General features: G+C 35.7%; 2 protein-coding genes and 1 long non-coding RNA gene across 9 annotated transcripts; all 3 read right to left on the bottom strand.

Annotated features, from left to right (window-relative positions):
* Nucleotides 1-21,682: 21,682 nt before the first annotated feature.
* On the bottom strand, nt 21,683-31,614 carry LOC139849859 (uncharacterized). The gene is made up of 4 exons (XM_071839478.1): nt 31,461-31,614; nt 31,297-31,397; nt 30,692-31,251; nt 21,683-22,421 (listed from the first exon to the last, which is right to left on the bottom strand). The coding sequence occupies exons 1-4, from the start codon at nt 31,612-31,614 to the stop codon at nt 21,683-21,685; spliced, it is 1,554 nt and encodes a 517-aa protein (XP_071695579.1).
* Nucleotides 31,615-42,543: 10,929 nt separating this feature from the next.
* LOC139847082 (uncharacterized) lies at nt 42,544-44,541 on the bottom strand. 7 transcript variants are annotated; one of them, XR_011759291.1, is made up of 8 exons: nt 44,417-44,541; nt 44,283-44,332; nt 44,182-44,204; nt 44,007-44,056; nt 43,339-43,412; nt 43,218-43,260; nt 42,910-42,986; nt 42,544-42,814 (listed from the first exon to the last, which is right to left on the bottom strand). It is a non-coding gene; the product is annotated as an uncharacterized lncRNA (long non-coding RNA). The 7 variants fall into 7 exon arrangements; XR_011759289.1 differs by having other exon boundaries at nt 44,283-44,518; XR_011759293.1 differs by having other exon boundaries at nt 43,218-43,429; nt 44,283-44,525.
* A 1,399-nt stretch (nt 44,542-45,940) lies between these two features.
* LOC139850657 (uncharacterized) lies at nt 45,941-46,910 on the bottom strand. The gene has a single exon (XM_071840208.1). The coding sequence runs from the start codon at nt 46,849-46,851 to the stop codon at nt 46,012-46,014; it is 840 nt and encodes a 279-aa protein (XP_071696309.1). The 5' UTR covers nt 46,852-46,910; the 3' UTR covers nt 45,941-46,011.
* Nucleotides 46,911-72,089: the final 25,179 nt, after the last annotated feature.

The following is a 72,089-nucleotide window of genomic DNA, read 5'->3' as shown; positions in this document are numbered from 1 at the left end:
ATATTATATTATTCGAGTTATATTTATATGCGGTTGTTATGCTAGCTTGGGGGTATTGGTGAATTATAGCTTGTTATTGCAACGATAAGCTAATGTTGTTTGCTAGCATGATTGCGGTTGTGTAAGTGTATGCAAGTAGGTATAATTATATATGTATTCGTATAATTATTGCATTCACTAAGCTTTGCTTACCCTCTCGTTGTTTATTTTTTTATAGGCTCGGGCATTGACAAGGGTAAGAGTGTTCAATTGGATTAGTGATCTCCCGCTTGTTTTGTTAGGGGATGCTTTTGGGTGTTAGCTTTTGGAGTTCGACCGAGATTGGGTAGTTTAACCCCAAACACCATGCTCTAGTGTCATTTGGAACTTAAACTTATATTTGGTCGAAACTTGTATTTTTGAACGAAACTCGTAAAATGGGCGATGTGGGCCCGTTGATGTAAAACTTGATTTGATGATGAAAATCTCTTAGTTTCACTTATATTGACTTGTGGTAAAAAGGTTTTCGTTTGAAAGTGTCGGGAAGCGGGTTTTCCGCTCGTGTGAGTTGGACCCGTGATCAGTGGCTGGAAGACCATTGGGACGCCGTCCCAATTGCTTGGACGCCGTCCCAGTTGTTTTGAGCTGGACGCCGTCCCATACTTTGGATGCCGTCCCACCTTTCTGAGCTGGACGCCGTCCAGGATTCTGGACGCCGTCCAGATGCACTGACATAGAATTTTTTTTTTTGGTACGCGTCTAAGGGATTTAAGATGTCGGGTTGTTACAAGTAGTATCAGAGCATGGTCTAAGGGATTTAGGTGACTTGAGATAGGCGCCTAGACTTAGACTTTTGTGTGCGCGTTATGCGGAACTTGTAGGACTTTGGGTCGGATCGGGTTTTGGTTAGTGCATAGGTTTATGTGAACTAATCATGCGCTATTGTTTTGTGTGGTATTTAAAATCGTCAAGCGAGATAGACGTGGTACTAGTGAGTTAATGCGATGTGCTCGCGTAACAATGATTAGCTACCATTGTTACGGGTTCAAATCGTGTCAAACAAGCGATGTACGACGATTGTTGAGCAAGACGGGGTAGTGTGGTGTATATGTATATACATATGGGTTAAGTCCTTTCGTTTTGTTGCTTAATTTATTTCGTTTTATAGAATGAAGATGAGAATTGGAAACAACACCAATGACGGAGGTACGAGTGAGGACGTTGAACTCACGGTCAAGGTTGAGGCCATCTTTAAAAGGCTAAAGAGGGATTTCCTTGACGACGTTCGAAAGGTCTTCCAAGAGTCGGTCGATGGACAAGTGACTGATGTGTGAAATCGCGTCTATTATTTAATATGGGAAAAACCGGTTTAAAGATTTGCTACACACTAACGGGTAGTGTACCCGATCGTGCAATAGTATAAAGTTGGTAAATCCAAGATCGTTCCAAGGACAGTTTAGACGTGAAAATTAAGATTTGTAACTAATGAATTAAACTAAGTTAAATCTAGAAAATTGAATTACGAGATAATTTGTTTGGTTGGCTATTTAACGATTAGCCAAAATCAAAGATAGCGTTAATTAATAACAAGATTGAATAATATTTTTGGTGTTTTCAGTTTTAAGCTTTAAAGCAAACAAACGAGTAAAATAAGATAGTTGTAAACAATTAAAAAAAATGAATGCTTGTCTAGACCTTTTTCACCTAGTATTGGATGCATTTAGATTAAGCCCCAGTTATTATCTAACTTATGTGAATTATCTAGTCGGTTCACCTGGAATTCCCCAGCGCAAACACTTCAATTAAGATTACACGACACAGAATTCCCCGTAGCCTAAGACCTCCTAATTGTGACTAAACAGTTCAACTGAGATGAAGACTCAAATCACAATCACACCAACTCTCGTTGCGCATAATTCACCCCTATTTCGTCTAGCCTTTTGAATTCAATTTACTCTCGTCTCCGAGTAAGCAAACAATCAATTAAGACAAACCAATTGTAAATTAATGCACTAAATTAATGAACTCTCGTCCTATCAAATAAGTACACAACCAATTAAATCGAAGAGTCTAGCTTCAATAAGAATGGTTCTTTAATTCAAACATCAAATCATCATAAATTAATCAAACAACTGATAAGTAGCATCCAATACATAGGTTATTAAATCTAGACAAACATTAAAGAACTTAGCCAATAATCATGGCAACAATAAAAATCACAAATAAAGTAATAGAGAAATTCATTGTTTATGACAAGGGATAAACCTAATCAATGATTGAATCCTGAAAGATAAACGAATCGAGACTTGTTTCCGGAATGATTGATACCTTAGAATGACCTTGAAAATCCCCAAAAATCACCTAAGTTCGTCAAAAAGCTGCTGGAATTCGTCTGGATACGATAATGATAAATTAGGGTAATTTTCGGGCTTTAAATAGGTGCAATTCTGAACCCGGTTAAGACCCTGCGCGGCGCGCCCTTACTCGCGCGGCGCGCCATTTCCTCGCGCGGCGCGCCATTTTACTGGTGAGCTGAAATCTGCCTTTTAAAAACGCTCGAACTGTATTTTATGTGGAATGGCGCGGCGCGCCACGTTTTGGAGCGGCGCGCCACGTTTTGGAGCGGCGCTCCATGTCATTTTTGCTGAAATGAGCTGAAAAACTTAATACAAACACCAAAACTCGAATCGGACCAAACCCTTTCACTCGTTTACATCGAAAATCACCCAAAACCATCAAATAACTTCAAAATTAACCTCCTTGGTCTTGGAACTCAAACTTTTCACAACTTTTACCGAAATAATTCCAAATCGTATCCAAAAGGACCAAAATGTACCCAATATCGCTAAGGAAAATGCGTATAAAATATGCGATATCAAACAACCTCACACTAGAGTTTTGCTTGTCCTCAAGCAAATAAACTCGATAATAATCTTCTACCATATAATAATGTCTTCAAACATGTATGTAGAACCAAACGAACAAGAAACCAAACAAGCAACTAGCGTGGGCACGATTTGGAATAAATAACAACCATAGTTCCCACTTGCATTCCCCCGATGTAACTTCCCAACCGCAAACAATATGAATGAATATAGTAACCAAAATAATCTCGATAACGTACCGTAATGATGAAATAGAGAATCTCGAATCATAACATAAGTCTTCAATGGAACCGGGAATCAAGTGGGAACCGAGCACCAGAGATATAACAATCGAACATGTGTGCCAAGAGAACGCACGGGCTACCCCGCAATTGGTCAAGCCAAGCCTCCCACAGTACCTAACATCGCGAGATGTCAGTAGAAATAATGTGCTTAGGAGGATACACATTACGTCCGAATATCATTGACAATTATGAGGTAATCATCTAATCCGTTAAGTCAATCATAAAGATTGAAGTTCATCAGGCTTAAAAGCTGATATCTTACCTTTCCGGAGGTTATCCACTGAGAATCTGATCAATCACTGACATTTTGTGTATCATGGTGCGCTTCCCATTTGGCTAGAAAATATCCCTCATTGAGATAAGCTTCGACTACCAGTTCCCTGTTTGACGTTGAGGCCTGGTAGATTTCCAGTCGATTTTAGCAATGACTTTTCAAGACTTTTCGTCACCCTACAACTGGTCTGGACTACAAATTCTGAAATGAATCAGCAAGCGTGTCGTTCGGGAGACTTGACTCCCTTAAGGATGGAATGGATACATCCTATGTGGTTATGTTAGGTGGTCGGGCGCATCATTGTCCTTGTTAGGAGAAACAATGAAGACCGTCCTGTTTAAGTTTTTGATCTAGCGCATGGCCCGGTTTTGACCACATGATCCAATCACCGTTCATACGGTTGACACCCGTTTTTGTACAAGTGACCTACTTATGAACTGTTATGTTCATGTAGGATTTCACATTCAAAATAATGAACATGTTTTGAAAGTTCAAGACTTTCTCCTCTAACAGTACCTCATCGTGAAATGATGGGTAATGAAATGGCATGCTTAAGAGGTATACGTACCAAGTAGAACGGTCGAAAGACTTTACTTCCTTAATGAGTGGATTTGAGTCACTCGGAAGTGCCAATCTGTTTCAATTGACACTGGTTTTGAAACAACTTTCGGAAGACTTTACTCCCGATAAATCCCGAAAACCTTCGGGTTCCATAGCTTTTGGCTATGGGTTGTGTTGTCTAAGCAAACACAAACACGTAGCTATTGCTCCTAAAAAGGACAGCACTGGTGAAGCTCAAGGCTCCTCTTCCCACAGTATCACATCATTAAATGATGCAATAATAAAATGATATAGTTTCGGAAGTCTGCTATACCAAGTAACCAAAAGTTTTTGATCTGGCACGTGATTCGGTCACAATCACGCTATGCAATCACCGCTCTCTCACGGTTTATACCCGTTTTGGTACAGGTGACCTACTAGTGAGTTCTTTGAACTAGTAGGATTTCATGTTCAATGGAAATGAACATGTGGAACACTTTCGGCTTCTCCAAATTCACAAAATAAAAATACCAAGCCAAATCTTAAACAAGGGTTTTGGTCGAATTTTTAACTATTTTTCTATTTTTTTTTTCTTTTTCGCTAACTAATTTTTCATTTTTTTTTTTGTCCCCTAAATTTTTCAAATTTTTTTTTTTACGACCAAAACGCCGTGAAACGTCAAGTCTTTTAGATATCAAAACCAAAATAATGATGATTCTATTAACAACCAACCCGAGAGATTTTACATCCCCCACCCCACACTTGAGATCAAGTAATGTCCCCATTACTTGAGATCAAAAATGGATTAAAATCGAAAGGGTAAGAAAAATAAAAACTTATCGAGCTTAACCACTAATCGTGGAATGACAGTGACAGATGGCGCTGAACTGACTGCCAGCATAAGAACATCGTCCATTCCCGATCCTCACACCAATATCATCACTCAAGTAGTTTTGCTGAACTTAATGCCAGACTTGAAAAAAAATTGTTTCACCAACATACCTAAGAAAAGAAAAACACACGAACTACATAAATGGGACAAGGTGGTACCACCCGGTACCGAAACGCCTTGTCCCTAAATAAATCCACAGTACACAAGCAAAATATAAAATTATCCAAGTACAAACCAACGAAACGGAAATAGTTTAAAACAAATTACAACATAATCACGCGCAACAATCAATCACTTCCCGGCCAAAAATCTCTGGTAGGGACCCAGTTCACACCATACGTATCCTGACAAGCTTGGTACGGGTCATATGAAGGATCCGGTCTCGGAGGAGTAACAGACGTATAATCGGGAATGGTAGTTCGCGTCGGAATATACGCCTCCGGGTTATGACGCATCTGACGCTGAATTTGTCACTGATGGATCTCCCACTGATTGTGGGCCCTAATTCCCCTAACATCGTACTCAACCCTGTCAACACGCTCTCCCAAATGACCCAACTCTGTTCCAAACTGTCCTAATGTTGTGTTAATCGACCCATAATTTTGTTGGTGCCAAGTCATTAAATCCTCATTATGCCTACGCTGCTCTGCCAACATCCGCTGATTATGCTCCACCTGAGCATCATATGCTGACCTGCTGTCCCTGTACTCTAAATGAAGACCGTCCACACTGTTCACCAAAGAATTCCAACTCTCTTCACCCATTGACCACGTACCCTGTACGTTCGCACCACTCGAGCTCCCAGCCTCATACGTGGATCGACTAGCTCCACGTCCACATCCTCGACCTGCACCGTCACCTGGCTGTTGCTGTTGCTGTTGCTCTTCATCAGACCACAAAACCCATCCTGCTGGACCACGACGGATAAACTCAGCCTTAGAGAAAAACAGAATATTGGTGGGCATCGCCTCAACTCCAACCACATCACATCGACTCGTCGGGACCGAAAACGCTCGAGCTAACCTAGTAACAAAATGCCCACCTAACAATGGGCGTTCCGTGTGGTTGTCCATTCCAATTTCCTGCAACCATACCCCTAACATACATGGGACATCGATCGGCTCCCTCAGTTTAATTTGTTGTAGGATCCAAAGATCCCTTCGCTGAATTTTGTTTGCGTTTCTCCTTGCCATAAACATAGTAGCTATCATCTTAAAAATTATTCGATCCTCAGGAAGTCTAAGCATCGACTGAACACTTCGACTCGAACTAAACGGACCAGCACTAGCAGTTGCCACAGTCGGCCAATAATCACTTTCACTGAAAACTTGCTCCCCAAACACTCTGCAATTCATCAAATGCCACTTCAAATCATTATCAGTCAACTCAGGATATAGATCTAATGCCCGAGCCAGCTCAATCTTAGACATATGACGCTCTAACCCGCCAAGCCTAAATGATAAGAAATCTGCCTCGGTCGGAGAGACTCGAGGTTGACAACTAACAGTTGAGAAAAACTCTATAGTTATCTCCTCATAAATATCCTCATTAATCTCAAATAACCTTTCATAAGGTCTCAACTCATTGCCCGCATAGACTACCCACAAGTAACGACGCAACTCCCGAACAATATTAGGACCCGCTGATGAAAGATGCGTCCAATCTAAATAATAAGTTCGCTCAATCGGACGAGCGCTATTTGTGGTGAACCTTTCCTCCAAATCCTCATTATTCGAGATATGAGATAACCATAATTCAGGATTATTCAGTGGTTGCCTTGGTTGTTCCTGGGATCCTCTTGATCTCTACATTCATGAAACAAGTAAAGAAAACAAAACAACAAACTCAAAAGTTAATGTTAGTCATAATAATAGACACCAAGTACCATTCGCAACCAAATCATGTTTCATGCCAATCCACTTTTGAAAACAATCTCCAAGTTAACAAATAATACTTGAAAAAAAAAACATGTCAAAAACTACACTCTCAACCAAACCACATTATCCCTTAAAACAAAACAACTCATGAACCATAATCATAAATCAACATAACCCAAAACATGACAAACATGATTACTTATCACTCATTTAGATTCCAACAATCCAATAAACTTCATCATGTTTGCAACTTTTACCAATTCCAACAACCATTAACAAAATCTTCATCACAATTCAAAATCATATGTTTAATCCTTACTAGCATGGCATTACACATAATTAGAACAATATAGCTCAAGTCATTCAAAACAATTTGACCCGCCCATATGGACACAACCCCACACTAGCTCAAAAACACATGAACAATTCAAGAACTACCACACCTTCAAGCAAATATCCCCTTTCTCACTTACAAAATTCGGATTTTTAAACCTACAAACCCTAGGTTCATGTTAAACTTTCAAACACAAAATTACTCATGAAATCAAAGCATACAATGATAATCTAACAAAACCCATGACTAATTGAATCACATAACCCAAATTAAAGCAACCCCACACTAATTCATCCTGATACTCAAAAATTAAACAAACAATTACACATAATAAGATGAAATTAGTTAGAAAGAAACAAATTCGGACCTTGGTGGGAGCCATTCTTGAAAGATTGAAGTTAATTGAAACAAGAAATCAAAGTTTTGAGATTTAGGGTTTTGAAAATCAAAGTGTTTGTAAGTGTTAAAGAGATGTTATGAATGAAAAGAATAAAAGGAATTGGGGTAAATACAGCTACCAACCCGTTTCTAATTGTGTGGATGTAAAAATTCGAGTTTGATTTTAATTACAAAAGAAAACAGCTGGCCGACAGGAATTAGCGCGGCGCGCAAGGTATCCGCGCGGCGCTCCGAAATGTCGCGCGGCGCTCCGATTAACTGAAAAATCATGTCGAGCCTTTTTCAATATCTGGTACATCAGGTGTCTCAAAGTGGCGCGGCGCGCCATGATCTGGAGCGGCGCTTCATGTGCTGGTACACCAGAATTTCGTATTTTTAAACCTTTAAATCCCATTTTCTCAACCTAAAACCACCAAACTAACCCCAACAAAAATCCAAGCATGATTATATTGCACATATTGTCAAACAAGCACAAAAATATACAAACTCTACAACAATGGTTTTAACCATGATTATTACGCGTCGTTAGAGGTAAAGATGAGTTTAATCTCATCGTCCACCTCTTGCGGTCCATCGACATAGTGTTTTAACCGATGACCGTTAACCTTGAACTCTTCCCCTTTCAAATTTATCAAATCAACCGCCCCATGAGAATAAACCTTTTGAACAACAAAAGGTCCCGACCATTTAGATTTTAACTTCCCGGGAAACAAACGAAACCTCGAATTGAAAAGAAGCACACGATCCCCTTCCTTAAATTCTTTAGGATCCTTCAAGCGACTATCATGCCACTTCTTTGTTCTTTCCTTACTAATCAATGAGTTCTCATACGCATCGAGCCTTAGCTCTTCTAACTCATTCAATTGACTCAACCGAAGGTGACCCGCCTCCTTAAGATTAAGATTGCTCATTTTTAGAGCCCAATAAGCTTTGTGTTCAATCTCCACCGGGAGATGACACGCTTTGCCATAAAGTAACCGAAAAGGAGTGGTTCCGGTTGGCGTTTTGTACGCCGTTCTAAATGCCCATAAGGCATCATCGAGCTTAAACGACCACTCCTTAGGATTAGAACCAATAGTTTTCTCAAGAATCCTCTTTAAAGCTCGGTTGGTGTTTTCGACTTGCCCATTCGTTTGAGGATGGTAGGATGTCGAAACTTTATGGGTTACCTCATACCGTTTCAACACCTTTTCGAGTTGGGCATTACAAAAGTGAGTTCCCCGACCACTAATTAAAGCTTTCGGGGAACCAAACCGAGAAAAGAGTTGCTTTAGGAACGAAACTACGACCCGTGCATCATTAGTGGGCAAAGCTTGTGCTTCAACCCATTTTGAAACATAATCGATAGCAACAAGAACGTAGAGCTTATTATTCGACTTCGGGAACGGGCCCATGAAATCAATTCCCCAAATATCAAAAACCTCACAAACTTGAATGACATTTTGAGGCATCTCGTCTCGTTGGGTGATTTGGCCCACCCGTTGACAAGCATCGCACGATTGACAAATCCGGTGGGCATCCTTGAAGATAGTAGGCCAATAAAACCCGGCCTCAAAGACTTTTCGCCCCGTAACTTGGGGACCATAATGCCCACCTGTCGGACCATGATGACATTGGACAAGAATGCGTTCGCATTCTTCTCCGGAAACACATCGGCGGATCATTCCATCAGAACACCGCCTAAAGAGATAAGGGTCCTCCCAAAAATAATACTTAAGGTCACTAAAGAACTTCTTACGTTTATGATGTGACCAACCCTTCTCTAAGAATCCACCAACTAGATAATTCGCAAAATCAACGAACCAAGGGTCTTCACACTCCTCCACCTTCATGAGATATTCATCGAGAAAATCATCATGAATAGAAGTCTCATCGAGAACCTCACGGGAGGGGTTCTCAAGACGTGAAAGGTGATCGGTCGCTAGATTCTCGGCACCCTTTTTATTCTGGATTTCTACATCGAATTCTTGCAAAAGCAATACCCAACGTATCAATCTCGGTTTAGCATCGGGTTTAGAGAGCAAATGCTTAAGGGCCGAGTGGTCCGTATACACAACCGTCTTTGCTAGTATGAGATACGCACGAAATTTGTCAAAAGAGAAAACAATTGCTAGGAGTTCCTTTTCGGTGGTGGTATAATTTAGTTGCGCTCCTTGCAATGTCTTACTAGCATAGTAAATGGGCTGAAAATGTTTACCAACACGTTGCCCCAAGACGGATCCGATTGCAAAGTCACTAGCATCACACATAAGTTCGAATGGCATAGACCAATCCGGACTAATAAGGATAGGTGAATTAGTGAGCTTTGCTTTAAGAAGATTGAAAGCTTTGTGACACTCCTCCGAGAAAACAAACGGAGCGTCCTTTTCAAGAAGTTTATTTAAGGGCGTGGCAATTTTGGAAAAATCCTTGATAAACGGCCGGTAAAACCCGGCGTGCCCAAGAAAACTTCGAACACCTTTAACATCGGTAGGGGCTTTAAGCCTGGCGATAACATTGATTTTTGCCTTATCTACCTCAATTCCAACTTTAGAAATCTTGTGCCCGAGAACGATGCCCTCACGAACCATAAAGTGGCATTTCTCCCAGTTGAGCACAAGACTGGCTTTTTCGCACCGAATCAACATACGCTCAAGATTAAGAAGACATGACTCGAAGGTGTCTCCGTAGACTGAAAATTCGTCCATAAGCACCTCCATGCAGTCTTCGATCATATCATGGAAAATCGCCACCATACACCTTTGAAAGGTAGCAGGGGCGTTACATAAACCGAACGGCATACGCTAATAAGAGAATGTGTCATACGGGCATGTGAACGTGGTTTTCTCTTGGTCTTCGGGTGCAATAGGGATTTGGAAATATCCCAAAAAACCATCAAGAAAACAATAGAAACTTTTTCCTGCCAACCTCTCCAACATTTGATCGATGAAGGGTAGGGGAAAATGGTCCTTTCGGGTAGCATCATTTAATTTTCGACAGTCAATGCACACCCGCCATCCCGTGACAGTCCTGGTAGAAATTAATTCATTCTTTTCGTTTGTGATCACGGTCAAGCCACCCTTTTTGGGCACACATTGAACTGGATTCACCCAAGGACTGTCAGAGATAGGATAAATAAGACATGCATCAAGGAGTTTAACAATCTCCTTTTTAACCACTTCCTGCATATGTGGGTTTAGTCGCCTTTGTCGTTGCACACACGGTTTGAAGTTATCTTCCATTAGGATTTTGTGTGTACAATAAGAGGGACTAATACCCTTAATATCCTGAATTTTCCATGCAATAGCCGGTTTGTGGGCTTTTAACATGGAGACAAGTTTAGACTTTTGACTTACAGAAAGATCGGAAGCAATAATCACCGGGATTTTAGACTCCTCCCCAAGAAAAGCATACTCCAAATTATCCGGGAGTGGTTTCAACTCTAATTCAGGAGCCTCTTCAATTGAAGTTTTGCTCCTGTATGCATTTGCTTTCTCCAACTTCTCATGCTCTTCTTCGATTGGCTCATAACCTTCAGCCATTAGGGTGGTCATCAAATCCACCTCATCTAACACATCCCCTTCATCGGTTTGTTGTGGTGGTTTGTTTTGAAAATTCGGTCTTTGCTGGTTGTAAGTATTATTGGATACTTGTTGATTGCTAGGACCTTGTTGGTTGTTGTATGGAATATTTCGGTTATAATTCTGGTTTTGATTGTAAATCGGTCTTGGCGGTTGATAATTATTCTGATAATTATTTCCAGGCCTTTGGTTTATGTATGAAATATTCTCTCTTTGTTCCATTGTTAATTCAATACTGAGACAATCTTTTGTCAAATGTGGTCCTCCACACTGCTCACAACTAATTCGTATTGAGTGAATATCCTTAGTCATCTTTTCCATTCGTCTCTCTACAGCATCTATCTTTGCGGAAATGGAATCTAAGTCATGGCTAGAATCGGCTCTAGCTGCTTTAGATGATCTAATGATGTCTTTTTCTTGGTGCCACTCATGTGAGTGGGAAGCAGTGTTATCAATAATTTTGTTAGCATCAGTTTCGGTTTTCTTCATAATAGAACCACCAGCTGCTATATCTATGTCTTTTCTTGTAGTGATGTCGCATCCTTGGTAGAATATTTGTACTATTTGACAGGTGTCTAAACCATGTTGCGGACATCCTCTTAATAACTTTCCATATCTTGTCCACGCCTCATATAGAGTTTCATTTGGTTTCTGTGTAAACGTAACAATTTCTGCTTGAAGTCTTACGGCTTTAGATGCAGGAAAGAATTGTTTAAGAAATTTGTCAACTAAAACGTCCCATGTATCGATCGCCCCTTCAGGTAACGATTCCAACCAATCTTTGGCTTCTCCCTTTAAAGTCCAGGGAAATAACATGAGATATATCTGTTCATCCTCCACTTCTCGGATTTTAAATAGTGTGCAGATCCTATTAAAGGTACGTAGATGTTCATTTGGATCTTCCTTCGGTGCACCACTAAATTGGCATTGATTAGTCACCATGTGTAGAATTTGTCCTTTGATTTCATAATCTGGCGCATTAATGTCTGGATGAGTAATTGCGTGACCTTGGCCAGTGCGTTTAGCTCTCATTCGGTCTTCCATACTTAGAGGTTCTAGATTCTCCATAATCGAATTTGTTGAATCGGAATCATTAGAGGATTCAGATTTAATGGTTCGTTCCTCAACAATCTCTGTTTGAATGATTGGTGGCTCCGGAGGAAAGTTTAGTGGTTCAGGATCTATGAACCGTTCCTGAATATTTTCCGGATTCTCAATTGTGATGTTGGGTTCAAAAAATGGATTATCGGAAATTTGAACTGAAGTACTTGGTCGACTGGATGACGATTCTAAAGAAAAATCAACGGCGGTTATATTTGTTAAACGATGTCTTGATCGAGTTACAGGTGGTGAACGTACAAAAGGTGATGAACGTCTTGCTCGGTGCATTCACTGAATATCCTATTAGTTTTAAAAAGGAAAGAAAAATTATAATAAGTTATCCAATTAATAGACTTTTCTGATTTTGCCCACGTTTCGAATAGCCAAAAGATGCAGCAGAGGGGCAGGATTCGTTTGGTCTCAATATAATTGAGGACTGTTTGGCTCCAATAACCCGGTCCACGTACAAATCCAACTATTACTACGAACCAGAAAATTTTGATGTCTATTAATTTAACCACTTAAAATAAATTTTCGTAATTTTAAGAAATTTAGATAAGAAGTAGAAAAAATTCTAAGTCCTAAAAACTAGAATGGCGAGAAATAAGAGAGAAAAAGAGTTCGTCGCAAAAGGTCGAAAAAGAAAAAATGGTTGAAAAATAAAAGGTGACGGAAAAATAAAAGAAACTTATAAAAACTTAAAAATACTTGACTAACCTAACCTTATTACTACAACTAACTTAAAATTATAATCGCAAATTGAAATTACTAATTGGAATGATAATTGGTACATAGTAAAAAGTCTAAAAATATTAAAGCTTACAGGAAAAACTAAATCCCAAATGGAAATAACTTAAAAAGAAACTAAAACTTAAAAAGGCGTCGCAAAATTCTAAAGTACCTAAATCTTAGTCTAAAGAAAAAGCACTTAAGGAATTCTACGGCAAAGCCTAAAAATCTAGGAGTAAAAATAACTATAGCAAAGACTAAGTTTAAAATTAAATATGAGCTTAAAAATACAAAAGTTATGCAACAACGATTAAAAAGGGACAAAATATAAAAATATACAAAAAGTTGTAAAAAGTACAATTTTTATAAAAATATTATTTTTATATTATTTATTTAATTAAACTACTAATTTTACAATTTAATTAAAACTAATTAATACTAAATACATAAATTAAATAAAAAGTAAATCTTAAAATAAAACTAATAATAATAATAATAATAATTAGGGTTAAATAATAATAATAATTAATTAAAACCCGTAATTAATGCTGGATTAGGGTTTTTTTCGCCTGTCAGAAAGGCTCCGCGACTTGCGGTATTCAAGGCTTCAAACCCCGCGACTCGCGGGGTTCAGAAATTCAGTTGACAGATTTAAATTCGACGCGTTTTTTTTTTTTTTATTTTTTTTTTATTTTCTGTTTTCTATTTTTATATAAATAAAAGATATTAAAATAAAACTTATATTTTTATAAACTAAACTAAAAATAAAGAAACTTATAAAACTTAAATATTTAACAAAATCTTAAAAATACTTATATTTTTGTTTTTCTTTTTATATTTTTGAATAATTAAAACGTATTTTTACAAAAGCGCCTTTTAATAAAAGTAAGCTAAAAATCTTTTTTTTTTTATATTAGCGTTGCGCTTCCGGCGTTTAAGAGTGTCCCCGGCAGCGGCGCCAAAAATACTTGATGTTATGCGAGGTGTATATAAAATAGTTTATATTTTACTAGGAAAAACTATTAAATACGATACAATTTTACACAAGATATTTATTTATTTATAGAATGGATATACTTAAACCTTGCTACAACACTTATAGGCAGTGTACCTAATCGTACAGTAGTGTAGTTTTTAGTAAGTCCGGTTCGTTCCACAGGGAAATCTTTAAACAAAGCTCAACGCTATATTAGTTTACTTTTATAAAAATACAAATATATATATAAGTAATATTATTATTATAAAGGGGGTTTTTACCGTTTAATGACCGGTTTGTCGATTTTAAGACTTTAGTCGCAGTTAAAACCTAATGTAAAATATAAAATAAATACAAGACTTAAATTAAAGCGTAAAGTAAATAACGATAATGAAATTGCGAATAATAAAAGTGCGATAAAATAAAATTGCGATAATTAAAAAGTACGATAATTAAAAGTGCGATTAAATAACAATAAATAAAAGTGCGATAATTAGAAGTGCAATTAAATATAAAGTAAAGGAAATTAAATATGAAATAGAAGAATTATGCTTATTTAAACTTCCGTAATCATGATGTTTGACGTGTTGATTTTAGTTTTATGCCCATGGGTTAATTGTCCTTTGTCCTGGATTATTTAATATGTCCGTCTGGTTTTTGTCCATAACAGTCCATCAGTCATAAATATAAAGTGCGAGTGACCTCATCAAATTATTCTTATACCCGAAGTTAAATATTCCAACTAATTGGGGATTCGAATTGTAACAAGGTTTTAATACTTTGTTTAATGAATACACCAGGTTATCGACTGCGTGTAAACCAAGGTTTTACTACTTTGTTAACAATTACACCAATTACCCTTGAATGTAATTTCACCCCTGTTTTAATTATTCTAGTGGCTATTAATCCATTCCCGTGTCCGGTTAAATGAACGATTATTCGTACATATAAATACCCCGCCCATCGTGTCCGATTGAGTGTATATGGTAATTTATAGGGACGCCCAATTGTAAATCTTTATATTAACATTAACAAACTTTCATTTAGTTAAACAAATATAAAGCCCATTAATAGCCCATAGTCTAATTTCCACAAGTGTCGTTCTTTTGTCCAAACCCCAATTATGGTACAAAGCCCAATTACCCAATTTTAGTAATTAGCCCAACATCATGATTACTTCGTTTTAAATAAGCATAATAATAACTTAGCTACGAGACATTAATGTAAAAAGGTTGAACATAACTTACAATGATTAAAAATAGCGTAGCGTTACACGGACAGAATTTCGACTTATACCCTTACAACATTCGCTAACATACCCTTATTATTAGAATTAAAATTAAAATTAAAATATAAATTATATATATATATATAAATTTTACGTATGAATGAGGAAGAAAAAGATATGAATTGTGATCAGAATTCGGTTGGCTTTATAGGGAATTTCGATTTTTGGGGCTCCGCGACTCGCGGTGAATTTTGCCTTCAAACTCCGCGAGTCGCGGAGTTTGAAATTCCAGCTCACATCTTGGAGTCTTTCTCTGCCGACGGTTTTTATTATATATATAATATATATATAATTAATATAATTAATTATATATTATATTATATTTATATACATAGTTAACTTGTAATTTTTAGTCCGTTGCGTCGAGCGTTGAGAGTTGACTCTGGTCCCGGTTCCGGATTTTCGAACGTCCTTGCGTACAATTTTATATTTTGTATTTTGCGTTTTGAATCTTGTACTCTTGTAATTTCGAGACGTTTCTTATCAATAATTGGAACCTCTTTGATTGTCTTTTGTACTTTTGAGCTTTTTGGTCGTTTGCGTCTTCAATTCGTCGAATCTGTCTTTTGTCTTCACCTTTTATTATTTAAACGAATATCACTTGTAAATAGAACAATTGCAACTAAAAGCTTGTCTTTCTTGAGGAATAATGCTATGAAATATATGTTCGTTTTTAGTATTATCAAATATTCCCACACTTGAGCGTTGCTTGTCCTCAAGCAATATCGTCTTGAAATACTAGAATCACTTCTTTATTCTTCACACTTTGTACATCAGTGATTTCTATACGGCGGTATAAACAATGGTAGTAACGATATGGTTTACAGTCCCACATGACTATAAAAATTTCGATCCATTAAGGAAATTGGATCTTTATGAAAACATTTGATCTTTTGAAATCTAGTTTTTACCCTAGATAAGTTTTCCGGAATAACCCTTTACCGGTGTTTGCAAAATATTTTTGTGGGTTTGGTGGGTTTCAGATTTGAAAATTTTAGCTCAAAACTTGCGGTTTTGTGTCACCCACTTGCTAACCTTGTATTTGGAAAGCAACACGTCCAGTTTACTTGTCCCGTATATTACCTTTCGGCAAACTACCGTCCGGTTGTAAAGGAAAGCGTTGAACAAGCAACTGTTAAGGCAATGTCCCGTGACATGCTTTTGATTATGGTCTATAACGTGTCGGACGCAATTACTATCCTTGGTAGGAGCAATAGTAAAGCTCACCCTTATAATTTTTCGGTATGGCACAAGGTCCTGTCTTTGACCACTATGCAACCACCGTTCTTACGGTTGACACCCGATTTAGTTCAGGTGACCTAATGAATTCCAGGTGAATTCCTAGGATTTTACGTTCAATGGTAATGAACGCATTGAAAATAGGGTTTTCAGAAAACAAATCGGTTTGTAATTTTGATCAAAATATTTTCTCGTTTAAGCTCGAGTTTAGATATCATCGAATTCCATGAGTTTGTAATTCTCAATCTTTAAGGTCAATCTCTAGGATTGAGTAATATCAGTCTTAAAAGCTGATTTTTAATCTTTAAGGAGATTATCCTTTCTGGGGATCTGATTCATTAGTCTTATCCAGCTAATTTGCATGGTGCCCCCCCCATTGTACGAGATAAATCCTTCTCATGGTTAGGATAAATCTGACCACTTGGCGACCCTGTTTAATGCTGAGGTCCGTGGATTTCCTGCTGATTTTAGTGACGACTTTTCTAGATTTTTCGTCAACCTACAGCTGGTCTGGACGACAACTTCATGACCTAAATCAAGAAGCGCGTTTCTTTTTCGGAAGACTTTACTTCCTTTTAATGATGGAATTGATTCATCGTGTAGATCCATCTCTTCTTTTCTTTCATTGGGTAAAACAGTTTAGTTTAGTCCAAAGCAAAAGTATTTTCAGTTATTTGTTACAGATATATGTGACATATGTTTAAGATAATTTGGTAAATTTTCCCACACTTGGCTTTTATTTTCCTTTTTATCGTCCTCTATTCCATTTTAAATGAATTTTAACATTTTGGTTTGTTTCTCAATTTATGTCCTTTCCGAGGTAACAATAATTTCGGTGTTAAAACCTAGTTTTATCGTTCATAAATATGTATAAACATGATTTTGAATTCATTTAATTGAAAATTTTGAAAAATTTTACTAGAATTGGGTAGTCAGTATATAAGACTAGGGCTGTTCTTTTTTATCAGAGAGCACTAGATTCTAATACAACTACTGCTTTACTAGTATTTTTAATGGTAACCAAGTGTTTAAGATAAAAATTTTAAAATCCGAAAGAATTTAACCCCTTCCCACACTTAAGATCTTGCAATGTCCTCATTTGCAAGAAATCAGTAACAATTTAAATTATTGAGGGTGATTTGTGTGAAAATGATTAGATTTTTACCAAAGTTTCCAAATATATTGGCGTTTGTTTGCTGAATGATAAATGGTGCACATCATTTGTTCATTCCATCTTGTTGTTATTTCACATATATTTTGCATCTTGTCGTCAAAATTAGTTGCTTTTGCTGAACTTAATGCAAGTCTTTAAAAATGCGTTGTTTTACCCTGTTGTGTACATAAGATAAACTGCAAACATATATACATATTTTTGAAGTTTGGTATATTACCCCACATTCAAAAATTATTAAAATCTAAGAATAAAAGTTAGATAATTAAAATGATTACAATATTAACAAAAGTATTAAACGTATCAATAATTACAAATTACAAAATAAATAAAAAATAAGTAAACTAAGGATGATATTGGTACCAATAGGGGTTCCAGGCATAACCATAAGTGCTATAGAATGCTTCGGCAGGGTCATACGTAGGATATGGTGGCTGCATCTCTATCGACCAAGGAGGGAAGATGGGTTTCGGTGTAGGAATATAGTTTCTACCTATATGTTGGCAATGAGCTATGATCTGGTTCTGATGAACTTGCCAATCTTTAAATGCTCTCTGTCTAGCATTTTCGTATTCCTGAGAAGCTATAAACCTATGCATTTCTTGCATCTCATTCCCCCCTCCTACATTACCTTGCTGCTGGTTTCTCTCCACCTGTGGATGTCTACCATGGTATCGTACTGCGGCGTTATTTCACCTCTTCAAAACTTTCGCACCATGGTATACATTTAAACCTATAGTATCGCGGGGTTCTGGTTCTTCTACTAATAATCCCCCCCGACTTATATCCACACCGAGATATTCACCAATCAAAGTAATAAAAATTCCACCTCTTATTATGCTATGTGGTCGCATCCCCCGAACCATAGCTGATAAATAATAACCCACACAATATGGTATACTTACAGCGCTTTGTGGGTCTCGAATACACATATGGTAAAACAAATCCTGTTCATTTACTTTTTCCTTGTTTTTACCCCTTTGTGTAATCGAATTAGCTAAAAACCTATGTATCACTCTTAATTCGGCTCTATCTATATCCAAATAAGAGTAATTTCCCCCTTTCAAACGGTGATGGCTTGTCATTTGACTCCACACACCGTGTGTATCAAAATTTTCATCTATCTTTCTACCGTTTAGTATCAATCCTCTACAATCGGCAGACGCTAACTCCTCAGGCGTATATATACGTAAAGCCTGAGCCATGTCCAGTAAAGACATGTGGCGCATCGAACCGCCTAACAAAAATCTAATAAAAGAACGATCGGTTAAACTAGCTACCCGATCATTCAACTCTATACTACATAACAATTCTTCACACCATACTTTATATACAGGTCTACGTATGGTGAATAAACATACCCAGTCATTAAAAGAAGAATTACCATACCTCTGTACAAGTAATTCCCTAATTGGCCCGGCCAATTCTACAGCTTCTAAGGGTCCCCATTCTATGACCCTCGGTACCTCAACAACCTTAGAATGAAGAGTATGCAAACCCCGTTGATATTTTGGATAATCTATCCAAAGTCTGTCAAATCTCAGGTTCGGGTGCAACTCTTCCAAGTGCATATCGGAAAAGGTCATGACTGGATGAGGTATATCCTGCTTGTAGTAGTTATCCACCTCCTGTTGTTCCAAATTCTCAGCAGGAACATTGCGGGCTTGGGATGAAGATTCACCCCTTTCATTCTGCAAAACACATCAAACACAATTTTTGTGCATCCAAATATGTATTAGTGTCAGCAAAATCATCAATCAAAATAATTACAATGACATTATTAATTTATATCAAACTTAAGCTCATTTTCACATTTTTATCAAATCTACACTTTTTTTTTCAAATAAGCATATACGAAAATGTTTACCAAGTTCATAAACATTCAACTCAAATAACATGTCAAAATAATCATTACTAGCAATTAAACAAGTCTCAAATGGCATTATCTTTCAAAAATCAAGTTCATGAATTTTAGACTTGAAAAAGTCCACTTTAATTCTCAAAATCATGTTTAGGCTCAAAGTTTGGATCATTTAACTACCTAGACATGTTACACTACTCAATTTAGCAACAATTCATGACAAAAATCGGCCATAACCTGTTTATATCAAAAAGCCCCAAATTTGCTCAAGAACACAAACCCTAGATTATTCAAAATTTGAAGTATAAGGCTTCTAATCATGTTAAACAGCATCAATCTAGGTTATACAAGCATAATACATAAACAATTTAAGTCTAATTACACTAAAAAGCATCAAAATCAAATTGGGGAAAAAATAGCTCAAGAACATCAAATTTTGAATTAAATGGTGTTTAGGTGTAGAAATTTACCGTTTTTCTTGAGTAATTCTTAGATAGCATCCTTCTCAACATGATTTTAGCAAAAGATTTGGTGATTAACGGTTAAAAATTGTGATTTTTGGGGTTTTTTCTCGGGTTTTTCCGGTGCAGTTTTTCGAGCTGTATTTTTGGGTTGAGGAGTATGAAACTGATCAGTTTGCAGCTCTTATTTTTTTTCTGTAATCCGGCTCCTCCGCGAGTCGCAGGGATTAACCCTCCAAACTCCGCGAGTCGCGGAGTTTGGTATATATATATATATATATATATTTTTTTTTTATAATCATTAACTTATTAAAACAATTAAGTAATTAATTTTAAAATTTTGTTTCCCTTGTTATTTAGAACGAGGTCGTTTCGGATCGATGTCCTAGTCCGTCCTTCGACAAAATTTTAAAATTTGTCTTTTTGTAGCGATTGTTTTAAAAGCTAAGATTTTTGGGTTTTTTCAATGTTTTTGGCATACTTTAATTCAATAAGATTAAAAATAATGATAATAAAAGTTCTCGTCCCTCCCTCGGGTAAAGCAATTTCGGTTCAAAGACCTAGTCTTCAACTTACGACGAATTTTAAAAATCATATTCTTAACTTAATGAGATAAAGTAAATTTTTGTTTTTTAAATTCACACAACTTAAATATAAAATTCAAAATTAATATTAAAAATTCACACCAAACTTAAAATTTGAAATGCATAAAATTAAAAATTTATATTTTAAAAATTAAAAATTCACACCAACTTTAATTTAAAAATTTATAAATTTATATCAAACTTATATTAATTTTTTCAAATATTTACAATTTTAAATATATTGTTTTTACAAAGTTTACAATATTAATTTAAGATTTAAATATTAATTTTAAAAACATGGTAAAAATAAATTTAAAAATCTTTTTGTCTTTTTATCCCACTTTAATCAATCAAATATTATCAAAAATATGCGCCCCTCTTTTCGGTAAAGTAATTTCGGTTCCAAGACCTAATTTAACTCATGACGAATTTTTGAAATATTATGGGTTGATTGTTTAAAGATATTTATACCTTATAATAAACGTTAAATTTCGCAGTGATGTAATAAATTTTTGAATGATATCAATAATTTCGGTCGCCAAACCTAATTTTATTTAAAACCAATTTAATACTTTTTAGCGAACAAATTAGCGTTTATTATCAAAAGGTTAAAAATAAAAAAATAAAAACTGTACAGACATACCTGTGAAATAGATTTCTTAGTTATATGATCTATCCCATTCATAAGATAGTCGGTTTAATTGGTTTTCCATGGCTACATAGGCGTAACCTCGAGCATTCAGTGTCTTTTCTTCTAAACATATGAACGGTCCATCTCTGCATAAAGTAACAAATTCGGTATTTGAATAGGTTTGATTATTTGAACATTTACCTCCATGTGACCATTTTCCGCATTTGTGACATCTTTCTAGGTGTCGTGCTCTTCTTTTCGCTGCGGATTTTGATTTTCCTTTACCAAATTGTAACTTATTATCTTCGCATCTGGATTCTTTTCTAACTCCGTCCATTCTTTCTCTGATTACTGATACTATTTCACTCGAGAGTATATCATTATTTCTTTTAGTGATCAAAGCGTGTAGCATTAGACCATGGTTTAGTTCACAGGCAGTCTTCATTTTGTAAAAACCTAAAAAAAATAAAAATTCAGAATGGGGGGAGAAGACTAGTTCTTTAGGGTCTGCTAGGGAAAGACCATTCGGGTTCCATTTTCGAGAACTACACGAAAACAGACAATCTAACTCTAACAAAAATACATATTATCCTTTAAAGACTTGATTCTCCCCACACTTAGTTAGCTGTGGTGTCGAAATTGTGATTAACTTCGTTGTCGACTTCCATCGGACCATGTATGTAATGTTTAACTCTGTGACCATTAACTTTAAATTCTATCCCATTTGAATTTATCAATTCTATCGTTCCGTATGGGAAAACTCTTTTGACTATGAATGGTCCAGACCATCTTGATTTCAATTTTCCAGGAAATAGCTTGAATCGTGAATTGAAAAGAAGAACTCTGTCTCCTTCTTTAAATTCTTTTGAACTTCTGATTCTTTTATCATGCCATTTCTTCGTTCTTTCTTTATAGATTAACGAATTTTCGTATGCTTCATGCCTTAATTCTTCTAATTCGTTTAGTTGACTTAATCGTAGACGTCCAGCTTCATGTAAATCAAGATTACATGTTTTCAAAGCCCAAAATGCTTTGTGTTCAATTTCTACTGGAAGATGACAAGCTTTTCCATAAACAAGTCTAAAAGGTGTGGTTCCAATTGGAGTTTTGTAGGCTGTTCTAAAAGCCCAGAGTGCATCCTCCAATTTAATGGACCATTCCTTCGGATTTGATCCTACGGTTTTCTCTAGAATACGTTTTAAAGCTCGGTTCGTATTTTCAACTTGTCCACTTGTTTGTGGATGATATGCGGTGGAGATTTTATGAGTTACTCCATATCTTTTAAGAACTTTCTCAAGTTGATTATTACAGAAATGAGAACCCCGATCACTTATTAAAGCTTTCGGTGTTCCAAACCTTGCAAAAAGACATTTTAAAAAGTTGACTACAACTCGTGCATCGTTAGTTGGGAGAGCTTGTGCTTCCGCCCATTTAGATACATAATCAATGGCTACGAGTATATATAGATTATTATTAGATTTTGGAAATGGACCCATAAAGTCAATACCCCAAATGTCAAATACTTCACATACTTGGATGACATTTTGTGGCATTTCATCACGTTGACTTATTTTTCCGGCCCTTTGACATGCATCACAGGATTTGCAAAGAAGGTGTGCGTCTTTGTAAATTGTAGGCCAATAGAATCCAGCTTCATAAACTTTTCTTGCTGTTAGTTGAGGCCCATAATGCCCTCCTGTTGGTCCTGTGTGACAATGGTTTAATATTTTACTAGCTTCATCTCCAAATACACATCGGCGTATTATTCCATCGGGACAACTTTTAAACAGATGTGGATCTTCCCAGAAATAGTGTTTTATATCACTGAAGAATTTCTTTCGTCTTTGGTACGATAATCCTTTTTCAAGGAATCCACAAACTAAGTAGTTTGCATAGTCTGCAAACCATGGGATTTCTTTATAATCTATCTTCAATAGATATTCATCAGGAAAGTTGTCTTGTATGGCCGATTCATTCAGAACTTCTAATTCGGGATTTTCAAGACGAGAAAGATGATCAGCGGCGAGATTTTCTGCTCCTCTTTTATCTCGGATTTCAATATCAAACTCTTGTAAGAGTAAGATCCAACGGATTAATCTTGGTTTAGCATCTTGTTTTGAAAATAGGTATCTAAGAGCAGAATGGTCGGTATAGACCACCGTTTTTGCTAGAACGAGATATGATCGAAATTTGTCAAAAGCAAAGACAATAGCAAGGAGTTCTTTTTCAGTAGTTGTATAGTTCGTTTGTGTTCCTTGTAATGTCTTACTAGCATAATATATAGGTTGAAATCGTTTTTCAATCCTTTGTCCTAAAACGGCTCCCATTGCAAAATCACTTGCATCGCACATTAGTTCAAATGGTAGATTCCAATTTGGTGTTATCATGATCGGTGCATTAGTGAGTTTTTCTTTAAGAATATTAAAAGATTTGATACATTCATCTGAAAAGATGAATGGCGCATCCTTTTCTAGGAGTTTATTCATAGGAGTGGCAATTTTAGAAAAATCTTTTATGAAACGTCGGTAAAAACCGGCATGCCCTAGAAAACTCCTAACTCCTCTAACATTGGTGGGATGTGGAAGTTTAGCAATTACATCTACTTTAGCTCTATCCACTTCAATTCCTTCTTTTGAAATTTTATGTCCAAGAACGATGCCTTCTTTAACCATGAAATGGCATTTCTCCCAATTAAGTACTAGATTTGATTTTTCGCATCTAATTAGCATTCGTTCCAGATTAACTAGACATGATTTAAATGTATCACCGAAGACTGAAAAGTCATCCATGAAAACTTCCATGCATTCTTCTATCATGTCATGAAAAATGGCCATCATACACCTTTGAAAGGTTGCAGGGGCGTTACAAAGTCCAAATGGCATGCGTTTGTAAGCAAAAGTACCATAAGGGCACGTGAATGTGGTTTTCTCTTGATCTTCGGGTGCTATTGGAATTTGAAAATATCCGGAAAATCCATCTAGAAAACAATAGTAACTATTTCCGGCTAATCTTTCCAACATTTGATCTATGAAAGGTAAGGGAAAGTGATCTTTTCTGGTGGCGTCATTTAATTTTCTATAATCAATACATACACGCCATCCTGTTACAGTCCTAGTAGGAATAAGCTCATTTTTCTCATTTGTAATGACAGTCATGCCACCCTTCTTAGGTACGCATTGAACTGGGCTTACCCATGGACTATCAGAAATTGGATATATCAAACCTGCATCTAGCAGTTTAATAATCTCTTTCTTAACTACATCTTGCATATTAGGATTTAGTCTTCGTTGGCGTTGCACATACGTTTTATGACCTTCTTCCATAAGGATTTTATGTGTGCAATACGAAGGACTTATTCCTTTAATATCATGAATCTTCCATGCAATGGCTGGTTTATGAGCTTTCAACACAGAAATGAGTTGTGATTTCTCATTTTCAGTAAGAGAAGACGATATTATTACAGGTAATTCAGATTCACCCTGTAAATAAGCATATTCCAAATGGTTTGGAAGTGGCTTTAACTCTAATTTTGGAGGTTCTTCTATCGATGATTTATATCGATATCTGTCTTCTTCTTTTAGCATTTGAATTTCTTCTGTTGTTGGTTCATATCCATTAGCTATAAGTGTAGCTAACATTTCAGCTTCATCAATTGGTTCATTACCTTCTCCTAAAGAACATTCTCCTGTTCCTTGTAATTCTGGAAATTCTTCTAATAATTCTGCATGTGCATCTATAGTTTGAATATAATAACATGTATCATCTGCAGATTGTGGTTGTTGCATTGCTCTATCAACTGAAAAGGTAACACTCTCATCCTCTATACTTAGGGTCAGTTTCTTACCGAACACGTCTATCATTGCTTTAGCCGTGTTTAAGAATGGTCTTCCTAATATGAGAGGAACTTGAGAATCTTCTTCCATGTCCAGAACAACAAAATCTACTGGAAATACTAAAGTACCAACTTTAACTAGCATGTTCTCCATTATTCCTCTAGGATATTTTATTAATCTATCGGCTAGTTGTATGCTTATTCTGGTTGGTTTCAATTCTCCAAGGTCTAGTTTAGCGTATAGTGAATACGGCATTAAATTTATACTAGCACCTAAGTCTGCCAATGCTTCTATTGAACTAAGACTACCCAGAAAACATGGAATTGTGAAACTTCCTGGATCAGATAGTTTTTCTGGTATCTTATTCAACAGCACTGCTGAACAATTAGCATTCATAGTAACAGCCGAGAGTTCTTCCATTTTCTTTCTATTTGAGATTAGATATTTCAAGAATTTAGCATATCTAGGCATTCCTGAAATCACATCAATGAAAGGAAGATTTACATTTATCTGTTTAAACATATCCAAGAATTTGGATTGCTCGGCTTCAAGTTTTTCTTTCTTCATTTTACTCGGGTAAGGAAGTGGTGGTTGGTATGGTTTAACATAAGGTTTATCCTTAACTGTGTTATCTTCATTAACCTTTTCAACTACCGGTTCTTTTTCCTTATCTTGATCAGGTTGTGGTTCTTGTGGAGTAGGAATAGTTTCATCAGAAGTTACAGGTATTTCAGGTGGTTTAAGTGTTGTACCACTTCTTGTGGTAATAGCTTTAGCTGTTTCATTCCGGGGGTTAGCGTTTGTATCACTAGGTAGACTTCCCGGTTTTCTTTCACCTATTAACCTTGCTAGGTTACTTACTTCTTGTTCCAGATTTTGAATAGAAGCTTGTTGATTTCTAAATGCTTGAGCATTTTGTTCATTTGTTTGTTTCTGAGATGTGAAAAACTGTGTTTGAGTTTCAACTAGCTTCGTCATCATATCTTCTAAATTCGGATTTTTATCATCGGTTTGTTGTGGTGGTTTGTTTTGAAAATTCGGTCTTTGCTGGTTGTAAGTATTATTGGATACTTGTTGATTGCTAGGACCTTGTTGGTTGTTGTATGGAATATTTCGGTTATAATTCTGGTTTTGATTGTAAATCGGTCTTGGCGGTTGATAATTATTCTGATAATTATTTCCAGGCCTTTGGTTTATGTATGAAATATTCTCTCTTTGTTCCATTGTTAATTCAATACTGAGACAATCTTTTGTCAAATGTGGTCCTCCACACTGCTCACAACTAATTCGTATTGAGTGAATATCCTTAGTCATCTTTTCCATTCGTCTCTCTACAGCATCTATCTTTGCGGAAATGGAATCTAAGTCATGGCTAGAATCGGCTCTAGCTGCTTTAGATGATCTAATGATGTCTTTTTCTTGGTGCCACTCATGTGAGTGGGAAGCAGTGTTATCAATAATTTTGTAAGCATCAGTTTCGGTTTTCTTCATAATAGAACCACCAGCTGCTATATCTATGTCTTTTCTTGTAGTGATGTCGCATCCTTGGTAGAATATTTGTACTATTTGACAGGTGTCTAAACCATGTTGCGGACATCCTCTTAATAACTTTCCATATCTTGTCCACGCCTCATATAGAGTTTCATTTGGTTTCTGTGTAAACGTAACAATTTCTGCTTGAAGTCTTACGGCTTTAGATGCAGGAAAGAATTGTTTAAGAAATTTGTCAACTAAAACGTCCCATGTATCGATCGCCCCTTCAGGTAACGATTCCAACCAATCTTTGGCTTCTCCCTTTAAAGTCCAGGGAAATAACATGAGATATATCTGTTCATCCTCCACTTCTCGGATTTTAAATAGTGTGCAGATCCTATTAAAGGTACGTAGATGTTCATTTGGATCTTCCTTCGGCGCACCACTAAATTGGCATTGATTAGTCACCATGTGTAGAATTTGTCCTTTGATTTCATAATCTGGCGCATTAATGTCTGGATGAGTAATTGCGTGACCTTGGCCAGTGCGTTTAGCTCTCATTCGGTCTTCCATACTTAGAGGTTCTAGATTCTCCATAATCGAATTTGTTGAATCGGAATCACTAGAGGATTCAGATTTAATGGTTCGTTCCTCAACAATCTCTGTTTGAATGATTGGTGGCTCCGGAGGAAAGTTTAGTGGTTCAGGATCTATGAACCGTTCCTGAATATTTTCCGGATTCTCAATTGTGATGTTGGGTTCAAAAAATGGATTATCGGAAATTTGAACTGAAGTACTTGGTCGACTGGATGACGATTCTAAAGAAAAATCAACGGCGGTTATATTTGTTAAACGATGTCTTGATCGAGTTACAGGTGGTGAACGTACAAAAGGTGATGAACGTCTTGCTCGGTGCATTCACTGAATATCCTATTAGTTTTAAAAAGGAAAGAAAAATTATAATAAGTTATCCAATTAATAGACTTTTCTGATTTTGCCCACGTTTCGAATAGCCAAAAGATGCAGCAGAGGGGCAGGATTCGTTTGGTCTCAATATAATTGAGGACTGTTTGGCTCCAATAACCCGGTCCACGTACAAATCCAACTATTACTACGAACCAGAAAATTTTGATGTCTATTAATTTAACCACTTAAAATAAATTTTCGTAATTTTAAGAAATTTAGATAAGAAGTAGAAAAAATTCTAAGTCCTAAAAACTAGAATGGCGAGAAATAAGAGAGAAAAAGAGTTCGTCGCAAAAGGTCGAAAAAGAAAAAATGGTTGAAAAATAAAAGGTGACGGAAAAATAAAAGAAACTTATAAAAACTTAAAAATACTTGACTAACCTAACCTTATTACTACAACTAACTTAAAATTATAATCGCAAATTGAAATTACTAATTGGAATGATAATTGGTACATAGTAAAAAGTCTAAAAATATTAAAGCTTACAGGAAAAACTAAATCCCAAATGGAAATAACTTAAAAAGAAACTAAAACTTAAAAAGGCGTCGCAAAATTCTAAAGTACCTAAATCTTAGTCTAAAGAAAAAGCACTTAAGGAATTCTACGGCAAAGCCTAAAAATCTAGGAGTAAAAATAACTATAGCAAAGACTAAGTTTAAAATTAAATATGAGCTTAAAAATACAAAAGTTATGCTACAACGATTAAAAAGGGACAAAATATAAAAATATACAAAAAGTTGTAAAAAGTACAATTTTTATAAAAATATTATTTTTATATTATTTATTTAATAAAACTACTAATTTTACAATTTAATTAAAACTAATTAATACTAAATACATAAATTAAATAAAAAGTAAATCTTAAAATAAAACTAATAATAATAATAATAATAATTAGGGTTAAATAATAATAATAATTAATTAAAACCCGTAATTAATGCTGGATTAGGGTTTTTTTCGCCTGTCAGAAAGGCTCCGCGACTTGCGGTATTCAAGGCTTCAAACCCCGCGACTCGCGGGGTTCAGAAATTCAGTTGACAGATTTAAATTCGACGCGTTTTTTTTTTTTTATTTTTATTTTCTGTTTTCTATTTTTACATAAATAAAAGATATTAAAATAAAACTTATATTTTTATAAACTAAACTAAAAATAAAGAAACTTATAAAACTTAAATATTTAACAAAATCTTAAAAATACTTATATTTTTGTTTTTCTTTTTATATTTTTGAATAATTAAAACGTATTTTTACAAAAGCGACTTTTAATAAAAGTAAGCTAAAAATCTTTTTTTTTTTATATTAGCGTTGCGCTTCCGGCGTTTAAGAGTGTCCCCGGCAGCGGCGCCAAAAATACTTGATGTTATGCGAGGTGTATATAAAATAGTTTATATTTTACTAGGAAAAACTATTAAATACGATACAATTTTACACAAGATATTTATTTATTTATAGAATGGATATACTTAAACCTTGCTACAACACTTATAGGCAGTGTACCTAATCGTACAGTAGTGTAGTTTTTAGTAAGTCCGGTTCGTTCCACAGGGAAATCTTTAAACAAAGCTCAACGCTATATTAGTTTACTTTTATAAAAATACAAATATATATATAAGTAATATTATTATTATAAAGGGGGTTTTTACCGTTTAATGACCGGTTTGTCGATTTTAAGACTTTAGTCGCAGTTAAAACCTAATGTAAAATATAAAATAAATACAAGACTTAAATTAAAGCGTAAAGTAAATAACGATAATGAAATTGCGAATAATAAAAGTGCGATAAAATAAAATTGCGATAATTAAAAAGTACGATAATTAAAAGTGCGATTAAATAACAATAAATAAAAGTGCGATAATTAGAAGTGCAATTAAATATAAAGTAAAGGAAATTAAATATGAAATAGAAGAATTATGCTTATTTAAACTTCCGTAATCATGATGTTTGACGTGTTGATTTTAGTTTTATGCCCATGGGTTAATTGTCCTTTGTCCTGGATTATTTAATATGTCCGTCTGGTTTTTGTCCATAACAGTCCATCAGTCATAAATATAAAGTACGAGTGTCCTCATCAAATTATTCTTATACCCGAAGTTAAATATTCCAACTAATTGGGGATTCGAATTGTAACAAGGTTTTAATACTTTGTTTAATGAATACACCAGGTTATCGACTGCGTGTAAACCAAGGTTTTACTACTTTGTTAACAATTACACCAATTACCCTTGAATGTAATTTCACCCCTGTTTTAATTATTCTAGTGGCTATTAATCCATTCCCGTGTCCGGTTAAATGAACGATTATTCGTACATATAAATACCCCGCCCATCGTGTCCGATTGAGTGTATATGGTAATTTATAGGGACGCCCAATTGTAAATCTTTATATTAACATTAACAAACTTTCATTTAGTTAAACAAATATAAAGCCCATTAATAGCCCATAGTCTAATTTCCACAAGTGTCGTTCTTTTGTCCAAACCCCAATTATGGTACAAAGCCCAATTACCCAATTTTAGTAATTAGCCCAACATCATGATTACTTCGTTTTAAATAAGCATAATAATAACTTAGCTACGAGACATTAATGTAAAAAGGTTGAACATAACTTACAATGATTAAAAATAGCGTAGCGTTACACGGACAGAATTTCGACTTATACCCTTACAACATTCGCTAACATACCCTTATTATTAGAATTAAAATTAAAATTAAAATATAAATTATATATATATATATAAATTTTACGTATGAATGAGGAAGAAAAAGATATGAATTGTGATCAGAATTCGGTTGGCTTTATAGGGAATTTCGATTTTTGGGGCTCCGCGACTCGCGGTGAATTTTGCCTTCAAACTCCGCGAGTCGCGGAGTTTGAAATTCCAGCTCACATCTTGGAGTCTTTCTCTGCCGACGGTTTTTATTATATATATAATATATATATAATTAATATAATTAATTATATATTATATTATATTTATATACATAGTTAACTTGTAATTTTTAGTCCGTTGCGTCGAGCGTTGAGAGTTGACTCTGGTCCCGGTTCCGGATTTTCGAACGTCCTTGCGTACAATTTTATATTTTGTATTTTGCGTTTTGAATCTTGTACTCTTGTAATTTCGAGACGTTTCTTATCAATAATTGGAACCTCTTTGATTGTCTTTTGTACTTTTGAGCTTTTTGGTCGTTTGCGTCTTCAATTCGTCGAATCTGTCTTTTGTCTTCACCTTTTATTATTTAAACGAATATCACTTGTAAATAGAACAATTGCAACTAAAAGCTTGTCTTTCTTGAGGAATAATGCTATGAAATATATGTTCGTTTTTAGTATTATCACCTATTCTAAGGGTCAACTGTTGGCCATAAACATCAATTAGACATCTAGTGGTATTCAAAAATGGCCTTCCCAAAATAAGTGGAATCCTTTCATCCACTTCCATGTCTAGAACTACAAAGTCGGCGGGGAAAACTAATGTCCCGGTCTTAACTAGCATGTTCTCTATAATCCCACGAGGGTATTTAATAGAGCGGTCCGCTAGTTGTATGGCCATACGAGTGGGTCTAAGTTCCCCAGGTGCTAGTTTAAGGTAAATAGAGTAGGGCATTAAATTAATACTAGCACCCAAATCTGCCAATGCCCGCATACAAGCAAGATCCCCCAATAAACAAGGAATAGTAAAACAACCCGGATCTTCCAACTTCTCGGGAAGTTGGTTTATCACCACCGCTGTACATGCTGCATTTAACGTCACGGATGAAACACTTTCCATCTTTTTCCGGTTGGTAAGCAAATCCTTCATGAACCGAGCATACTTGGGCATCCCCGCAATAACATCAATGAAAGGTAAGTTGACATTCACTTTCTTGATCAACTCCTTGAACTTTGATTTTTCCGCCTCTAACTTCTCTAACCTCTGTTTTCTCGGGTATGGGAGCGGTGGTTGATACTCCTTAGCTACCGGTTTAGCAGCAACCTTTACCGGTATATTTTCAACTTCCTCAATCACCTGTTCCGGCTCCTTATCCCCCTCCGGTTCACTATCAACTACCGGCTCACTATCTTTAACCAATGAAACTCACAAATCATACTCAGCAGGCTTCTTTGGTGGATCATATGCTATACCACTTCGGGTGGTGATAGCATTAACGTGCCCATTTTTCGGGTTAGCATCCGTGTTACTTGGTAACTCCCCCGATTTTCTCTCATTTCTCTGATTAGCAAGTTGACCAATCTGTTGTTCCAAATTATGAATCGCGGCTTGTTGATTCCGGAACATCTGATCATTCTTCTCATTATTCTGAGTAACAGTAGTAACAAGCTGAGTTTGAGATATCACAAGCTTTTCGATCATAGCTTCAAGATTCGACTTTTTCTCTTCGGCTTGGGGCTTTTGAAAATACCCAGGAGCTTGTTGCTGAAATCCTCCACCCGGCGAATTCTGATAATTACTGTTACTACCTCCCTGACGACCTTGAGGATTGTAGGGATTATTAAAATTGCGGTTAAACTGAGCGCGCCCTTGAAACTGATTATTATTTTGCTGACTGATGTACGCTATCTCTTCCTTTTGACCTATCGTTAACCCCGCATCACAATCTTTAGCTAAATGTAAACCCCCACAATACTCACAACCAACCTTCATATCATGAATATCCTTATTCATCTTCTCTAAATTTCTACCAAAAGAATCCAACTTAGCACTGATAGACCCAAAATCATCATACGCACCAGTGGTCTCGGTTCTCTTAACTGAAGCTGAATGGGATGACTCATGATCTTGATGCCATTCATGAGAGTAAGCAGCTTGCTTTTCAATTATCTCTAATGCCTCTTCTTCGGTCTTATCCATTAACGTACCACCTGCTGCTTGATCAATACTCTGACAAGTTGGAATGTCACAACCTTTGTAGAAAATCTGAACCTTTTGTAAATCATTCAACCCGTGTTGCAGACACAAGCGTAACAAAGTAGCAAAACGGTCCCAAGCATCAAATAATGTCTCACTGCTCTTTTGTCTAAATTGTAAAATTTCTGCTTGAAGTCTAGCAGCTCGAGACGCAGGGAAAAACTTCGACAAAAACTTATCCTCCAAAGTCTCCCAAGAGGTAATCATGCCCTCTGGTTGCTTATCTAACCATCTCTTAGCTTCTCCCTTAAGAGTCCAAGGGAAAAGCCTTATCTTGATTGAAGTATCGGCAACCTCATGTAGCTTAAACAAATTGCAAACATCATTAAAATTACGAAGATGCTCGTTAGCATCCTCAGTATCCTTGCCATAAAATCGGAAATCAGAAGAAATCAAATTCAGGATCGGCCCTGTAATTTGAAAAGGCTGAGTGATGTTTGGTTGAGTAATCGAATTGCCTTGGCCCCCTCGTGTGGCCTTCAACTTTTGTGCCATAGTCTGAGGACGAGGTGGTTGTTCTTGGTCAGCCATATCTTCAGTCTCGAAAAGATCTAAGGAAATGCAAGATTCTTCTTCTTCTCTGATTTCAGGTGGTGTATCGGGCACCACAGTTTCAGAACTACTTCCCAAAATAATTATATTAGCACTTGAAGAAAAAGATGAATCCACTGTAGACTGTTGTTCGTGACTTAACGCTCTGAATAACTCTCTTTCGGGTTCTGCAAATGGTTGAAAAATCAGAGAATTAGAAGAACGCGTATGTGGCATGCACTACCTGTTACCTGCGAAATCACCACTAACAACCGATTAAACGCACCGATTCAACTTGAGAATAACGAAAAGAAATAATAATCTATAACTAAACTAAACTAAGAACAATTAGAAACAAACTTAATCTTCGACACAACTGTCCCCGGCAGCGGCGCCAAAAACTTGATGTGTGAAATCGCGTCTATTATTTAATATGGGAAAAACCGGTTTAAAGATTTACTACACACTAACGGGCAGTGTACCCGATCGTGCAATAGTATAAAGTTGGTAAATCCAAGATCGTTCCAAGGACAGTTTAGACGTGAAAATTAAGATTTGTAACTAATGAATTAAACTAAGTTAAATCTAGAAAATTGAATTACGAGATAATTTGTTTGGTTGGCTATTTAACGATTAGCCAAAATCAAAGATAGCTTTAATTAATAACAAGATTGAACAATATTTTTGGTGTTTTCAGTTTTAAGCTTTAAAGCAAACAAACGAGTAAAATAAGATAGTTGTAACCAATTGAAAAAAACGAATGCTTGTCTAGACCTTTTTCACCTAGTATTGGATGCATTTAGATTAAGCCCCAGTTATTATCTAACTTATGTGAATTATCTAGTCGGTTCACCTGGAATTCCCCAGCGCAAACACTTCAATTAAGATTACACGACACGGAATTCCCCGTAGCCTAAGACCTCCTAATTGTGACTAAACAGTTCAACTGAGATGAAGACTCAAATCACAATCACACCAACTCTCGTTGCGCATAATTTACCCCTATTTCGTCTAGCCTTTTGAATTCAATTTACTCTCGTCTCCGAGTAAGCAAACAATTAATTAAGACAAACCAATTGTAAATTAATGCACTAAATTAATAAACTCTCGTCCTATCAAACAAGTACACAACCAATTGAATCGAAGTGTCTAGCTTCAATAAGAATGGTTCTTTAATTCAAACATCAAATCATCATAAATTAATCAAACAACTGATAAGTAGCATCCAATACATAGGTTATTAAATCTAGACAAACATTAAAGAACTTAGCCAATAATCATGGCAACAATAAAAATCACAAATAAAGTAATAGAGAAATTCATTGTTTATGACAAGGGATAAACCTAATCAATGATTGAATCCTGAAAGATAAACGAATCGAGACTTGTTTCCGGAATGATTGATACCTTAGAATGACCTTGAAAATCCCCAAAAATTACCTAAGTTCGTCAAAAAGCTGCTGGAATTCGTCTGGATACGATAATGATAAATTAGGGTAATTTTCGGGCTTTAAATAGGTGCAATTCTGAACCCGGTTAAGACCCTGCGCGGCGCGCCATTTCCTCGCGCGGCGCGCCATTTTACTGGTGAGCTGAAATCTGTCTTTTAAAAACCCTCGAACTGTATTTTATGTGGAATGACGCGGCGCGCCACGTTTTGGAGCGGCGCTCCATGTCATTTTTGCTGAAATGAGCTGAAAAACTTAATACAAACACCAAAACTCGAATCGGACCAAACCCTTTCACTCGTTTACATCGAAAATCACCCAAAACCATCAAATAACTTCAAAATTAACCTCCTTGGTCTTGGAACTCAAACTTTTCACAACTTTCACCGAAATAATTCCAAATCGTATCCAAAAGGACCAAAATGTACCCAATATCGCTAAGGAAAATGCGTATAAAATATGCGATATCAGTGACCGAAATGATCAATGATCGAATGAAAGCCGCTATAGAGGAGGCTTTAGAGGCTAGAAACATTTATCCTCGAGGCGAAGGGGGTGAAGGTAATGGTGGGGGTGAAGGTAATGGTGGGGGTGGAAGGCGGGACTTCCACTACAAAAATTTCAAGGATACGCAACCTCCGATGTTTAATGGGGTGCGAGATCCGTTGAAAAGCCCGTGTTAGATTTCCGATATCGAGGGGGCTTTCCGTACCGCGGAGTGTCCTCCCGAAAGGAAGGCGAGGTATGGTTCTAGTATGTTGAGGGAAGAAGCCAAGTTGTGGTGGGACAACAAAATCAACTTATATGGTGAAGAGCAATGCATGAACTTGACATGGGAGGAGTTTAAGAAGGAATTCTTCAAAGAATACCGAACTTCTTCCTATCTTGATAGAATCCAGGACGAGTTGCACCATTTGCAACAAGATTCAATGGACTTGGTCACACTCAAGTCTACCTTTTTGGCAAAAACTCGTTTTTGTCCGGAATATGTGGGTGACGATCACAAGCTAATGAAAGATTTCTACCGTACTTTGAATGATGAGTTCAAGGGCAAGATTAGTCGGGGTATGGCTAAGTCTTTTGATGAGTTATTTGAATTGGCCCGGGGTTTTGAGCCGGATGTTCCAAGAAAAAGCGATTTCACGTTTTTCAAAAGAAAGTTTGAAGGTTCTAGTCATTCTAACTTTTCAAACAAGAAGAACAAGAACAAGAAGGGTTCCGAGAGTGTTAATAGCGTGAAGAAGGGCGCTTCCGGGGGTTTTTCTTATGCGTGCTACAATTGTGGGCAACCGGGTCATATGGCTCATGAATGTCCTAAACCATCTTTCGGAAACAAGGTCACTTGTTTTAATTGCGGAAAAGAAGGGCATAAGAAGCCGGAGTGTCCCGATTTGCGAAACGATAATGTGAAGCGATTAGAGAAGGCGGCGGGTACGGCTAGGGGTCGCAACTATTTGATGACCAATGATGAAGCCAAACAATCGAACGAAGTTGTCTCAGGTACTTTCATGGTTAATTCTAATCCGGCAAGGATTCTTTTCGATAGTGGTGCAAATTTGTCGTTTGTGTCTCCTAAATTTGTGCCTAAACTTGATAGACCGTTAGCTAAGTTAAGTCGTCCGGTAGAAGTCGAAATAGCGGACGGCAAGACGGTGCTAGTGGTTGATGTGTGTAAGAATTGTGATGTCGTTTTTGGTGCCGAAAACTTTAAAATTGATCTCATCCCTATGACTTTGGGCGATTTTGATATCGTTGTTGGTATGGATTGGCTCGATTGAAATAGAGCTTATATTGCATGCCATGAAAAGTTTATTCGTGTGAAGACCCCTAGTGGGGGAGAGTTAATTATTCACGGTGATAAACGAAGAAGACTTGTGCCGATATGTTCTTTTGCACGGGCACGTCGTTTTCTTGTTAGCGGTGGCATGACTTTTCTTGCCCATGTTGTTGATACTCGTGATGAGCCACCACACATTCGTGAAATTCCGGTTGTTAGTGAATTCGAAGACGTTTTTCCGGACGAGTTACCGGGTGTTCCGGCGAAAAGACAAGTTGAATTTCGCATTGAGTTGGTTCCGGGAGCTATTCCCATTGCTAAAACTCCTTATCATTTAGCGCCTACGAAAATGCAAGAATTGCTAAATCAAACCCAAGAGTTACTTGAGAAGGGTTTTATTCGACCGAGTGCTTCACCATGGGGCACTCCGGTGTTATTTGTGAAGAAGAAGGATGGTAGTATGCGGATGTGCATCGATTATCGAGAGTTGAATAAAGTGACGATCAAGAATCGTTATCCTTTACCTAGGATTGACGATTTGTTTGATCAACTTTAAGGTGCAACGTATTTCTCTAAAATCGACCTACGGTCCGGCTATCACCAAATGCGGGTCCGTGAGGAAGACATCGAGAAAACGGCTTTTCGAACTCGTTATGGGCATTTTGAATTTGTGGTAATGCCTTTTGGTCTTACGAATGCACCGGCGGCATTCATGGACCTTATGAACTGAGTGTGCCAACCTATGTTGGACAAGTTGGTAATAGTGTTCATTGACGACATACTAGTCTACTCGAAAAGTATGAACGAACATGAACGTCATTTGCGTGAAGTATTGAAGACGCTACGAAAGGAGAAGTTGTATGCAAAGTTCACCAAATGTGAATTTTGGCTAAGGGAAGTTCAATTCCTTGGTCATATTGTGAACGAAAACGGTATTCAAGTAGACCCGGGGAAGATAGAGACGGTGAAGAGTTGGGGACGACCGACTACGCCTACGGAAATCCGAAGTTTTCTCGGATTGGCCGGTTATTATCGTCGGTTTATCCAAGACTTTTCTAAGATCACTTCTTCGTTAACGAAGTTGACGAGAAAGAATGCTAAGTTTAATTAATAGAACGAGCAAGAAATTGCTTTTCAATTGCTAAAAGGGAAGTTGTGTCAAGCTCCGGTGTTAGTATTGCCGGAAGGTGTGGAAGACATGACGGTTTATTGTGATGCTTCGCTAAATGGGCTCGGGTGTGTTCTAATGCAAAGAGGTAAAGTCATCGCTTATGCCTCACGACAATTAAAGGAACATGAAACAAGATACCCGACTCATGATCTTGAGTTGGCGGCGGTTGTGCATGCGTTGAAAATTTGGCGCCATTACTTGTATGGTGTCAAGTGTACGATTTATTCGGATAATAAGAGTTTGAAACATCTCTTTAATCAACGAGATTTGAATTATCGCCAACGTAGGTGGATGGATGTGGTGAAAGATTATGATTGTGAGATACTTTATCATCCGGGTAAGGCGAATGTTGTCACGGATGCGTTGAGTCGAAAGAGTCAACATCCGGCGATAAAAGTGGGATCGTTACGTTTGATTATTTCCAACGATTTTCTTGAGAGGCTTGGCGAGATTCAAATAGAGGCTTACGTTCACAACAAGCATGCGGAACGAATCGTGGGCCAATCGAAGTTCATTACTATGGGCTCGCGTGGTTTGTTGTCTTTTCAAGGAAGGGTGTGGGTGCCTAAGATGGGTGATTACCGGCAGGTGCTACTTGATGAAGCACATAAGTCCAAATATTCCATTCATCCTGGTGCGATGAAAATGTATCATGATTTGAAGAAAGATTATTGGTGGCCGGGCATGAAACGTGATGTTGTGAAGTATGTTGAGCAATGCGTCACGTGTTTGCAAGTAAAAGCCGAACACCAAAAGCCGTATGGTAAATTGCAACCGTTAGAAATTCCGAAATGGAAATGGGAGCACATTACCATGGATTTCATAACAAAGTTACCTAAGACGGCGAGAACCCAATTTGATACGATTTGGGTGATAGTTGACCGGTTGACGAAAAGTGCTTTGTTTCTTCCCATTAAAGAAGCAATATCGTCGGAGGCCTTGGCTAAGTTGTTTATCAAGGAAGTGGTCTCTCGACACGGGGTTCCTATATCTATTGTTTCGGATAGAGATACTCGTTTTACATCTCGGTTTTGGGAAAAGTTTCACGAAGATATGGGTACACAATTGAAATTGAGCACGGCGTATCATCCTCAAACGGACGGTCAAACCGAACGTACGAATCAAACTTTGGAGGATATGTTACGGGCGTGTATTATTGATTTTGGTGGTAGTTGGGACGAGCACTTACCTTCGGTGGAATTCTCGTACAATAATAGTTATCATACTAGTATTGGGATGCCGCCATATGAGATGCTTTATGGGCGTAGGTGTCGAACCCCGATTTGTTGGGGTGAAGTGGGACAAAAGGAAATCGGGAGTACCGATTTGATTTTGGAGACGAATAACAAGATTGATATTATTTGGGATGACTTGAAGAAGGCTCAAGATAGACAAAATTCGTATGCCGATAAACTTAGACGAACGATCGAATTTCAAGAAAGTGATATGGTGATGCTTAAGGTTTCGCCTTGGAAGGGTATTATTCGATTTCGAAAACGGGGAAAGTTATCTCCTCGGTTTATTGGGCCATTCAAAGTTTTAGCTCGTGTTGGCAAAGTTGCATATCGTTTGGAATTACCCGAAGAACTTGCGGGGATTCATAATACATTTCATGTTTCCCATCTCCGTAAGTGTCTTGCGGATGATTCTTCGTGGGTGTCGTTAGACGAGATTGAGCTAAATAATAAGTTAGGGTATGTTGAGGAGCCGGTTGCTATACTTGATGAAAAGGTTAAGAAACTGAGAAATAAAGAGGTGAGGACTTTTAAAGTCCAATGGCGTCAAAGTATAGGTTCCGAGTTTACTTGGGAGCCCGAAGAGTTTGTCTTGTTTTATCTTCCTGCTTGTGATGCGGCGTGGATTGCGAGGTCGCAATCCGGTTCAAGTGGGGGAGAGTTGTAAGATCCTGTTTTCTTTTTGGTTTGGACGCCGTCCAAACATCTGGGACGCCGTCCCATTATGAAGGCCTGGACGCCGTCCAGAAATCTGGACGCCGTCCAGATGATCTGTCGAGCCAGAATTGGGTTTTTAAATATTTTAGATGGGTAAATTGGTAATTTCACTTGGTGGACGAATTAAAGGCCCTAGATCAGTTTGGTTGAACCTCATTACTCCATTTCTAACCACCAAACTTCATCCACTTAAATCCTAGTGAGAGAGTGTGATTCAAGTGTGAGAAAGCTCAAATAGGGGAAGAAGAAACTTGTTTCGGGTTCTAGCTCGAGCATTAAAGTTGTTCATCTCCTCGTTAGCTTCGTTTTGATTGTGGTGGTAAGCCCTAAACTTGATTACCTTAGTTTAAAGTGTTTAAGGGTTAGGGTTTGGGTTAGTGTTGCACATAAAACCCATTTGTGAGTAATTTGGGGGTTTTGGGTAAGTTTGGGTCATGAAGACCCAAATGGTGACTAACCTAGGATTTTGAAAGGGTAAATGGGTCTTAAAGGCCTAGCAAATCACTAGTACACTTATAGTTAATGTTAGTGGTGTCATTTGGATTGTGGATGACCCAAATGGATGTGTTGACCTTGAAATGGGTCAAATGGGTCTTTAATGACCTAAGTGGTCTTGCATGTGTGAAAATGAGTTAAATTGGTGATTTAAAAATGTAATAAAACCATATTTGACTAGAGTTAGGGTTTTTGGTGAAGTTGACCCATTATTAGGGTTAATGGTGCAAAATGGGTCGGGATTGCACTTTGGGTCAAAATGACTTAGGAATGGTGAAAGAATTGGTTGACCGACTTGAGTTTGCGTTTAATAATATGTATAACGTGATAGGTACGTTACTTTGAGGTTTCGCAAGCTCGGGTATCTTTTCACAAGACTTTGAGGTGAGTGGAATAATTATATGCGTAGGTATATAATGTATCTATTTGTTGTAGCGTGAAATGTGTAGTGTCGAGGTGTTAAGACACCACGTTTCACGTGAAGAGTGTGGCATCGAGGTGTTAAGATGCCACTCGGGTGTAGCATCGAGGTGTTAAGATGCCACCTAGGAGTGTAGTGTCGAGGTGTTAAGACACCACTCCGTAAAATAATGAGTGAAGCATCGAGGTGTTAAGATGCCACTCGGGGTGAAGTGCCGAGGTGTTAAGGTGCCACCCTAGGGGTTAGTGGTGCGAGGTGTTAAGTGCCCTAACGGATGTTGTGAACACCGATGGCATTTTCGCGAGCGCCGTTCCCTTGTACTATTGGTTAACCATGGTTATTTGTGTTGTAAGCATATTATATTATTCGAGTTATATTTATATGCGGTTGTTATGCTAGCTTGGGGGTATTGGTGAATTATAGCTTGTTATTGCGACGATAAGCTAATGTTGTTTGCTAGCATGTTTGCGGTTGTGTAAGTGTATGCAAGTAGGCATAATTATATATGTATTCGTATAATTATTGCATTCACTAAGCTTTGCTTACCCTCTCGTTGTTTATTTTTTTTATAGGCTCTGGCATTGACAAGGGTAAGAGCGTTCAATTGGATTAGTGATCTCCCGCTTGTTTTGTTAGGGGATGCTTTTGGGTGTTAGCTTTTGGAGTTCGACCGAGATTTGGTAGTTTAACCCCAAACACCATGCTCTAGTGTCGTTTGGAACTTAAACTTATATTTGGTCGAAACTTGTATTTTTGAACGAAACTCGTAAAATGGGCGATGTGGGCCCGTTGATGTAAAACTTGATTTGATGATGAAAATCTCTTAGTTTCACTTATATTGACTTGTGGTAAAAAGGTTTTCGTTTGAAAGAGTCGGGAAGCGGGTTTTCCGCTCGTGTGAGTTGGACCCGTGATCAGTAGCTGGAAGACCATTGGGACGCCGTCCCAATTGCTTGGACGCCGTCCCAGTTGTTTTGAGCTGGACGCCTTCCCAAACTTTGGACGCCGTCCCACTTTTCTGAGCTGGACGCCGTCCATGATTCTGGACGCCGTCCAGATGCACTGACATAGAATTTTTTTTTTTTTTTTTTTTTTTGTACGCGTCTAAGGGATTTAAGATGTCGGGTTATTACACGATCGCATGAAATTTGCTCTTCCAGGCCATGCGATCGCATGGCCAGCTGGATTCAGCCACATTGCTTTGTTTTCTTCTTTGTCGACGTATTATTTAAATATATATAATATATAAATAATTTATATAATTATTTAAATATTATATTATATTCTTATGCATAGTAGACTTGTAATTTTTGGTCCGTTGAGTCGGGCGTTAATAGTTGGCTCAGGTCCCGGTTCCGGATTTTCGAACGTCCTTTCGTACTATTTAATATCTTGTACTTTGCGTTTTGCAATTTGTAATTTGCACAAAAAATTATTTTCCTTAACTCCCAAAATCCGCGCAAGTCTTTTAACTCAATTTTTGAGACGCTTTTGAGTGCACTATGGCTTTAAGGACCATTTTCCAGTTTTAGGACGCTTTTTCTTCAATTCTTTAATCTTCGTGCTTTGTCTTCGCATTTATTTATTTAAACGATTACAACTTAAAAATAGAATAATTACAACTAAAAACTTTACATATTGAAAGAATATTGCGACTAAATATATGATCATTTGGAGCACTATCATCGGGTCATTTGCCCAACTAACAATAACTATTATCCACTTTTATATCATTCTAAGGTCATACTGTAATAAAGTGTGAGTTGTTTAACTTTTTTTTTTGTTTTTTTTTAAATGCAAGGCTTGTATTATTCAAATCATAGTGTACAAACTAGAGGCAAAGCATAACATTGGAATGCAATGCCTCAAAACACGACGTCTAGTATTTACATAGTTAATACACGAATTTTGACCAAGATAAGTTGTTTAACTATTTTAACAAATAATGTAGTTTTAGTTAGCACTGTAACCATGTTGGGTATATAAGACCCGTTTGTTTGTTCCGTTAGTTGACATGGCATCAAGTGACGAGATGTGACGAAAAATAATGTGGCTCCAGTTTTCTCCTTCAGTTAGTTTTTGACGGATTCTTTATGGGCCGTGAGTTTTTAGTTCATCCAATCACATTCAAGATATAAATAACATATATTATTTAATTTATTTTTTCCTACACCATTTCCAATCAGATTTTACCACATCATCATACCCAATATTTAACACAACTAACTGACACACACGGTTATAAAATGTCAGTGCCTAATCACAGTCAGTTTGCATTTTTTTTTTACACTTTTTGGCCAAACTGCTGTGACGTCAGCGTCACCACTAGGAATGGTCCAACATATATATATATATATACTAGTTGGTCTAATGTCGTGCATATGCACGGCCCAGATTGCTGCTTAACACATATTAAGACCTCATTAGTCATTCCTTCGACTAATGCCATTAATTTTATGTAATAACTACAAACAAATATCAAATTTGATGTAGAGACTGTAACATAATCGTTCCAAGTTCTATGAAAGCCACGAACAAAGTATATCAAATATTAATCACTACCGAGATGAAACACATCATTTATTAGAATTGAAGAAAACATATGAGGTATCATTAGTAGTATATGCGACAAACAGATGACCGCAAGGCCCTGGAATCAGTTCTACACCACGTTCCATCAAATGTCACTCGTTTCTATGACCTCAAGGCCCCTGAATCAGTTCTACACCACGTTCCATCAAATGTCACTCGTTTCTAATTTGTTTCTTAATTCTCCTATATCATATTTAAAATCACGGGGCTTAGGATCTGATATATAATAATCAATCAAAGTAGTCTAGAAAAGAATGATAAATATGATACAATAACACCTTGAGAATTATCCATCGTGATGAGCTCTTACATTCCCTGCATTGATCAGCCTTGCGATCTTTCACAAACCAACAGACTGCAAAAAATAATCAGCTCATCTTATGCTGGAATTAAGTTTAAAAGATAACTGATTCATAAAAAGAAAACAGGCCTATTCCATGTGATAATATTACCAAATATATCAAGGTATAAAATTTAAGAGAAATTCAAATTGCAGCATGTAATTGCATATATGACACAAACACTTTCAGTTCATACAACTTGACAAAATTAATATACTGTACATCAACTATAAAATAAATCTTACCATGCCAACATGACTGATACACATAGTTTCTAATAAGCTCGAACTGTTCCTGACACACATATATTAGGTAAACCTAAACAAATAAGAAAATAGTGTATATGTGAATTGAAGAGATCGTTACCTGAAGAGGCTGGCAAATACACTCGGTCGACAACTCATATGTGATTTAACACATGACGTTTTAGCTCCTCTAAACTACATAAACATTCACACTATTACAAACATGAGTTATTTTCCAGACGTTGAATAATCAATGTCTTGAAAAACAAAAAAAAAAAAAAAAATTTAACAGAATCAATAGTATTTAAAACAAATCCATCACAATTACATATCCCATAGATGATATCATTCCAGGTGATTCTTATATTTTTGTTGAGTCATATTATGGCTAATACAATATTGTCCGGATTAAAGGAATTATGTTTGATCAAGTTTGAAATTCTATCAAATTATATGTTGAATGATCTGTTATATGTTATATTTGATGGATAACAATATATTGTATGTAATGAGGCTTGAGTATTTGTTTGAAGCCTGGACAAGCAAACATGTGAGAAAAATATAGTTCAAATTAATAGAAAAGCAAACGGAGTTTATGTCCTCTTTCCGAAAAATACTTGATTACAACATACCTTTTGGGTTAGTAACTCCCATACAGAAAACCCCAAAACAGAAAAAACCCAAAACAGAAAATATTAGTTAATTTAAAACCTCACTTTCAAAAATCTTACTGTCAAAAACTTAGAAAAAACGAAAATAAAGTAGATCAGGAACAAATTATAACTTTACCATGCATCATTTTCTTCTGCAAAATCAGATGCAAGCTTTGCCATTGAAACCTATAGTTGAAAACATAAACCCAAAAGAAAAGGTTAGCTCATATTATGCAATCAAAACTTCAATAACGAAAGTAGTGATAAAAAGACACATAATTTTCTTGAACATTTGTAACTTAATATCTTACCGAAATCAGAGAACCGGATAAACCTGGAAGAAGCACAAGCAACATGTAATCGATTGCAAAAGAAAAAAAAAAAAAAAAAAGAGAGAGAGAGAGAGAGAAACCACTCCATATAATTTTGTGTAGTCAAAATCGAACTCTTGGCCCGTAAAACCTGAAAAATCAGAACAGAGAGATGAATAGATTATAGGTAGACAAAAGGAGTTACTTCTTACCAAAATTAGTGGCCCAAATAGACCTGGAAAGATCGAAACCCTAGCGTATTTTGAATGACGGTGTTTGGATAACAATAAGAGGATCAGATGGTTTTGAAGATGGGGTTAATTTTTGTTTTGATATGACACGAACGTGGCATAAGGAGAGATACGAACGTGGCATAAGGAGAGATACGTGGTAAGATGGGGATAATGGGGGCACAAGCATTGTCCAAAATATCTAAAGTGGACCCAATGTTATGTAAGCATGAGATCAGGGATTACTAAAGCTGTACCCTGAAATGGAGCCCAAATACCACAAATCGTTAACCGAAGCCAAGAGCCCAAATTTAGTTGCAAACGAGTAAAAACACACGAGTGCATCGGAACCACATACGACAAAGATGAACAGAAAAAAAATAGGCCTTTTTATGAGTAGGTATATATATATATATATATATATATATATATATATATATATATATATATATATATATATATATATATATGTGGGCAGGATCAATGGGGAAGTAACCAATCGGGAGGAAGCGGGGGAAGCAAATTTATTTTTATTTTTTTTCGTTTTTTTTTTTTTTCCGGCATCAAGATCACACGAAAATATGAACATTTAGAAGAGACACTTCGTGATGAATGTTATTATTTAGGTGGGAAAACGATCGACAAAAATAACATTCAAGATAATATTATTCGTGAAGAATATGAACGTTTTTTTTTCATGTTTTGTGAAGTAAAATTTAGCCCGATTTAGAGTTTAGGGTTTAGGGTTTAGGGTTTGGTGTTTTGGGTTTATTCCATAAACCCAAAACACCAAACCCAAAACCCAAAACCCTAAACTCTAAACCGTTCGTGTTAAAAACTCAATCTAAATCCTAAATCTAAACCCAAAATCTAAACCCTAAACCCTAAATTTCTAAACCCTATAAACCCTAATATCTAAACCCCAATAGCTAAAACCTCAAAATACGCTCGAAAAACACGATAATTGTTATATATTACTTCTTCGAGCGTTTTCCCGCCAAAATAAAAACATTTATCACAAAGTGTCTCTACTAAATGTTCATATTTTCATCTCATCTATAATGTTCGTGAACAAAGTTTTTTCAAAAAACAAAAAAAAAAAAGTTTTTTCTTCCCCCCGCTTCCCCCCGAATGGTTACTTCCCTCTTGATCCTACCACTATATATATATATATATATATATATATATATATATATATATATATATATATATATATATATGAAAGAATCATGTCTAAAGAAAGTGAAACAAAACATTCTTCTCAATCAATTAGGGGATCAAAAAAGGACATGTGCAGTAGCTAGCTTGTGATCACTTACAGAGACCAAACTATCTTTCATTATATATGTGTCATCTAACTAATAACCTTAAAGGTTTCCTCAAATTGTATAAATCATGCGGATTTACGATGCCATTTGTTTCGAGAAAAAACTATAGGCAATAATTAAAATATGAACACAAGTAATCGAGTTGACTTCAACTATCTTTAGTACAAAAATTCAAAATTTATATGTACGATCCTCTTTAAACATTTGAAACCCCCAAAAACCCAAAATGAAAATAAATAAATTAAAAAGTACATTTTTTTGTAATTAAACACCTACAATATTCTTGTTGAACGACCAACGATAATACGATTGTTTCTTTGAAGAAGTCCTTCCAAAACAACTTTTTTCTTGTACTCCATCGACTCCAATTCCAACTTATTATTATTTTCCGATGATCGTTTCTCCGTTGCAACTACCACGTCCCGTCCCTTAACCGGTCTTAAACGTGGGGCCATAAAAAACCACGAAGAAGTACAAATAATTGCAAATAACTTACCCCATAACATCATTACAACCAATATCACTAGTATTATCGACATACCATATAAAGAGTCAATTTCGCGTTTCGTTTTGCGACTTTTGTCCAAAACTTGCTGTGTGACAGCTCTGTCTGCTATCAAATTTGGAGCGGACAGAACTGACACAAGTTTCTTCCCCTTAGATGATTGTAAAGATACTGAATGCATCAACGGTCTCAAAGGGGAAGAAACCAGTGGCTGAGAAATTGTCACTGACTTTTTCGCCGGGGAGTGTAGTTTAATTTCTTTATGACGGCTACGGTATGACCCTAGTTCTGACCCATTTGACCTGTTTTGACTCTTAACCGAATCGGTCCATTTCTTGGACAACTTTGCATCTTCTTCCACCACTTCAATTTCCCATTTTGTATCGGATTTCACTACAGGAACTGTCTTGACCACTGCCGGTTTCTTGAATTTGAAGGTGGTCCACTTAAAGAACCATCGGTGGCGCCGGCTCTTTGAGTTGACTTTTATATCTTTAGATTGTTTTTTGTTCTTTCTTGAAAACCCAAAACAAGCTAAAAAGGGGTTGGCTCCTGATTTTCCGGTGGAAGTGGACGGTGGTACGGTGGTGGTGGAACCTTTGATCATTGGAAAAGATCACAAAGAACAAATGTTATTGGTGGCATGAAGGACATATGTATTAGTTTGGTCTGATATGGCAGGCTGTTATGTTTTTGAATCATGAGTGATAGCTTATACTAGTCAAATTCTTTTTATACATACGTAATATATTATACGGAGTAGCTTATATTTTGTAATTTTATATTGGTTATGTTTATTTATTAAATAAAAGTTTGGTGGAAGGAAATTTTGTGTATTATTATTATTATTATTATATAAATAAATGCACCTACTCTAATTGATCTTGTATTTTAGAGATTAAGGAATATTATTATAAAATGTTTTCAATAAAGATTAGTAATTAATACTGTAATATATATATTCATCCGTGATTATGTTAAATACACCAAATTACAATATGTTAAAGCAAATTAGATGAATTTATCAAAAAAAAAAAGTATTGAATAAATATTATCAAATGATAAGTTTACTAGAGTTTTTAACCAACCCTTTAACGTTGATTGTAGCCTCATTTGTTGTTCTTTTTCAAGGTCAAGAGAGTCATGAAATCGTGTTAGTTGAAGTGATTATTTAGTATTGTTATAACTACTAACTTCTTGCAAGTCATATACTTGTATTTTATTTACGAAATTATTGCCTTTAAAAAACCCATTAAAGTTTGAATGCATAATTTAAATAGAATTATGAAATTGTTAGGTTTAGATATACCAATCTTTTACAAACACATAAGTGATAATCATATATATGTGCGTTTGAAAGATAAATATTTAGTAGTTTATGAAAGTTTAAGTTTATTGTTTTCATAAGCTCTAACTATGAATTTTGTTTTACATACAATAGAAGCTTATTAAAAATATAAACTCTACAATTTTAACCTACCGGAAGTAGCTTATGAAAAGAAAAAAAATAAAGCTTATGAAACATAAAATTACTATAAAATCACTTTAATATATAATTTTATGTTTTGTCATTTAGTCATTTCACAACAATAACTTTTCAGTTCAATGGCTTTACCAAGCATTAAAAAAAAAACATAAGCTACAAATTTCAACTTGAAAAATGAGTTCCAGTTACAAGGTTCAACTTCAACATTCAGCTCCAGCTACCAGGTAGTTCAACCAAACACACCCATAATAAACACACCTGATGAGTCTAAAACAAACATATACTTTATGTAGAATGGGTGTGTGAAACGTTGAGTAATAGTTTCACAAAAATTTTTTTAGCAGAATCGTGATTCATGAGCAATTAGAAATTTTTCTACATTTTATTAATCATTAATTAAATATAAAATTAATATAACTTTGTTAAAAATTTTGTTAGAAAAAATGGAGTTTTGTTCAATAATTTGGTTAGGAAAAGTGGGGTCTTGTTGCTTATATTTCTTCGCGATCTTTTGCTTACTTTCTGTTGTATTTGTCTCTTGTAATATGTGTTTATAGAAAAGTGACGCGTACATGTTGATTTTAAACAAAAAGAAAAAAAAAATGAAAATTCTTGAGAGCCAAGTTTACTAGTGAAGAAAGATTTTGATTTCAGGAAAAAAAAAAAAAAAAAAAGTATACTTGAAGGTCAAGTTAACTTGTGCAAAAAGAAACTAGGTTTGATGTTTCACTATAATTAGACATCTAGCCTCATTGTATAGTGAAAATTCTATGGTTAGCGCTCGTGGACTAAACTATGCTCCACGTTGGAGTTGCTATATAACCACGTTAAATTCTCGTATCGTTTATCGTTTTATTTGTTCTTAATGTTTTAGTGTATTTTCGCTTGTTATTCATGTATTTTTTGATTGCGGTAAATCACATGTCTTGTTTGGTTTCCACAACAAATCCTAATAGTACATTAAAACATTAAGAGTGGTGATCTAGGTCATTTGTTAGTCTACGGTGATTGACATACTTAGAAAGTGAGAAGTGAAAGGGAAGCGGGTAGAATGTCAATCAGTGTTTATATATATATATATATATATATATATATATATATATATATATATATATATATATATATATATATATATATATATATATATATATATATATATACTTGTTAAATTGCATAATTAATTCAACTTAAAAACAATTAAATAAATAACCAAATAAAAATTTTAAATAATTATTGTAATTAATAGTTAAATAGTTTAAAATAATTTTACTAAAAATTAAAATAATTGGTACAAACGTAAAAAAAATCGGCTTAAATATAAAAAAAAAAAGACCTCAACTAAACAAAATGCTCATACAAAACAACATTCAATTAAAAATACTCTAAAAAAATATTCCTCTCACTTTTTCTCTTCTTTCTTCTCTTATGGCTGTAGTAAATTCTTCTCTTCTAAAAAACACACACACAAAATCAAACTCAAAGGAATGAATAAATATAAAAGTATATAAGGGGTTAATAAAAAAAATAAAAAGAAAGAGAGTCGCATGAGCAACAAAACGACGGTGACGTGGCCTAAATGCAAGGTGGCGACGAGGATGAGAGGTGGGTGAAGGAGTCGATGAAGACAACAAGCTCTCGAATAAAGCCCCACTCCCCATGTTTTTACACTCTCCGAGTAAAAAAAACTGAACACGAATAAAGTTTATAATTCTTAAATTTTTGTCATTTACTAAAATTGCAATCATATATATATATATATATATACACGTTATATTAATAAAAGCTGGCAAGTTGAGCATTACACACCGGTAATTCCAATCAAAATGATCGAACATAACTATACGATTGATAAAACCTGACTTCAACCAAAGAGTGTACACGACCCTAAAAAGCTTCAGTACAACTCACCCGCAGAAAACTACTATGACATAGGAATTTTCAACCAAATGAATAATTTTCTACCGCACGACCATAGATTTCTAACAAAGGTACTAAAAATTTTACATGATAGTAGTTAACAACAATCAAACATAAAATAGTATAGACTAACACTCATAGGGTTTACTCGTCATCCAAAACCAACATAAAACATTATCACATAAGGGCAATTACCCGATAGAAAATATGGAAACGTGTGAACGACCACCATCTTATGGCTAACCATATCCCAACTGAAACCACCAGCCATATCCACCAAAAACATGTATCCACCTGTAAGATCACCCAAGAATTCCCAAGAAAAATGCAAAAACTTCATGTGACTACCAACCTAATACTATGAAATTTAAACCGATCATAAACCACAATCGAAATCACTGAAAGCACCCTAAGCAGAAACCTACCATAAAACACAATCAAAATCATCATAATTTTGCACCCTATACCACAAACTTGAATCACAAACTTAACCATCTTCTTAAAACACGATCAGGACGACCAAAAACAATAAAACTGATAATAAATACCCGAAGCTACCTAAAACTACCGAGGACTACCAGTTGAATTGAAAACTACTAAATGAAAATTGTTAAACCACAACTTAACTGCTAAAATCAAATAACTGTATCGCATGAAGTGAAACCAACTAAAAATAGGACAAAAAATAAAGCGGTCATTGAAGGAGATGAAATGTTGTATCTACGTGAGAGTGGTCGAAAGGAGGGAGGCTATTCGAACTGCCAATCAAATCCAACGATCTAGGAGGAGCGAATATTATGGTGGCAGCTACGAGATGTTTTAGGGTTTTGGCGATAAAGTCGTTTAGATAGTTGAACGTCTTATTACATTTTATATATTTGTATGCACTATATATGAGGCGAGGATTAATTTAATTTGAGAAAGAACTAAAGAAAATAGTGAAAATGCCTCTGAAGAGACTCATAAACCCACACTATTAGCTTATACTTAAACCACATTACATCACAAATTTTCACAAGTAAATAGGAGTGCTTTCCAATCTCTTTACAAATTATTTCGTCCTTAAATAAAGTTCATTGGAAGTTACAACGAATATGTTAGATATACACACATTTCAAATTCAAGTGATATGTTAAGTTTGGATGACTATTTCCATTCTGATATATTGTAAAGTAGTACGGAGTATTTGTTCATACTAAAGATACACTAAATAGGAGCCTTTTTTTCCCTTCATCTTTTATGCATATAAAGGCATCACGCCATCACTTTAAAGTATGTCAGAAATACATTAGTTATACCCACAAACTTATGGTGTCAATAAAATTTAGTACGGAGTATCACATTAACTTAGAATTAGTGGTTGTGGTTTCAATTAATCATATCATGACCATTAATCTAATGATTAATGTATTGTTTATGGTTGAAACTTATGCTATTGATTGATTGATTAAGTAGTCATTAAACTTGTGATTAATAGACATTATGAAGACATTCCAAGAGTGAGTGAGTTTCACTTTGTGTAACAGTATAAATATTTTCTTCACCACCTTGTTGTAAGGTGACACAAACAAAAGACATCATACATAAACATTGAGGAATTTTTTTTCAAAATGGTAACGTTTTTTACAAATTTTACAGAACTAGAAATTAGAAACCAAAGTTTACAAATCTAGTATAACCGGTGTTTCAAACGCCGGGTTTACATGTGTCACTTCCAAGCCGGTGTTTCAAACACCGATTTCGACCTTTTTCTGCCACATCTTCACATGACCGAGCACTATTTGCCACCAGAGCCCTAAACCGGTGTTTAAAACACCGGTTTGCAGAGGAATCTTCACCTTTTCTGAAACCGGTCTTTGAAAGGCCGGTTTCGCTTTTTCTGTATATTTTCCCTTATCACTTTGATGTATCACTGTATGCTTACTATATCCTTACTGTATCACATTGAAGTATCAAGCAAACGTAGGATTTTTTTTCTCTATTTATACTATCATAATCTTCAATCAAATAACATCACAAAAACAACACAACTGCAATTCAAAAACAACAAAATGTCTAATTCCGAAAATGATGGATGGGAATACCTTCTTGATATCGATGATTCCGACATAACCTATATTGGTTCGCAACGAACTCAACCTGTACCCCTTACTAGTCGCGCTCAAACCACTTTGGTGTCGACCGCGTTGCCGACTGGTTCGGCGACCCGGTCGCCACCTTCACCCCAACCTACTCGTAAAAAACAAAAGCAACCAGAACCTTTTACACCACCACGACCTATGTTGCGCGGTTCTGGGTCTAACAAAACGAACCAACTATCGTACCGTATTCCCGGACCCGCTGGTGTTTTCCAAGATGCGTACGAACTTCGCAATAATGAGAATAACATTGTGGATGAGAAGTCCACGCAAGATTTTAAAAGGGAAGTGATAAACAAAGTTGAATTTGATGATTCCTTTATAAAAGCTCCGTGGATTAACGCCATGGAGTTTGCATATCCATACGGAGGTAAACAATAATATTGTGTTTTGTTATATAAAAAACCTAGAAAAATCTGTGACATTTTATTTAATTTTTGTGACTGCAGGGAGGTCTAATATAGCAGACATTCTGTCACAACGTAAGTGTTACTGGGTCGATCAGGTTGTTGGTGTTATCAAGACTTGTGCTCCAAATGTTGTAGGCGATCTATCTATAACGCTAAAAGTGAGTTTAAACGATCCATTTATATTTTTTCAAAAATTGTATGGGTTTCACTAGAATGTACTAATGTAAGCGTTTATCATTTATTAATAGGACACTACTGGTACAATCAAGGCATCAATTAGTAGCAAGATCATTGATGGTGTGCAAGGAAAGTATGAAGGTGTTAAAGGCATACGCGAGAGAGCTGTTTTGGTGATACAAAAATGATAGGGATGTTGCGGGTCATTAAATTGTGTGTAGTTGAAAATTTGATTTGGAATGTCAAGAAATGGTTGTGGGTTTGGTTGACAGTCCGGTTGCATTTGAGTTAATGCGTGTCCCCGTATCCTCATAAGCCCCTCCTCCTGCATATTAGTTAAAAGTAATTGAATATTAGAACCAATATAGTTAATTTAAATATTACAATTTAGTTACTTACATAAACATTAGTAGTTCCTGCCCATCTAGGATATGTGTTGGCTGGTGGTACGTTTCCAGGATTTGTAATGTGTGTAACCGTGCGCGCATTATACCACTGAAAGTAGTCAGCAACCGTGCCCAACCCGTCCACACCATGATGCAGATGCTGATGTCGGTCCCTCCAATGGGGAATGAAATTGACTTGTGGGAAACTTTTCGTCAAATCGGCGTTCTGTTTGGACTTTAGGCTTGTGTTGTGAACTATACGATGCATCTCCTGAGTGAACAACATGTCCGAATTTGGAATATCTTGAATCCAACCGAACTGTCTGTTGACCCTATCTGGTAGATGCAACTCAATAGTAGACTAAAATATAATTGGGCCACGGTATGACCACAACTCCCTATCAGCTAGACATTCATCGGGAAGTCGGCTCTGTAAGTTATCATCATATGGACACCAACAAAACTGCAAAAACATTCCACATACTATAAAAATCAACTAATTTATAATGTTTCATTACGTTGCTACGAATATGGCGCAAACAATACCTATGTTCCCAACCATATGTCTGTAAACTCATGGCATGTAGGATACCCTGGTGGCGATCAGATATTGAAATGTCCCGTTCTTATTGATTAAAAACGTTCCATATTAATTGATTTCGTTGCGAGGTTTTGACCTCTATATGAGACGTTTTTCAAAGACTGCATTCATTTTAAAACAAACCATAACCTTTATTTCATCAATAAAGGTTTAAAAAGCTTTACGTAGATTATCAAATAATGATAATCTAAAATATCCTGTTTACACACGACCATTACATAATGGTTTACAATACAAATATGTTACAACAAAATAAGTTTCTTGAATGCAGTTTTTACACAATATCATACAAGCATGGACTCCAAATCTCGTCCTTATTTAAGTATGCGACAGCGGAAGCTCTTAATAATCACCTGAGAATAAACATGCTTAAAAACGTCAACAAAAATGTTGGTGAGTTATAGGTTTAACCTATATATATCAAATCATAATAATAGACCACAAGAGTTCATATTTCAATACACATCCCATACATAGAGATAAAAATCATTCATATGGTGAACACCTGGTAACCGACATTAACAAGATGCATATATAAGAATATCCCCATCATTCCGGGACACCCTTCGGATATGATATAAATTTCGAAGTACTAAAGCATCCGGTACTTTGGATGGGGTTTGTTAGGCCCAATAGATCTATCTTTAGGATTCGCGTCAATTAGGGTGTCTGTTCCCTAATTCTTAGATTACCAGACTTAATAAAAAGGGGCATATTCGATTTCGATAATTCAACCATAGAATGTAGTTTCACGTACTTGTGTCTATTTTGTAAATCATTTATAAAACCTGCATGTATTCTCATCCCAAAAATATTAGATTTTAAAAGTGGGACTATAACTTACTTTCACAGATTTTTACTTCGTCGGGAAGTAAGACTTGGCCACTGGTTGATTCACGAACCTATAACAATATATACATATATATCAAAGTATGTTCAAAATATATTTACAACACTTTTAATATATTTTGATGTTTTAAGTTTATTAAGTCAGCTGTCCTTGTTAGTAACCTACAACTAGTTGTCCACTGTTAGATGTACAGAAATAAATCGATAAATATTATCTTGAATCAATCCACGACCCAGTGTATACGTATCTCAGTATTGATCACAACTCAAACTATATATATTTTGGAATCAACCTCAACCCTGTATAGCTAACTCCAACATTCACATATAGAGTGTCTATGGTTGTTCCGAAATATATATAGATGTGTCGACATGATAGGTCGAAACATTGTATACGTGTCTATGGTATCTCAAGATTACATAATATACAATACAAGTTGATTAAGTTATGTTTGGAATAGATTTGTTACCAATTTTCACGTAGCTAAAATGAGAAAAATTATCCAATCTTGTTTTACCCATAACTTCTTCATTTTAAATCCGTTTTGAGTGAATCAAATTGCTATGGTTTCATATTGAACTCTATTTTATGAATCTAAACAGAAAAGTATAGGTTTATAGTCGGAAAAATAAGTTACAAGTCGTTTTTGTAAAGGTAGTCATTTCAGTCGAAAGAACGACGTCTAGATGACCATTTTAGAAAACATACTTCCACTTTGAGTTTAACCATAATTTTTGGATATAGTTTCATGTTCATAATAAAAATCATTTTCTCAGAATAACAACTTTTAAATCAAAGTTTATCATAGTTTTTAATTAACTAACCCAAAACAGCCCGTGGTGTTACTACGACGGCGTAAATCCAGTTTTACGGTGTTTTTCGTGTTTCCAGGTTTTAAATCATTAAGTTAGCATATCATATAGATATAGAACATGTGTTTAGTTGATTTTAAAAGTCAAGTTAGAAGGATTAACTTTTGTTTGCGAACAAGTTTAGAATTAACTAAACTATGTTCTAGTGATTACAAGTTTAAACCTTCGAATAAGATAGCTTTATATGTATGAATCGAATGATGTTATGAACATCATTACTACCTTAATTTCCTTGGATAAACCTACTGGAAAAGAGAAAAATGGATCTAGCTTCAATGGATCCTTGGATGGCTCGAAGTTCTTGAAGCAGAATCATGACACGAAAACAAGTTCAAGTAAGATCATCACTTGAAATAAGATTGTTATAGTTATAGAAATTGAACCAAAGTTTGAATATGATTATTACCTTGTATTAGAATGATAACCTACTGTAAGAAACAAAGATTTCTTGAGGTTGGATGATCACCTTACAAGATTGGAAGTGAGCTATCAAACTTGAAAGTATTCTTGATTTTATGAAACTAGAACTTTTGGAATTTATGAAGAACACTTAGAACTTGAAGATAGAACTTGAGAGAGATCAATTAGATGAAGAAAATTGAAGAATGAAAGTGTTTGTAGGTGTTTTTGGTCGTTGGTGTATGGATTAGATATAAAGGATATGTAATTTTGTTTTCATGTAAATAAGTCATGAATGATTACTCATATTTTTGTAATTTTATGAGATATTTCATGCTAGTTGCCAAATGATGGTTCCCACATGTGTTAGGTGACTCACATGGGCTGCTAAGAGCTGATCATTGGAGTTTATATACCAATAGTACATACATCTAAAAGCTGTGTATTGTACGAGTACGAATACTGGTGCATACGAGTAGAATTGTTGATGAAACTGAACGAGGATGTAATTGTAAGCATTTTTGTTAAGTAGAAGTATTTTGATAAGTGTATTGAAGTCTTTCAAAAGTGTATAAATACATATTAAAACACTACATGTATATACATTTTAACTGAGTCGTTAAGTCATCGTTAGTCGTTACATGTAAGTGTTGTTTTGAAACCTTTAGGTTAACGATCTTGTTAAATGTTGTTAACCCAATGTTTATAATATCAAATGAGATTTTAAATTATTATATTATCATGATATTATCATGTATGAATATCTCTTAATATGATATATATACATTAAATGTCTTTACAACGATAATCGTTACATATATGTCTCGTTTAAAAATCATTAAGTTAGTAGTCTTGTTTTTACATATGTAGTTCATTGTTAGTATACTTAATGATATGTTTACTTATCATAGTATCATGTTAACTATATATATATCCATATATGTCATCATATAGTTTTTACAAGTTTTAACGTTCGTGAATCACCGGTCAACTTGGGTGGTCAATTGTCTATATGAAACATATTTCAATTAATCAAGTCTTAACAAGTTTGATTGCTTAACATGTTGGAAACATTTAATCATGTAAATATCAATCTCAATTAATATATATAAACATGGAAAAGTTCGGGTCACTACAGTACCTACCCGTTAAATAAATTTCGTCCCGAAATTTTAAGTTGTTGAAGGTGTTGACGAATCTTCTGGAAATAGATGCGGGTATTTCTTCTTCATCTGATCTTCACGCTCCCAGGTGAACTCGGGTCCTCTACGAGCATTCCATCGAACCTTAACAATTGGTATCTTGTTTTGCTTAAGTCTTTTAACCTCACGATCCATTATTTCGACGGGTTCTTCGATGAATTGAAGTTTTTCGTTGATTTGGATTTCATCTAACGGAATAGTGAGATCTTCTTTAGCAAAACATTTCTTTAAATTCGAGACGTGGAAAGTGTTATGTACAGCTGCGAGTTGTTGAGGTAACTCTAGTCGGTAAGCTACTGGTCCGATACGATCAATAATCTTGAATGGTCCAATATACCTTGGATTTAATTTCCCTCGTTTACCAAATCGAACAACGCCTTTCCAAGGTGCAACTTTAAGCATGACCATCTCTCCAATTTCAAATTCTATATCTTTTCTTTTAATGTCAGCGTAGCTCTTTTGTCGACTTTGGGCGGTTTTCAACCGTTGTTGAATTTGGATGATCTTCTCGGTAGTTTCTTGTATAATCTCCGGACCCGTAATCTGTCTATCCCCCACTTCACTCCAACAAATCGGAGACCTGCACTTTCTACCATAAAGTGCTTCAAACGGCGCCATCTCAATGCTTGAATGGTAGCTGTTGTTGTAGGAAAATTCTGCTAATGGTAGATGTCGATCCCAACTGTTTCCGAAATCAATAACACATGCTCGTAGCATGTCTTCAAGCGTTTGTATCGTCCTTTCGCTCTGCCCATCAGTTTGTGGATGATAGGCAGTACTCATGTCTAGACGAGTTCCTAATGCTTGCTGTAATGTCTGCCAGAATCTTGAAATAAATCTGCCATCCCTATCAGAGATAATAGAGATTGGTATTCCATGTCTGGAGACGACTTCCTTCAAATACAGTCGTGCTAACTTCTCCATCTTGTCATCTTCTCTTATTGGTAGGAAGTGTGCTGATTTGGTGAGACGATCAACTATTACCCAAATAGTATCAAAACCACTTGCAGTCCTTGGCAATTTAGTGATGAAATCCATGGTAATGTTTTCCCATTTCCATTCCGGGATTTCGGGTTGTTGAAGTAGACCTGATGGTTTCTGATGCTCAGCTTTGACCTTAGAACACGTCAAACATTCTCCTACGTATTTAGCAACATCGGCTTTCATACCCGGCCACCAAAAATGTTTCTTGAGATCCTTGTACATCTTCCCCGTTCCAGGATGTATTGAGTATCTGGTTTTATGAGCTTCTCTAAGTACCATTTCTCTCATATCTCCAAATTTTGGTACCCAAATCCTTTCAGCCCTATACCGGGTTCCGTCTTCCCGAATATTAAGATGCTTCTCCGATCCTTTGGGTATTTCATCTGAAATGTCCCGTTCTTATTGATTAAAAACGTTCCATATTAATTGATTTCGTTGCGAGGTTTTGACCTCTATATGAGACGTTTTTCAAAGACTGCATTCATTTTTAAAACAAACCATAACCTTTATTTCATCAATAAAGGTTTAAAAAGCTTTACGTAGATTATCAAATAATGATAATCTAAAATATCCTGTTTACACACGACCATTACATAATGGTTTACAATACAAATATGTTACAACAAAATAAGTTTCTTGAATGCAGTTTTTACACAATATCATACAAGCATGGACTCCAAATCTCGTCCTTATTTTAGTATGCAACAGCGGAAGCTCTTAATATTCACCTGAGAATAAACATGCTTTAAACGTCAACAAAAATGTTGGTGAGTTATAGGTTTAACCTATATATATCAAATCGTAACAATAGACCACAAGATTTCATATTTCAATACACATCCTATACATAGAGATAAAAATCATTCATATGGTGAACACCTGGTAACCGACATTAACAAGATGCATATATAAGAATATCCCCATCATTCCGGGACACCCTTCGGATATGATATAAATTTCGAAGTACTAAAGCATCCGGTACTTTGGATGGGGCTTGTTGGGCCCGATAGATCTATCTTTAGGATTCGCGTCAATTAGGGTGTCTGTTCCCTAATTCTTAGATTACCAGACTTAATAAAAAGGGGCATATTCGATTTCGATAATTCAACCATAGAATTTAGTTTCACGTACTTGTGTCTATTTTGTAAATCGTTTATAAAACCTGCATGTATTCTCATCCCAAAAATATTAGATTTTAAAAGTGGGACTATAACTCACTTTCACAGATTTTTACTTCGTCGGGAAGTAAGACTTGGCCACTGGTTGATTCACGAACCTATAACAATATATACATATATATCAAAGTATAATCAAAATATATTTACAATACTTTTAATATATTTTGATGTTTTAAGTTTATTAAGTCAGCTGTCCTCGTTAGTAACCTACAACTAGTTGTCCACATTTAGATGTACAGAAATAAATCGATAAATATTATCTTGAATCAATCCACAACCCAGTGTATACGTATCTCAGTATTGATCACAACTCAAACTATATATATTTTGGAATCAACCTCAACCCTGTATAGCTAACTCCAACATTCACATATAGAGTGTCTATGGTTGTTCCGAAATATATATAGATGTGTCGACATGATAGGTCGAAACATTGTATACGTGTCTATGGTATCTCAAGATTAGATAATATACAATACAAGTTGATTAAGTTATGGTTGGAATAGATTTGTTACCAATTTTCACGTAGCTAAAATGAGAAAAATTATCCAATCTTGTTTTACCCATAACTTCTTCATTTTAAATCCGTTTTGAGTGAATCAAATTGCTATGATTTCATATTGAACTCTATTTTATGAATCTAAACAGAAAAAGTATAGGTTTATAGTCAGAAAAATAAGTTACAAGTCGTTTTTGTAAAGGTAGTTATTTCAGTCGAAAGAACGACGTCTAGATGACCATTTTAGAAAACATACTTCCACTTTGAGTTTAACCATAATTTTTGGATATAGTTTCATGTTCATAATAAAAATCATTTTATCAGAATAACAACTTTTAAATCAAAGTTTATCATAGTTTTTAATTAACTAACCCAAAACAGCCCGCGGTGTTACTACGACGGCGTAAATCAGGTTTTACGGTGTTTTTCGTGTTTCCAGGTTTTAAATCATTAAGTTAGCATATCATATAGATATATAACATGTTTTTAGTTGATTTTAAAAGTCAAGTTAGAAGGATTAACTTTTGTTTGCGAACAAGTTTAGAATTAACTAAACTATGTTCTAGTGATTACAAGTTTAAACCTTCGAATAAGATAGCTTTATATATATGAATCGAATGATGTTATGAACATCATTACTACCTTAAGTTCCTTGGATAAACCTACTAGAAAAGAAAAAAATAGATCTAGCTTCAACGGATCCTTGGATGGCTCGAAGTTCTTGAAGCAGAATCATGACACGAAAACAAGTTCAAGTAAGATCATCACTTGAAATAAGATTGTTATAGTTATAGAAATTGAACCAAAGTTTAAATATGATTATTACCTTGTATTAGAATGATAACCTACTGTAAGAAACAAAGATTTCTTGAGGTTGGATGATCAACTTACAAGATTGGAAGTGAGCTAGCAAACTTGAAAGTATTCTTGATTTTATGTAACTAGAACTTGTAGAATATATGAAGAACACTTAGAACTTGAAGATAGAACTTGAGAGAGATTAATTAGATGAAGAAAATTGAAGAATGAAAGTGTTTGTAGGTGTTTTTGGTCGTTGGTGTATGGATTAGATATAAAGGATATGTAATTTTGTTTTCATGTAAATAAGTCATGAATGATTACTCATATTTTTGTAATTTTATGAGATATTTCATGCTAGTTGCCAAATGATGGTTCCCACATGTGTTAGGTGACTCACATGGGCTGCTAAGAGCTGATCATTGGAGTGTATATACCAATAGTACATACATCTAAAAGCTGTGTATTGTACGAGTACGAATACGGGTGCATACGAGTAGAATTGTTGATGAAACTGAACGAGGATGTAATTGTAAGCATTTTTGTTAAGTAGAAGTATTTTGATAAGTGTATTGAAGTCTTTCAAAAGTGTATAAATACATATTAAAACACTACATGTATATACATTTTAACTGAGTCGTTAAGTCATTGTTAGTCGTTACATGTAAGTGTTGTTTTGAAACCTTTAGGTTAACGATCTTGTTAAATGTTGTTAACCCAATGTTTATAATATCAAATGAGATTTTAAATTATTATATTATCATGATATTATCATGTATGAATATCTCTTAATATGATATATATACATTAAATGTCTTTACAACGATAATCGTTACATATATGTCTCGTTTAAAAATCATTAAGTTAGTAGTCTTGTTTTTACATATGTAGTTCATTGTTAATATACTTAATGATATGTTTACTTATCATAGTATCATGTTAACTATATATATATCCATATATATGTCATCATATAGTTTTTACAAGTTTTAACGTTCGTGAATCACCGGTCAACTTGGGTGGTCAATTGTCTATATGAAACATATTTCAATTAATCAAGTCTTAAAAAGTTTGATTGCTTAACATGTTGGAAACATTTAATCATGTAAATATCAATCTCAATTAATATATATAAACATGGAAAAGTTCGGGTCACTACAGTACCTACCCATTAAATAAATTTCGTCCCGAAATTTTAAGCTGTTGAAGGTGTTGACGAATCTTCTGGAAATAGATGCGGGTATTTCTTCTTCATCTGATCTTCACGCTCCCAGGTGAACTCGGGTCCTCTACGAGCATTCCATCGAACCTTAACAATTGGTATCTTGATTTGCTTAAGTCTTTTAACCTCACGATCCATTATTTCGACGGGTTCTTCGATGAATTGAAGTTTTTCGTTGATTTGGATTTCATCTAACGGAATAGTGAGATCTTCTTTAGCAAAACATTTCTTTAAATTCGAGACGTGGAAAGTGTTATGTACAGCCGCGAGTTGTTGAGGTAACTCTAGTCGGTAAGCTACTGGTCCGACACGATCAATAATCTTGAATGGTCCAATATACCTTGGATTTAATTTCCCTCGTTTACCAAATCGAACAACGCCTTTCCAAGGTGCAACTTTAAGCATGACCATCTCTCCAATTTCAAATTCTATATCTTTTCTTTTAATGTCAGCGTAGCTCTTTTGTCGACTTTGGGCGGTTTTCAACCGTTGTTGAATTTGGATGATCTTCTCGGTAGTTTCTTGTATAATCTCCGGACCCGTAATCTGTCTATCCCCCACTTCACTCCAACAAATCGGAGACCTGCACTTTCTACCATAAAGTGCTTCAAACGGCGCCATCTCAATGCTTGAATGGTAGCTGTTGTTGTAGGAAAATTCTGCTAACGGTAGATGTCGATCCCAACTGTTTCCGAAATCAATAACACATGCTCGTAGCATGTCTTCAAGCGTTTGTATCGTCCTTTCGCTCTGCCAATCAGTTTGTGGATGATAGGCAGTACTCATGTCTAGACGAGTTCCTAATGCTTGCTGTAATGTCTGCCAGAATCTTGAAATAAATCTGCCATCCCTATCAGAGATAATAGAGATTGGTATTCCATGTCTGGAGATGACTTCCTTCAAATACAGTCGTGCTAACTTCTCCATCTTGTCATCTTCTCTTATTGGTAGGAAGTGTGCTGATTTGGTGAGACGATCAACTATTACCCAAATAGTATCAAAACCACTTGCAGTCCTTGGCAATTTAGTGATGAAATCCATGGTAATGTTTTCCCATTTCCATTCCGGGATTTCGGATTGTTGAAGTACACCTGATGGTTTCTGATGCTCAGCTTTAACCTTAGAACACGTCAAACATTCTCCTACGTATTTAGCAACATCGGCTTTCATACTCGGCCACCAAAAATGTTTCTTGAGATCCTTGTACATCTTCCCCGTTCCAGGATGTATTGAGTATCTGGTTTTATGAGCTTCTCTAAGTACCATTTCTCTCATATCTCCAAATTTTGGTACCCAAATCCTTTCAGCCCTATACCGGGTTCCGTCTTCCCGAATATTAAGATGCTTCTCCGATCCTTTGGGTATTTCATCCTTTAAATTTCCCTCTTTTAAAACTCCTTGTTGCGCCTCCTTTATTTGAGTAGTAATGTTATTATAAATCATTATATTCATAGATTTTACTCGAATGGGTTCTCTGTCCTTCCTGCTCAAGGCATCGGCTACCACATTTGCCTTCCCCGGGTGGTAACAAATCTCAAAGTCGTAATCATTCAATAATTCAATCCACCTACGCTGCCTCATATTCAGTTGTTTCTGATTAAATATGTGTTGAAGACTTTTGTGGTCGGTATATATAATACTTTTGACCCCATATAAGTAGTGCCTCCAAGTCTTTAATGCAAAAACAACCGCGCCTAATTCCAAATCATGCGTCGTATAATTTTGTTCGTGAATCTTCAATTGTCTAGACGCATAAGCAATCACCTTCGTTCGTTGCATTAATACACAACCGAGACCTTGCTTTGATGCATCACAATAAATCACAAAATCATCATTCCCTTCAGGCAATGACAATATAGGTGCCGTAGTTAGCTTTTTCTTCAATAACTGAAACGTTTTCTCTTGTTCATCATTCCATTCAAATTTCTTCCCTTTATGCGTTAATGCAGTCAAGGGTTTTGCTATTCTGGAAAAGTCTTGGATGAACCTTCTGTAGTAACCAGCTAGTCCTAAAAACTGGCGTATGTGTTTCGGAGTTTTCGGGGTTTCCCACTTTTCAACAGTTTCTATCTTTGCCGGATCCACCTTAATACCTTCTTTGTTCACTATGTGACCTAGGAATTGAACTTCTTCCAACCAAAATGCACACTTTGAAAACTTAGCGTACAATTCTTCCTTCCTTAATACTTCTAACACCTTTCTCAAATGTTCACCGTGTTCTTGGTCATTCTTTGAGTAAATAAGTATGTCATCAATGAAGACAATGACAAACTTTTCAAGGTATGGTCCACACACTCGGTTCATAAGGTCCATGAACACAGCTGGTGCATTAGTTAAACCAAACGGCATGATCATAAACTCGTAATGACCGTAACGTGTTCTGAAAGCAGTCTTTGGAATATCATCTTCTTTCACCCGCATTTGATGATACCCGGAACGTAAGTCAATCTTTGAATAAACAGACGAGCCTTGTAGTTGATCAAATAAGTCGTCGATTCTCGGTAGTGGGTAGCGGTTCTTGATGGTAAGTTTGTTCAACTCTCGGTAGTCGATACACAACCTGAATGTACCATCTTTCTTCTTGACAAACAAAACAGGAGCTCCCCACGGTGATGTGCTTGGTCGAATGAAACCACGCTCTAAAAGTTCTTGTAATTGGCTTTGCAGTTCTTTCATCTCGCTGGGTGCGAGTCTGTAAGGAGCATGAGCTATTGGTGCAGCTCCTAGTACAAGATCTATTTGAAATTCAACGGATCGATGTGGGGGTAATCCCGGTAATTCTTTCGGAAATACATCGGAAAATTCTTTTGCAATGGGAACATCATTGATGCTCTTTTCTTCAGTTTGTACTTTCTCGACGTGTGCTAGAACAGCATAGCAACCTTTTCTTATTAGTTTTTGTGCCTTCAAATTACTAATAAGATGTAGCTTCGTGTTGCCCTTTTCTCCGTACACCATTAAGGGTTTTCCTTTTTCTCGTATAATGCGAATTGCATTTTTGTAACAAACAATCTCCGCTTTCACTTCTTTCAACCAGTCCATACCGATTATTACATCAAAACTCCCTAACTCTACTGGTATCAAATCAATCTTAAATGTTTTGCTAACCAGTTTAATTTCTCGATTCCGACATATATTATCTGCTGAAATTAATTTACCATTTGCTAATTCGAGTAAAAATTTACTATCCAAAGGCGTCAATGGACAACTTAATTTAGCACAAAAATCTCTACTCATATAGCTTCTATCCGCACCCGAATCAAATAAAACGTAAGCAGATTTATTGTCAATAAGAAACGTACCCATAACAATCTAAAAACCTCATTTCTTACCCCAATTACCGACTCTGTCACTTGTGGGAACGTTTTGTTTAATAGTTGTAGCCCGATGTTCTTGTTCTCACTTTGGTGAGATGCGAACATTACTAATCCGTAAGCATAACATGCTTCTTTATGTTGCATGTTAGCCGCTTTTTCTAAATCACGAAGTCCAATATTCGGATATATTGAGTCAAAATAATTTCTTAACCCATTGCGTAAAATAGCATTTGGGTTCCCCGCAATATATGCGTCAAAGTAAACACATCCTAATTTATAGATTTCCCAATGTGATATCCCCCATCTTTCGAACGTAAGCCTTTTATAAACCAAGGCATTCTTGGAACGTTCTTCGAATGTCTTACAAACTGATCTCGCCTTAAATAGTTGTGCCGAAGAATTCTGACCGACTCTAGACAAGATTTCATCAATCATGTCTCCGGGTAGGTCTCTTAAAATATTGGGTTGTCTATCCATTTTGTGTTTTTATACTGTAAAATAGACAAGAGTTAGATTCATAAATAAAATACTTATTAATACAAGCAATTTTTACATATATCATAAAGCATAAGCACACTGTATTACATATATTACACCACACGAATACAACTATCTTATTCCGACTCGCTTGTTTCTTATTCTTCGGTTTTGGTTCGTTTTGCCAAGTTTCTAGGGATATATGATGTTCCCCTAATACGAGCCGTCGTTTTCCACATTGGTTTAGAAAAACCTGGTGGTTTAGAGGTTCCCGGGTCATTGTTACAACTTAAGGACTTCGGGGGTTGACGATACATATAAAGTTCATCGGGGTTGGAATTAGATTTCTCTATTTTTATGCCCGTTCCCTTATTATTTTCTTTTGCCTTTTTAAATTCAGTTGGGGTAATTTCTATAACATCATCGGAATTCTCGTCGGAATCCGATTCATCGGAGAATTGGTAATCCTCCCAATATTTTGCTTCCTTGGCGGAAACACCATTGACCATAATTAACCTTGGTCGGTTGGTTGAGGATTTTCTTTTACTTAACCTTTTTATTATTTCCCCCACCGGTTCTATTTCTTCATCCGGTTCCGATTCTTCTTCCGGTTCCGATTCTTCTTCCGGTTCTGACTCTTCTTTCGGTTCCTCTTCGGGAACTTGTGAATCAGTCCACGAATCATTCCAATTTACATTTGACTCTTCATTATTATTAGGTGAGTCAATGGGACTTGTTCTAGAGGTAGACATCTATCACATAATATCAAACGCGTTAAGAGATTAATATATCACATAATATTCGCATGTTAAAAATATATAGTTTCCAACAAAATTTGTTAAGCAATCATTTTTCAAGTAAACACGGTCGAAGTCCAGACTCATTAATGCATCCTAACAAACTCGATAAGACACACTAATGCAAAATTCTGGTTCTCTAAGACCAACGCTCGGATACCAACTGAAATGTCCCGTTCTTATTGATTAAAAACGTTCCATATTAATTGATTTCGTTGCGAGGTTTTGACCTCTATATGAGACGTTTTTCAAAGACTGCATTCATTTTTAAAACAAACCATAACCTTTATTTCATCAATAAAGGTTTAAAAAGCTTTACGTAGATTATCAAATAATGATAATCTAAAATATCCTGTTTACACACGACCATTACATAATGGTTTACAATACAAATATGTTACAACAAAATAAGTTTCTTGAATGCAGTTTTTACACAATATCATACAAGCATGGACTCCAAATCTCGTCCTTATTTTAGTATGCAACAGCGGAAGCTCTTAATATTCACCTGAGAATAAACATGCTTTAAACGTCAACAAAAATGTTGGTGAGTTATAGGTTTAACCTATATATATCAAATCGTAACAATAGACCACAAGATTTCATATTTCAATACACATCCTATACATAGAGATAAAAATCATTCATATGGTGAACACCTGGTAACCGACATTAACAAGATGCATATATAAGAATATCCCCATCATTCCGGGACACCCTTCGGATATGATATAAATTTCGAAGTACTAAAGCATCCGGTACTTTGGATGGGGCTTGTTGGGCCCGATAGATCTATCTTTAGGATTCGCGTCAATTAGGGTGTCTGTTCCCTAATTCTTAGATTACCAGACTTAATAAAAAGGGGCATATTCGATTTCGATAATTCAACCATAGAATTTAGTTTCACGTACTTGTGTCTATTTTGTAAATCGTTTATAAAACCTGCATGTATTCTCATCCCAAAAATATTAGATTTTAAAAGTGGGACTATAACTCACTTTCACAGATTTTTACTTCGTCGGGAAGTAAGACTTGGCCACTGGTTGATTCACGAACCTATAACAATATATACATATATATCAAAGTATAATCAAAATATATTTACAATACTTTTAATATATTTTGATGTTTTAAGTTTATTAAGTCAGCTGTCCTCGTTAGTAACCTACAACTAGTTGTCCACATTTAGATGTACAGAAATAAATCGATAAATATTATCTTGAATCAATCCACAACCCAGTGTATACGTATCTCAGTATTGATCACAACTCAAACTATATATATTTTGGAATCAACCTCAACCCTGTATAGCTAACTCCAACATTCACATATAGAGTGTCTATGGTTGTTCCGAAATATATATAGATGTGTCGACATGATAGGTCGAAACATTGTATACGTGTCTATGGTATCTCAAGATTACATAATATACAATACAAGTTGATTAAGTTATGGTTGGAATAGATTTGTTACCAATTTTCACGTAGCTAAAATGAGAAAAATTATCCAATCTTGTTTTACCCATAACTTCTTCATTTTAAATCCGTTTTGAGTGAATCAAATTGCTATGATTTCATATTGAACTCTATTTTATGAATCTAAACAGAAAAAGTATAGGTTTATAGTCAGAAAAATAAGTTACAAGTCGTTTTTGTAAAGGTAGTTATTTCAGTCGAAAGAACGACGTCTAGATGACCATTTTAGAAAACATACTTCCACTTTGAGTTTAACCATAATTTTTGGATATAGTTTCATGTTCATAATAAAAATCATTTTATCAGAATAACAACTTTTAAATCAAAGTTTATCATAGTTTTTAATTAACTAACCCAAAACAGCCCGCGGTGTTACTACGACGGCGTAAATCAGGTTTTACGGTGTTTTTCGTGTTTCCAGGTTTTAAATCATTAAGTTAGCATATCATATAGATATAGAACATGTTTTTAGTTGATTTTAAAAGTCAAGTTAGAAGGATTAACTTTTGTTTGCGAACAAGTTTAGAATTAACTAAACTATGTTCTAGTGATTACAAGTTTAAACCTTCGAATAAGATAGCTTTATATATATGAATCGAATGATGTTATGAACATCATTACTACCTTAAGTTCCTTGGATAAACCTACTAGAAAAGAAAAAAATAGATCTAGCTTCAACGGATCCTTGGATGGCTCGAAGTTCTTGAAGCAGAATCATGACACGAAAACAAGTTCAAGTAAGATCATCACTTGAAATAAGATTGTTATAGTTATAGAAATTGAACCAAAGTTTAAATATGATTATTACCTTGTATTAGAATGATAACCTACTGTAAGAAACAAAGATTTCTTGAGGTTGGATGATCAACTTACAAGATTGGAAGTGAGCTAGCAAACTTGAAAGTATTCTTGATTTTATGTAACTAGAACTTGTAGAATATATGAAGAACACTTAGAACTTGAAGATAGAACTTGAGAGAGATTAATTAGATGAAGAAAATTGAAGAATGAAAGTGTTTGTAGGTGTTTTTGGTCGTTGGTGTATGGATTAGATATAAAGGATATGTAATTTTGTTTTCATGTAAATAAGTCATGAATGATTACTCATATTTTTGTAATTTTATGAGATATTTCATGCTAGTTGCCAAATGATGGTTCCCACATGTGTTAGGTGACTCACATGGGCTGCTAAGAGCTGATCATTGGAGTGTATATACCAATAGTACATACATCTAAAAGCTGTGTATTGTACGAGTACGAATACGGGTGCATACGAGTAGAATTGTTGATGAAACTGAACGAGGATGTAATTGTAAGCATTTTTGTTAAGTAGAAGTATTTTGATAAGTGTATTGAAGTCTTTCAAAAGTGTATAAATACATATTAAAACACTACATGTATATACATTTTAACTGAGTCGTTAAGTCATTGTTAGTCGTTACATGTAAGTGTTGTTTTGAAACCTTTAGGTTAACGATCTTGTAACATCCCGCGTTTTTCCGTTAAATTTATTTTTAACACCGTCTTTTTCTTTTAAATAATACCTTTCGTTATTTAAATTCGTAGTTTCCGTTGACTAACGTTCATAATAATTCCGTCATTTAATTATAACATCTCTCGTTAACTTGCGTTTTAAAAATATTCGATCGGTTAAATCCCGCACCCGCTTTGAAACTCGAGGGACCGGAGTTGCCAAATGGGCAAACTAGTTGACTAGGTCAACTAGTCAACCCATTTCATCCATTCCATCATCTCCCTCATCCCTTTTCTCTCCATCTCAAGAACACACACACAAACCCATTCCATTCATTCATCATCTAAATTCAATCTTGGAAGCTCACAACAAATCCGATTACATATTTGGAATCCTCTCTTCATCCTCTACAATTTGATACCAACTTCATCTCGTTTGGGTAACATTTCTAAAACTCTAGATTTCTCTAAATTCGTGTTTTTGATTTGAAATGGTGTTAGTTAGTGTCTATGGCTCATTGTGATGTCGTGTATGTAATTTGTATGCTCGATTCGTTGTTTTTGGTGTAACTAGTTCAATATGAAAATTACTTGCTAAATCCTTGATTTTGGATGATCAAATGTTGTTAGATTGTTAAAGTGCATGTTTTAAAAGTGTTACTAGTATCATTAGCTTCGTTTTGATGTATAGGTTGATTAAGGAAACTCCAAGAACATGATTAATGATTTTGTGAACTTGGATTAGGGTTTGATGAGCTTTACATGAACTTTTGATGCGTCAAATGCTATGAGATATTGTTGTTAAGTGTTTTGTTGCAATGTGTGTTTGATTACCTTCAAAACGGCATATCACATGTGTGAATTGGATTCCCGAAACTTAAAATGCATTTGATGAACTTGAAACTTTGAAAATGGATTCTTAATGATCACTTGACGGAAAATCGGTTATTGAAATTGATGTTTTTGTTTGATGAAACGTGTTTAGTTGTTTTCCTTGTCAAATTACCTTTCCGACGATATATAGTATGCATTTTGGATGTTTTCGGTTCATAAAATAGGTTAATTTGAGTTTTGGTTCGTGACTTGGTCTTTTTCTGCAAACTGCATGTTTCCCAGGTATTGCGCGCCGCGTATATACCCGCGCGCCGCGCAAAATTAGAAATCCCAGATGTTTGCCTTCGTGGTTAAGTTCTGACCAGGATTTACACTTGGGTGCGCGCCGCGCAACCCTTTGCGCGCCGCGCATATGCCCAGCTCATTTTAGTTTTTATTTTTCCTTTCACAAAATGTTTCCCGCTTAACCGTAACTCCGATTAACATGAAACTTGGCCATTCTGCTCATAAATGATTTCTCATCATGAGAAAATTGTCGGACACCCGATCCGACCCCGTTGACTTTGACTTTGACCAAGTTTGACTTTTAGTCAAACTTAACCAAACAATTATACGATCGTTCTAACATGCTTAGTTACTTGTATCGTGCATGAAACTTGACTAATTGATTCACATGCTACATAATCGAGTCGTAACGAGCCATAGGACTAATTGAACAACTTTGACCCTTCGTGACTACCGTTATTGATACAACCTATTTGTTTAGGTCGAGACTAGCGTTGTTCTTTACGCACGTTACTTGTTGAAGTACTTATTTACTCTTGCAATCAAAGGTGAGATCATAGTCCCACTTTTACTCTTTTTGAACTTATATTTGGGATGAGAAAACATAAACGATTCTTTTGAACTAAGTGAACACAAGAACGGGAAAACAAACATTCTACATACGAGTTTAGAACAAAAATCCTCAATTCGATTATCATTAGTTACACTTGCCGGGTGTAAGCGAGAACTTATGTTATATGGCCATATGGGTTGACAACCCTCATCCTTGACGGTTCGCTACCGTCTACGGATGAAATATATTTTCGAGAATCAGTGTTTGTTCCAGCACTAAGTGATGGGGTATACAATGGAAGGAATGTTAAGCTTTGATAATTGGGTGCTCGTGATACAAACTTTTGGAATGTATTACTATTATTTCATTGATGCAAATCTTGTGGTTCACTTGTACTTACTTACTTAAACCTATGATTTCACCAACGTCTTCGTTGACAGATTTCTATGTTTTTCTCAGGTCTTGCACGATATGTGAAACATGCTTCCGCTTACTATTTGATACTTGCATCCGATGTCGAGTATACATGCATTCCATGGAGCGTCTTTTGACTTTACTTTAAACTGTGTCGCCTAGATTTCAATCGTATCTATAACGTTGTAACTTAACTTTTGGTTGAACAATTCTTGTAAACTTTGAAACAATCTTTATTTTGAAATGAAGGCGACATATTTTGGTCAAACGTTATCTTAAAGACTTATAATCAGGTAATGGGACCCACGTAGCCGACGCCGTCACTTGACGATTTGTTGGGGTCGCTACAGGTGGTATCAGAGCCTTGGTTGTAGGGATTTAGAGTTCATTTGTGTTCACCCCGAGTCATAGGGTACATAGGTGAATCTAGACTACAACCGGCATATAGACTGAAGTAGGAATTATTTGACTAATTGTGCATTTATACTCGAACTCTTCTATCATATCTAACTCGTATTCGATCTTGATCTTACGTTGATAAATTTTGTTGATGCGCCACCTTGACTTTATGAAGTAATGTTAAATGCACATGAGAATCAGGGTAATATAATTTCCGGGATTATATTACGGTGATTCACATGGACGTTCCGACATTATGACATAGAGAATTTAAGGCGAGTCAAGGAAAATTTTCTCTCTATCCTTATTCCATGCCACGGTTAGTATTGTTGAAAATACTAACCAACGATATTCTTGTCTCATGAAGGAACAATGGCTCACCAAGGTCAACAAAATACTCCTCTCGAAACTCTAGAACAAGCTCTTCAACGAATGATAACCACCGCCGTGGGTACGGCCGTGGCCGATCACTTTTCTAACAACAACAATCATGGAGCCGGTAATTCAATCGAAGGTTGCTCCTACAAGAACTTCATGAAGTACAATCCTCCCACTTTCGATGGAACCGGGGGACCGGTTACTCTCACCCGATGGTTTGAACAAATGGAGACCGTTTTTAACACAAGCGGTTGTCGAGACCAAGATAAGGTCAAGTTTTCCACCCTCACTTTCACCGGTATTGCTCTCTCATGGTGGAACACG

The sequence above is a fragment of the Rutidosis leptorrhynchoides genome, chromosome 5, assembly GCF_046630445.1.
Source record: "Rutidosis leptorrhynchoides isolate AG116_Rl617_1_P2 chromosome 5, CSIRO_AGI_Rlap_v1, whole genome shotgun sequence".
Taxonomy (NCBI): Eukaryota; Viridiplantae; Streptophyta; class Magnoliopsida; order Asterales; family Asteraceae; genus Rutidosis; species Rutidosis leptorrhynchoides.
The sequence above is the reverse complement of the archived record's forward strand: the minus strand, read 5'-3'. Positions and strand labels throughout refer to the sequence as shown.

Bases quoted from the DNA above. Each gene is read 5' to 3' on its own strand.
- LOC139850657 (XM_071840208.1), bottom strand. From the start codon at position 46,851: ATGATCAAAGGTTCCACCACCACCGTACCACCGTCCACTTCCACCGGA.
- LOC139849859 (XM_071839478.1), bottom strand. From the start codon at position 31,614: ATGTTCCGGAATCAACAAGCCGCGATTCATAATTTGGAACAACAGATT. The intron at 31,252-31,296 runs GTAGCTAAGGAG...CCGAGAAAACAG, and splicing joins TAAAGGTTGCTGCTAAACCG to AGGTTAGAGAAGTTAGAGGC. The intron at 22,422-30,691 runs GTTGACCCTTAG...TCTTTTTGCAAG, and splicing joins ATTGATGTTTATGGCCAACA to GTTTGGAACACCGAAAGCTT.